Raw genomic sequence first — 72,089 nt, forward strand, 5'->3', positions numbered from 1 at the left:
ACAAATAAACAAAGCTCAGAGAAAATACAGCCCCTTCAGTGGAGCAACAATAACACGAAAATCGGCTTTTCAGCAGAAATGATGTGCTTAGAGCGGTGAGAGAAGGAAACCAAACCTGTAATTCTATGTCAGATGTAAATACCGTATGGCCTTCAAAAATAAAAGGATTTGAGCCTTTCAGTCTCTGTGACAAGTACCTAAGATAAATAATTTAAAGGCAGAAAGGTTTATTTTGTCTCTCTATCTTTGAGATTTCAGTCCACGGCCACTTGGTTCTCGGCATTTGCACCTGGAGGTGACTCGGTTTGTCATGGCAGAGGAAAGGGACCCCCTCACGAAAGCTAGGAAGCAGAGAGAGGAGGGGGCAGGAACCAAACACCCTTCAAAGGCCATCCCCTGCCACCCCCCAATCATGCTTTCACTGGATTAACCCACTGATGAAGTCAGAGCCCCTGCTGACCCACTTCTAAGTTTCTACAACCTCTAGCTGAGAGCCAAGTGTTCAAACAACTGAACCTGTGACCTCACTTACGTGGAGATGTACCAACACCTCCACGTACGCATGCACACAGGCAAACATGCACACACGCAAACATGCACACACGCACATACAATACTTACAAGAAACAAAGAGAGCTGATAGTGTAGCCCAGTGGTACAAAGCTTACTTAGTGTGAACGGGCAGGCAGTGGGGGGAGAGGTTTCATCCAAAACAACGTAAAAGCGATGGTACCAGCTACGGCAGAGTTTACAAGCCAATGCCACACAGGCCAGGAGAATGTCATGTGTACATACACATCCTGAACTCTAGGCTGCGCATTAACACCCATAAGGGAAGCTTTGACCTACACAAGGACAAGAAGACCTACACGCAGTGGGCCCAGCAACTCTACTCCTCCCAAGAAAAGCCAGGAAACACAAAAGATATGCCCAGAACTAGGCCCTGCCCATGAAAAGCACGAACAACCGTTCAGCTAAAAGTGGAACCCACACCCATCAGATCCCCCCAAAGTCAGCAAATCCCCCCACTCCCAAAGAAATCACTGTTTTTAAGGGCTGGGGACCATTCCAGCTCCAGGGGGACACAGGAATGGTCTTTCGAAAAATGTCAAGAGCACTCAAGAAAAACCAGCACTCCTTTATTATTTATTTACTTATTACTTATTGTTCAGTTTGCATAAAATGTAATAGGTTTCCTTCTGGCATTTTCTGCCTGCTCCTCTTCTATCTCCCAATCTCCCCAGGTCCTTCTACCTCCCAGTGTCTCCATTCCATTTTCATATCATCTCTTTAAAGTTACAGGCCTCACTTCCCAATCAAAATAGGGGAAGTAAGCAGATACAATCACCAAGGTAATTGGGTCCCCCGGCACTTGCTAGCAATGTTCCAGATCAAATTATAAACCCAATGTTTAAAAAGATTAAATGCATAAAATGGAATAAAAAGTATATTGAAAGAACAATATTCTATGAAAACAAAAATAGCAGCCAGACTGAAAATGAGAGCCGAATATAATTCATTCCAAAATCATTTAAAATGTAATACTTTTGTAGCACAATCGATGATATAGACCCGTAGTGGGCATTAGTGACCTGGGAGGCAAATGCATGGGATTTTATGGAGCCTGTGCAGCTAGAAGTGGGGAGACAGACTGCAAGAGACAGACAGACATGGAGCAGGGAGTGAGGAGGGATGCAGGAACACAGGAGGATTCTGACCACAATGAAGACCTGTGTGTGTGTTCCTCAATGCTGGGACAGCCACAGCCTGTCGTCTGGACGTTTGGCACGTGTCTAAGTCAGGCTGCTGAGGTAGGCACACTGTCGCAGATACTTCTCAGTGGAGGTTACACAGGTTCCCATCAGATGCTGAGCTGAGCAACCTCTTCTCCAGAGGGGCAGCTCTCAAGGTAAAGGTGATAGCTAGACAGACCCAAGGATTGAAGCCCACGGTCGCAAACTAGACCTTTCAAAAGACGGTCAGAGTTCAGTCAGTATTCTCCCAGTACCCTTGGCATCTGGGATCTGGCTGCGGTGGGTGTGGCTTGGTGTGGCTTCTGATGGAAACTGTAGGTGCCCCTGGAACTGTACGGTTGCAGCTTCTCTTGCTCTTCTGCCCTGGTGTACCCCAAACCCAAAGCCATCTGTAATGGTTAATCTTGATTGTCAACCTGAACGGAGATGAGTTGAAATAAGTAGAGAAGTAACCAGAGTAGTAAGGCATCCCTCTGGTGTGTTGTGTGTCTGTCAGGGAGAATATGGAGAAGACAGATGGGAGACCTGTCCTGAAGGTTGGCAGTGAGTGCCACCCAAGATCCCAACAGGAGGCCCAAACAGGATGAAACAGAGGACAGAGAGAGCCCACAGTGCTCACTCTTGCTCTCTTTCCTAGTCCCCATGGTGCAAATCCTCCCTGCCATGGTGGACTAAAACCTCTGAGTCTGTGGACCAACGTAAATGCCTCCTTAAGCTGTCTTTCAGGCATTCGTGCCAGGGTTGGAAAATCTAACCAACACTCCAGCCCTCTCTGGCCAAGTGAACATTGTCACTGCTGGAGGGACAGCAAGGGGTCATAGGAGGGAAGAACCCAAAAGCAGAGGTAGGACAGTCAGGGCAGGATAGGCTTGCCCCACTTGCAAAAGAGATTGCAAAACAGATTGAGAACCCAGTGTCAAGACAATAGTCTTGGACCTGTGAATGTAAACTAGGTTGGAAGGATGATGAATTAACCCTGGAAGAGCATGGAAAAGGGGCAGGGGGGAATGAGTCACGGTTCCCTGGGCCTGCTAAATCTCCCAATTTGGGAAGGGAGCTGCCTGAGGTCTGGGAGGGAAAGATGTCAAAGAGCAAGAGGCCCAGAGGTGTGGAAGCAGTTTCCTGGAACTAGGCAGCCATTCTGCATGGAGGAGGGCGGAGAATCCACAGCAGAGGAAAAGTTTGAAAGAAGCAGGAAAAGGAGGGTTAAGGCAGAGCCGAGGAGAAGGAGGGAGAGGAGGAGGAGGGAGAGAAGGAGGAGGAGAAGGAAGAGGAGGGGAAGGAAAAGGAGGAGGAAGAGGAGGAGGAGGAGGAGGAGGAGGAGGAGGAGGAGGAGGAGGAGGAGGAGGAGGAGAGCCCTGCTGACCTGCAGGTAGAACCTGAGCTGCCACAGGCCCTACCTCCTCCCACTGTCCCCTGGCAGAGGGACAATCCCTTTGGTGTCTTTGATGGAGGGTTGCAGAAGGCTGGCTCAGAATGGGATATCTGGTCAATGATAGGAAGGGGAGTCAGCCTAAGGGTAGAAGGACTTGGGTAGAGAGGAGATGGGGCAGGGAGGGTCTGGCCACTACTAGCTACAAAGACCTTTGCAGGGCCAGGGTCACAGCCTAGCTGTGCTCTGGGCCTGATATGGACAATGGTGGATAGAGGTCAGGCCAAGTTTTGTCCACCTTCTTCCAGCCTCACTTTCCTGAGGGTGTTGTTGGCATGCTCTACAGGACTTCCTGTCGCCTCTCCTGGGAGCCAGTAGTATGTGGGACTCACTAGGGGGAGGCCACAATTATTGCTGAGTCATTTCGGAACCACAGCCCACTGGCTGGTTTCAGACAGGTCTTTTAAATACCCCTTTTGTGAGGTTAGCCCTGGCCCATTCAAAGGTGATCCCTGCAGTTAGAAGTGGTCCTGTCTTGGTCTGGTTACTTGCTCAATGACTAGTGAAGGCCCTTTCTGGTGCAATACTGAAGTTGATCACAAGAGAGCAGTGCAGGAGTGCCTTTTGGGTCTTTCTGGTAGCTGGCAGCAGAGTCCCAAGGTGCTGGGGCAGGAACTGTACACACCACCGTCCACCTCCAGCCCCAGCTCCCAACCCCACCCCCACCCTCTCCTCCACACACTTTTGCAAGAACATTGTCGGAGTTAGTGGCTGGGGCAAGTGGGTTGTTTTTCAAAGTCAATAAAGAGGCAAATCTGAAGAGGCCCCTATGAAAGTCTAGATCCCACCCCAATCAGATGCTGGGAGACTGAGGATGTCCGACCCTTTCTCTGGACCTGAGTCTGGCACTCTGCCCAGGCACCCATTCTTAGAAACACACTGCACTGCTGTGTGTCTGGGCATGGGACAACCCCGCCAGCTCTTGTGGAAGCATTGACCCTTGACGTTGGTCTTGGGGTACAATGAGAAACCCACTCTGTGGACCAGCAGTGTGGACACAGACAGAGAGCATGGACCTTGTGTGAGGGAAGTAGGGATGGACATTTACCTAAGCTGAGTCCTTGCAGGCTGCCCAGGTCTCTGCCTTGTGAACAACTGCTGGCTCACTTAGGAAATTTCCAGAATTCCATTTTGCTGAAAGTGCTGTCCATGGCAGGAGTTCCCCGGATTATCTCATGTGGAGATGGGCATAAACAAGCAGTTGCTATGGTCACTGTGGAGAGGTTCAACGGCCCCTCTGTGGACTGGAGGGCAGCCCTGGAAGAAATCAACCTCAACCCCATTCCTCCATCATGATTCGAACCCACAGCAGCCCAAACTGCTGACCACAGCGGTCTTAAGCTAACTTAAGCACTGGCTGGCTGTGACAGCCGAGGGTCCCTAGTCTCTGCAATGGCCTCATCTGAGAGGTATAGGAGCTGTGTCATTCCTGCACAGGGCCCACAGCACAATACACAGAGCCTATAGTCCCAGTGCAAGAAGGATGCAGAAGGGATGTAAAGAAAGACCATGAGACCACTGTGGCATTTCCATGGGGACAGGACTGGGTTAGAGCCAAGAGGGGTCCCATGGGCTGTTTCTAGGGCTTTTGTGAGTGAGTGGCATTGAAGCTGCCACCAGGCCTGACCCCAGCCCTCGCTGCCTGCCTGGCACTCTACTTTTAGAACTACTTGGCCTCACAGCTCAGACTGGGTCCTCTGGCTTCACCTTAGAAGCCTTTCCACAGACTCTGATTTGAGAAGCTGTCTGTCTCTGAGCCCACCTCAGTGCAAGGCCCAGCTCTGCTTCTCATGATGGCCTCAGGACCTGGATGTGTTCTTTGGCCCCTCTGTGTGTCCATTCTCTGGCCTTTATACTTGAACCAGAGTACAGACAGGACCTGCCCCAAAGGTTGAGGGAGAATCCAGTGTGAGCCTCACAGATGCCCTTTCCAGGGACCTGGTGCCTTCCATGTGAACAGCGTGGTTTTTCTTTCCCCCTCTCACCTCGGATGAGTCACATCTGGTCTCTCCTACAGGGTTTTTATCATGTCAGGAAACATCCAGATGATGCTCAGGACATTCTTTGGCTCTCCTAGTTTTAGGCCATTCTGCAAAATGCTCCAGTCAATTTTATAGTCACCACAATTCAATTATGTTTATCCCCAAGCCTCTCTTTGCCAGTTGTTTTGGACATTATAAACATGCTGTTTAATTAAATATTAGATAAATCAGCAGTTTTCAAACTGGCTAGTCCCAGGAGCCTTTACAAGCTTAAGATTACTCAAACTCACAGGAAGCAGCATGTATTCTCTGTGTGTGTGTCTGGCTCTCTTTCTCTGTCTCCCCCGCCCCCACCACCACCACAACAACACGTAAAATAAAAGTGGGGAAATGATTAAGAAAGAAAGCAGAAAGTCGACCTCCGGGCCTTCCACAGGCATGTGCGTGTGTGCACACGAACCTGCCACACTTGGGCACACACACAAAAGATATGTGTGTGTGTGTGTGTGTGTGTGTGTGTGTGTGTGTGTGTGTGTAAACCGCCTGCTGAAAACCAGGCTGACAGCTTCATAAAGCCTCACACATGTATGAGGGGGAACACCACTACAAAAGAAAAAAAAAGCACCTGCTCCAGCTGGCTTCTCAAACAACCCCTAGTTCCCGTGACCCGTTAGAAAAACCAAAACCGGAAACTAGTACTGACTCCTGTAAGTTAGACAACACTGTGGATAGCCCTGTGCTAAGGAAAGCTCTGGCCCTGCACCAGGAGACAGAGAAGTGAGTGTACTCTAAACGTCTTCAGTAAAAATGGCATGTTTAGCAGCATGGTGTGGCCCTGGGTTCAATTCCCAGCACCGTAAAATATCTTAAATATTAACATCTTATGTTAGGTAGGATTTGCCAACTCTCCAGGTTGCTGAATGTTCCTCTTTCACTCCGTTGTTGTGCTAAAATGCTGACTAAATGCAGTTTGGTGGGGGTGGGGGGAGGCTACATTTCTAGGTCACAGTCCATCATTAAGGGAAGTCAGGACAGAAACTCAAGCAGGAACTGAAGCAGAAAGCATAGAGGAACACCACTCACTGGCTGGATCTTATATAGCTTATATAAGCTTATATGCTTATCTTGTATAGCTTGGGACCACCTGCCTAGGAAAGGTGCTGCCCACATGGGCTGGGCCTGCCCACATCAATGAATAATCAAGACAATCCCTCACAGGCATGCAAGCAGACCAGCATAATCTAGGCAAGATCTCAATTGAGGCTTCTCTCAGATGGCTCTAGGCTACATCAAGTTGACAATAAAGGCTAGCCAAGACTCCAAACTAACCCCATTTACATATGATGACCCAAATGGTCATACTGTACCCTGGGGATGGACACCAGCTCCAAGGCTCATTTATGCCATGGATCATCTTTTTTTTTTTTTTCACCTTGCCTTGGACTCCTCCCTCAATTATTTGCCATTTTGTTCATCAGATAACAGAAGCCAGCCTTTTGGATTTGAATGTTGGTTCCTATATGACTTTAAAGAAGCCACCAAACCTCTCTGAGCCCCAGCATCCATCTCAGTAAAATGGAAAATTACATATAAGCATGCGTGTATACTCACTCCCAACAACAGCCAGGTGTTCGTGTGGTATTCGGGTGCTGCCTCTTTTGATGTCACACCCCACTAGCACAGTGCCTCAGACGTGATCCTCACATGTCCACATGTCCACCCCACCCTATCCTCATCTTGGTGGCCTGTCACCAGGACGATCACAGGCTGGGACCTTAGCCTCTCTTTTAGCTATTCCATCTGTCCTCAGAGGTGGCCCAGAGCCCTGCTCTAACTGAGCAGCTCCCTGTTCAGAGAGCGTCACATGGAGGCTTGGCACACCACGCACTTACCTTTGGAGGCCCTACCTCTCTGATGGAGCCTCACCTCCTGAGCGTATACATCCTTGGTTGAGATGTAGGTGCTCAGACCTAAATCTCTTTCTGTGGCCAGAAAGTAAGCACACCTCATTCTGTTGGGGAAAAGGCAGAGGCACCAAGGCCCCTTTATGGAGCCGCACATAGGACCCAACTGAGGTCAGTCTGTGTGTCCTTGATTCCAGCCACCTCATTCTTGAAGGCCCTGAGACCTGTACCTTCCCACCTCCCTGCCAGGCCAGGTCCTTTTCCAAGGCTGATCACCCGGCCCTTCCCTGCCCTCTGCTTCTAGATCTTTCCAGCCTTCAGGACTCTACTTAACACCAATTATCTCTTTATCAGACTGACTGGCAGCCCTGGCCATCTGGAGAGCCCCTGACAATGGTCTGAATTCTCCAAAGACCTCCCTGCCAGTATCTGAGGACTCATCTCTCACCCCAGAAAAATTCCAAGGCCATGCCTCTCTGGTTTATAGCACTGTTTTGCCTTTCCTTGCTCTGAGGTTTGCTGAGTCTAGGCTCCAAGTCTAGGCTGAAGACAGAATGATCTTCCACCTCAAGTAGTTGATGGTTCTAGTGAGTGGAAGGACCACACGTAGTAATAGGAGACAGGTGACATATTTTAGGTGACAGTTATGTGATAAGTGCACTTAACAAAACCAAGTGACCAAGGTTGAGAGACACACACTAACACACTCATACACTCACACACAAACACATATGCGCACACACACACACACACACACAGTCACACATTTCAACCACCAGGTCTTACTGTGGGACCCCGAACGCCTTGAAAGGGATGTGAGGCCGAGTGCCTGGATCACTGATGGCAACAGAGAGGGCAGCAGCTGCAGATGAGATGAGGGTGGTTACGACTCGGTAGAGAGAGGGACAGACAGGCCTTCACATTCCATCCTGCATGAGCTGAGGATGCCAGGGCAGCACAGTTAGTGGAGTTAGGGGTGGACATAATAGGTCCAGGAGAGCCACACGGGGCTCTGGTGTCACAGTGGGAAAGGCTGTCAAACGTGTCTTAGTTCCTCAGGTTTCATTAGGCCAGTTCATGAGGGGTCCCTTTGAAAGAGAGCTTGTTGCTCACAGCTCCACCATGAGGCTGGACCACCCTATACCATCCCACACAGCGTGTGCCAGGAGGGAGAGAGAGAAAGGGAGTAAGGCCTTTGGCTCTCCTTTCCCTAGGGAAGAACTGGGGACAATCACGTGAGCAAGGGGGTGTGCCATCCAGTCATCCAGTCGAGTTTTATATGGAGCGTCTTTATATGGACTTGCCTTGGTTGCCTGGCACCAAGGGGATGAGGGAGGTAGAGACAAGCCCCTTAAAGATCTACAGATGAGGGATTTCCTGGGCTTTGCCTTGACATTCCTGTGTATGAGTGACTCTCAGGTGTTCTAGGAATAATCCAGCCTGGCAAGGCCCCAGGAGCAAACTGGGAAACCATTAGGAACGAATTTAACAGAGAGAAAAGAATTGCTCTCCAGTGACACAGCTGGGAATACGGGAACACGGCATGTTTTCTTGGTAAGGATTCCTTCTGGAATGAGTGACATTCAGCTTAACAAAGCTGGCGCAGCCTCTCAGGTGGATAGCAGGTGCCTTCTCTAGCCCAGCCTCCCAGCCCCACAGGCCTCTCTGACAACTTTCTTCTTCTGAAATGCTAACTCCTTGCTGGTCATCCACCTCCTGCCATGGTAACTGTGCCTCCTCCTCCTCCTCTTCCTCTTTTCAAGCCTGCACCAGTGGGCTCCCATAGACCAGGTTTGCAGCCCTCCTGCTCAAGTGGCCTTTCCACAGCTGGTCTTGGCCAGTCCCTGATGTCACAGCTTCTCTTGCTGAGTTCCCAGCTCCAGCCCAGAATTCCAAGCCGGTGTACCTTCTGGGGTCAAGGGTGGCCTCTCCAGCCTGAATGACACAGTGGTGAAGAGCATGGGCCCCGCCCCTCCCCCACAACACTCCCTCCTCACAAAGCCTACCTCAGCCTTCAGGCTGAGCTCCCCAGCCAGGGCCTGCTCCCTCCAGGGCTCACCCTACACTTCTCTTACCCACACTCTTGCTCCCACAAACCTTCATTGAGTGCTTCCTTCAGGTCAACCTCTGTACCCTTATCTGCCTCTTCGTGCCCCCAGCCTCTGAGACAACCCCTGTGCTAATTGAATGTTATTATATTTGGGTATCTCGGGCACTAACTGGCCTTTTAGAGCAAGTAGGTGCCTGATGCCTAAGGAGAATGAATGGAGCATGTGCAGTGGCTCTCAGGGAAGATAGAGTAGAGACTCATAGCGGGGCTCTGAGCTGATCTGGCCAGTATGGGCTCCAGCAGGGCCTGGGCATGGAGGAAGCCATCCTTACCCTTCCTGGTGAAACCCAGGCCATTGGTTCCAGCCATGCTGTCAGGCTTGGTCTAGAGAGTGAGCACCCAGGGAGGTGACAAAGAACAGAGACTAAGAAGGGTGTGGAAGCCTCCAGTTGAAGGGCTCACTGTCCCCATCACCTCTCTTCATGGCTGCCAGAGTTCTGTGATGTTTTGGGTAAATGATCAAGTCTTGTCCTCAGCACCAGGCTCCACATGGCTGGGGCTTATTCTGCTCACTCTCAAATACCAGGCACTCATGGATAATCCACAAATACTGACTGAAAACAGAAAGGATGGATGAATGAGCACAGGAACTACAGGCCAGCCACGCCCCACTGCCTGGCCCAGTGCCTTGTATGAAGTAGAGGTTCAGAAAATATTTACGAGAAAATGAGATGTTAGTTCTTTGAACAAGTTCTAGCTTGGGTGTGTACCTTAGTGCCGCCCAGGCAGGCCTGAGGCCAGGGGGTGTTGCCGTCCTTTTCAGGCTGTGACTCAGGACTTGGGGGATACCTCACCACAGGCCAGCCCCCCAGTAGTCTGTGTGGGAGGCTAAGCCAAGGGGCCGGCCAGCCTCTGTCAGCTGAGGCTCAGTGTAGCAAGCCTTTGAGTGGAACAGGTGTCTTTAATGTCCTTTTGTTCCCATGAAGAAGTTTGTCACCATCCAGACCCCAAGCCCAGGTGACCCCAGAAGCAGCTGAGGGCATTTGAAATGAAGCCTGAAGAGAGAGTGAGTTATGAGACTCAGAACACAGACAGCCCACTGAAGAGAGAGCACCGGCATGCCAAGGTCATACAGGATAGCACCGGAGCTTAAAGTGTTGACTTGGAAGTAAAAGATTACAAACTTCGAGTTGGCATTGTGCAACCCTTTTCTGGGGACCTGTAGTTTCTGACTTCAAGAAGGTGTGCAGTCTCTCTGTTACTCAGTTTGTACTTGTACTCTGATACCCACTCATGAGGACAACAGAACTGTAGTGTATCCATGGTTACAAAGTGGATCTGCTGGGACACTGGCCTTTAGAGGCAGGGCTCTCCATCTTCTCCCATGCCAGCCTTCTCAGAGAGAGAATTTGAGGGTGCCAACTGGAGCATCCTTTTTGGTAGAGAATAGCTAAAGTCAAAGGAGGTACCACCTCCCCACCTCCATTCCCAGCCTGTCTCTGTTAAGCCAGGAAGGGATTCTTCAGGGACCTGTTGAGTTCAGTCCCCGTGGTCACCTCATTACTTCACCTTGGGTAAGCCTCAAGTGTACTTGTGACCCATATCTCATCTTTAACTGAGACCCACATGGTTCTAGACATGATTAGGGCCTGCCTCTCTTGATGCCTTTCAAAGCACAAAGAGCTTCTTATGAACTCCCAGAAAGCTGGTAGAGCACCTGTGTCCTCCTCACTGAGAAGCCCAGAAGAAGCCTGACCCCTCCCCCCTTCTCAGACTGCTACCCTAGCAAGGGGTTCTTCATGGTGAAATAGAAGGTTCCTTTCATCTCCTTGGCTGTGCCCCATCACAGGGCTGCTGTCATGTGCTGCTCTTTCTTCCCAGTGCTCTGAAGACCCGGCACAGGACACACCCACATACAGGTGGCAACTGAGTAGGTACCTTGTTGCTCCTCTCCAGCCCACATCTCTGCTTGGCATGGTCACCCAAAGTCTCCCATCACTGATCCCATGCCATTCCTCCTGGGACAGCAACCTCCAAGGATCCCATAACTGCCCACAGACAGTTCTGCCTGGGCTATGATCAGCAGCAAAGAAAGAGATAGGAGAGGAAGGATGCTTTCAAGACTGGGAGGACCAGGACCAGGGCCTGTGCCAATGCAATGGGGCAGAGATCACGAAAGCAAGGCCAGCCCAGGCCATTATGTAGATGGATGCCAGTGGGGTTGGAGGTCAGCTTTGCAAAAGCTGGGACCAGGGAGGGTGTGAGCTTGAAGTTCTCTTGGGATCCTAATTTTTGAAACTTTTATAAGTGATTGTCTCTGCAAGCATGATGAACTCAACAGCAGGTGGACTCAAAGCTGCCCAGTGGCTGCTACTAGGGAACTGCCAAAGTAGACTGCCAAGCACTGAAAAGCAAAGGCAACCCCAAGCTCTTGAAAGCCGTGTCTCAGCCCCAAGTAGTCCTGTCTAGGGTGCACAGCAGGCAGCCAGGTGAGCTTCCTGGGGAAAGCCACAAGCCAAAGAGTTTGCAGCTGAGACTCCTGCCCCATCTGCTATCACAGAGCATTAGAGTGTTATCTCAGAGTCTCTACTGAGCTGCTGCCCCCTTAGTCATGTTAGGGTTCCCCACGGTAAACAGAGGGGTCCAGCCACTGGGCGCCCACTGCATCTCACTTGCTGGCCTACCTGGCTTCAAAGCCACTCTCCTGTGGTCAGATGCATGATGGCCTCCGAAGATGTCCACAGCACAGGCCCTGGAACCTACTGATGTGTTATTCCCTTAACATGGCAAGAGACACTTTGCAGATGAGATCTTGAGATGGGGCTGTAACCACAGATTATTCCATATAACTCCAAGGTTCCCCATGAGAGGCAGGGGGTGAACAGAGGCCATGTGACCAGGGAAGCAGAGGGAGACAGAGACAGAGCCTAAATATAGCACCCTGGAAAGGAGCCTACAAGCCAATGCACCTGGCAGCCTCTCAAAGCTGCCTGGGCACAGTTTGCCCTGCAGTCCCGGGAGACGCAGCCTAGCTCGCACCCTGCTTCAGCTATGGTACCTGAAATGAGACTGCTGTCCTCCAGGACTGTACAATGAGAAACTCATTTTTTTTTTTTTAAGTAACTAAGATAACCTTAGTGATCACTGGAAAGGGGCTGGGGTCATGGAAACTAGATCAGCCTGAAGCCACCACGGAAATAGGTACCCATGAGGCTGAAGCTCTTCCAAAGGCTTTTTTTAAGGAGGGATACTGCTCTAAGCTCTCTGGGATAGCTGCACAATGAAGTTCAAATGGTTTGTTGCAGCAGTGGCTAAAAAGCTCACTCAACTCTGTAATGCAGTCCCTGCCCCACCCCATTCCTTCTCTACTGCCCTTCAGGGAAGCCCATCCCAAAGTTCAGTGGAGTGGAGGAGTGAGGGGGGGAAACCAAACTCCTCAAACCTAACTTTTCCTGCAAGTCTCCACTGGATTGGCCTTGCCCACAGGGCCCAAGGCTGTCCTCAGGATGTCATCTCTACCACAAAAGATAAATACCATCCTCAACAGCACCACCCAGGCTGTGAAGTCTGTTTCCTAGCAGCAAGGGTTGGGAGAGCTCCAGAGAGAGGAAACAGTAGCTTTCAAGGGTATGCCCTGACCTGTCTGACTTCTCAAATCCCACCATCCTCTACCTTCTTCAGGCAGGAGCATTCGTGCTGAGTGAAGCCAGCCCCAGGCTGTGCTAGGTCTAGCCTCACACCCAACACACCACAGTAAGGAGCAGTGCTTACTGTGGAGAGAGGACTCAGAACTGTGGGACTGCCCAAAGGGCCATTCTGTGTGCAGCATGACACAAACTTCTTAGTGTGAAATAAGCTGGAATTGTTTCTCTCCCCAAATACATGTGTTGCTGTCCCAAACAGGTAGAGTGTGTAACTGCATTTGAAGAGAAGTCCTTTAAGGAGGTGCTGAAGTTAACTGAGACCCTTATGGTCTCACTGGCATCTGTATGAAAAGAGGAAAGGGTATCAGGAACACACACAGAGGGAGGCTATGTGATGAGGAGGTGAGAGAGCAGCCACTAGGAAGCCATGGAAAGAAGGCCCAAGCTCAGACTTGCACCTAAGCTCTGACAGAGTAAGCATGTGAAATGTCCCCATTGGCTCATGTGGTTGAACACTTGATCTTCAGCTGCTGATGTAGATGAGGAAAGTTGTGGAACCCCTAAGGAGTGGAGTTTCACTGAAAGAAGGCAGGTAAAGCACCTTATCTGTGTTACTTTGTTACAGAGGCCAACACTGACTGGTATACCCTCTCCTTCCCCAAGCTCTCCTCGAGTGCCAGGAGGACCCTGCCTACCTAGTGACGGGACACACTCACAGGCACCAAGGATCTCAAACTCACATCCATGAGGCCAGAGGTCACTCAGTCTTATATTCCTATGTCTGAAGAGCCCCTGAAGGCCACTATCGGAGGTGGATGGAACGTCCCACCCTCTCAACCACAGCAGACCTCCACAGGGATTCCCCAGGGAACAGATGTGGCCCTGTGTCTGCTCTGGAGTTTTCTTCTGCCATGAGCATCACAGCCCATCTCTCTGTGATGAGAATTCCCGAGCTCGGTGAGAATTCCAGTAAGGCAGGGGAGGTGCTGACCTTCCCTCCCTGGGACTTGCTCACACACACAGGACAACATGGAAAGAACCGGCCAGCAAGCTTGTGATGGAAGGCCAGCTGTCAGCAGGCACCATTTGTGTGGGACCATCTTTAATTACATTAAATATGAATAAAAACAGAATAAATGTGACTAGCATATCATACTTTACATAACAAAGAGAGGGAAGGTTTCATATAACCTGGCACACAGCTTTGGGAATACGAAGTGTTTTCAGTACCAAGTCTGTGTTTCGCTTTGGTTTGGGGTGACAGGCTCAAGAACCATCACCCAAAACACCACCTGTGCTCTCAACAAAAGGAGCCTTCAACAGAGCAAAAGCAGAGGCAATGATGGTGACCGCTGGGGAGAGACCAATAGAAAGAAAACTGGGTCTGGACAGCCTCTGATGGCAGAAAGGGAGGGGCTGCATGTAGAAAAAGATCAGCAATGAACCAAATAATATTGGAAATAATACCTTTGGCAATACTTCTGTAAGAAGCATAATTACGCTACATGTTATTCACATGCAAAGGAGTGAGCAAGAAAAATCTTATAATCGTGGTTGGTGTGGGGGGTGGTGAGATATGTCCCGGAAATGACAGGCTAACTGGTGAAGAAATTAATCCATAAAGGCATCGTGTCTCTAATGGAGGGAGAAGCCTCATCAGCAAGATAGCTGAGGGGAACCCACTCAGTATAAGCACCCCCACACAAGAACGCACACACGCACACACTCTATCTGAAATAAATACTCTCTCGCTTGCTCTCACACCTCTCTCTCTCTCTTGCTCGCCTGCTCTCACTCTTGCTCTCACTCTGAAGTCATCATTTCTTCCCAAAGCATCGTTGTACTCAGGCCAGATTTCCCCACGGGTTGCTGAGCCAAGTGGTGGCTGTGAGAGAAGGGGGAATTGTCCTGGAATGCAGGCTTCGAGACACACGGCCCGCTTCACAAGCAGAACTGGCCCGGTCCATGCTGATGTCCGGCGTTCTCTCTGAGCCTTCCGATGAGCTGAGAGTCCCATCTCCAACCAGGTGGACAGCAGAACGACTCACACATCCTCCTGCCACCAGAACCCAGCTTTTCTCACACATCCAAGTGACAAGTCGGGGATATAGTGTGTACACTTCCTGACGCTGGTGGACAGGATCCTGGCCTGAGAACACAGCCTCACAGGCAGCAGCCCTTGGCAACGCTCGGTGCAAAGCTTTGTGACATTCCCACCTGGTCCTGTGTGTCAAATGGGATTAAGCTGGTTTCTCAATCTCTCTCAATCTCTCTCTCAATCTCTCTCTCTCTCTCTCTCTCTCTCTCTCTCTCTCTCTCTCTCTCGGGAATTCCCTGGGGCCTTCTAAGAAATGACATGACCTTAGCGTATCCCATTGCAAACCAACCTGCTGAAGGGCCTGGAAGGGTCCATAGAGCAAAGCTATCTCCTAATCACCACGCCACATGCAGCCCAAGCTTAGTCTGTGAGACGTGTTTCTGAGGATATGGGTGTCTTGAGACCCTTAGTGAGTTACGGAACTTTGGCCGTACATGACAGAGAATTTGGATAAAAGATTCTTCCAACAGGAAGATGGGGGAGGGAGCCTATAACCAGCCAGAACCAGAAGCAGCCCCCGCACTCTCTGGTGACCCCCCCCACACACATGGTGAGGGCTTCACTTCCTTTTCCGCCAACTGTTCTTTGCCATGAGGTTGCTCTGTTCTGGCAACAACAGCAAAACTTCTCTTTCCAAATATAAACTGAATTCCTTGAGAAAACATCCAAAGGAGCAGAAAAGAGGGGCAGGGCCAGTCAAACGCAAGAAGCAGTTTGTTTTAAAGTGCTCCTTTTCTATGTTGGGCATAAGTAAAGTCTACTGGGGCAGAACAGGAGGTCAGAGAGATGAGCCTGTTGCCAAAGCTGACTTTGTGTTTTCTTCTGAGCACAGCAGAGGGAGCAGGGCTTATTTTTGATGTTGCTGAAGGACTGACTTGGGGATATGAACAGAACTGAAAGAGTCTCCATTCTCCAAGCGGCTCCTTTTCCTGTCCACATGGGGTTAGCGATTTATGCAGGGTGCATTGGGAAATAACACATGAAGGGTGGTTCTGGTGAGCCCCAGGCATGGCCTTCAGTGAGCATGGCCTTCAGTGGGCTTGATCGGATCCCAGAGCTGTCCAACCCTAACCCAGACAAACTCCCCTGGCGGAAGGAGGGCAGGCCTGGTCTATGGCCTACCATAGCATTCTCTTCCTACCAGGTGCCAGCCTGTCCTCCTGAGCTCCAAGACACTCTGGGAACAGACAGAAGCCTAGCCCCAGTATACTTTCCAAGGCTTCAGGTGGAAGAGTCCAGCAATCAAGAGCAGAGCTGCTGAACATGGCAAGAAAATGTTCAAGAATAGTTCCGACTAACAGGTGCCTTGGGAGAGTAAGACAGGGTGGGGCTCCAGCAGTTTTCTCCACACTGTGGGTGGACTTTCAAAGTTGCTGCAAGACAGAGTCGGTGGGCCCAGCTCCTGCAGAAGGGACTCAGCCCTCACGTTGTCTTCCAGGCAAATGCTTCATCATCCAAGACCTGTGCCAGCCGAGTGTTGAAAGGCCCATAGAAGTCCCGCAGAATCCTCTGGGTGACTGGCCACATGGGCCCCAAGCTGCGATCTTCAGGACGCCGGGTGTTGGATGCAGGGCTCTTGGTCATCAAAGCTTCTTGTTTCTCACTTAGAGGTCCTATAATGAGAAGGGAAATAGCCCTGTAAGACTGTAGGTGTGGTTGCAGGTGAATGGGACCTCATAAGAGTCTCAGGTATATGTCATACTCCTACAAGGCTTTCCTATAAGAAGATGAGTTGAACTGGAAAGATGGCTTAGTGGTTAATGACGCTTGTTTGCAGAGGACTTATAGGCACCCAGTGCCTACAGGTAGCTCACAGCCATCCATAACTCCTCAGGGGCTCTGACACCCTCTTCTGACCTCCAAGGGCACCAGGCACATATGTGGTAGATACATGTACATGTAGGCAGAACCAACATAAAGATAACATAAAACAAATAAATCTTTCTTAAAATAAAAAAGAAATATCTGGTTGGATCCACTTGGAGAGACCAAGGAAGGGAGAAACCACTACACACTGTAAAGCGATTCTAAAACCCAAGCTCATGCTTGTTCTCAGGGGAGCCCTGCTGGTGTTATGAGATGGTGTTCCTTCTCCTTCAGCCCACCTCAAAGTTCACCTCCAGCCATTCTGCATGGGCTACCTTCCAGGGCCATCATTTGTCCTAGGCAGCTATGTACAGGAACGTTGGTTTCGTGGAATTCTGCAACCAATATTTCCACTTTGGGTTCTTGAGTGACACAAGGGGACCTGAGCCTGAGTGAATTTTATTTCATATTTATTGTTGTAAAGTGGCCATTAAGGGCGGAGGAACGGTGGTCCCTGTACCTGTAGCAATCGCATCAGTGGGGAGAGGCCCCAGGGCAGACCAGGAGGGGCTGCAAAAGAAGCTATACTTCCTCATCCCAAATGTCTGGGTCACCAGCTGCTTCCTGACTCAACCCCCGGTCACTAGACCAGCTCCTCATACTTCTGGACCCCAAGCTTGTAGGACCCTACTAAAATCATCACCACAGTTCAGTGTCTCAGGATTATGTAAGACAGAGAACCGACCTTACAGTTATGTCCCTCTTAGGAACAGAAGGCAACCACATTAATGCCGGAGATTTATAGGTGGCCAAATCAAAGAAAAAATGGTTCTAAGTCTTTAATGGGAAATAGAGTGTCTATATTCCAACCCATTACCAGCTCTAAAAAAAAAAAAAAGAAAGAAAAAAAAGAAAGAAAAAGTTCACTGGCTTAAAAGTCCTGAATCCCAGTGGTGGCTAGATATGTTTGAAGAAATATTCAGTTAACAAAAATTCCCAGGTCAGGTTATTAAACTGAAAGACAGGAAATGTCCCGTGAAGGAAAGTGGTATGACCTGACATTAACAGCCTCGGCGGTTGTCCTTGGGTTGTTCATCCACACCCAGGCAGCACCCCTCACCTTCGTATGGGCCGCTGCCAACCCAGGGAATGGCCACTTAGGAGGGCGCCCCTCAGCAGATGTCTTCAGGCTGGAGGCCCTGAGCCTCTGACTCCAGAGATTCCCCAGCAACCCCTGAGATGATGCAATACTCCACCCATTTTCAACCTGTGGATCCTGACCCTTTTGACAAGCCTCTGTCTCCAAAACTATTTATAGTATGATTCACGACAATAGCCAAATTACAGTTATGAAGTAGCAACAAAAATAATTTTATGGTCGGGCATCACCACAACATAAGAAACTGTTAAAGGGTCGCAGGATTAGGAAGGTTGAGAATCACTGCAGTACCCAGACCTCCACATTCCAGGTCCCTATTGGGTTGTCCTAGCCACCTACTGTGACCTTGAGCTGCTTTAGAATTTAATCCATATTCTCTTCCCTTTCATTAATGCCTCTGTGGTCCCTCAGCAGCTGGGGTCTTCCAGTCATCACTAGGCCCACTGCGACAATACCTACCTTCCCCCTGGAATACAGTCATTCTGGGAGTTGGACCGGAAGTCCCTTCTCCTGCTAGGTTGAAAGCTCTCAGAGGAGTGCCTCCTCTCCAGAGCATGCACAATGCCACATGCAGCAGATACTAGGTAAATGGGAATTGAGCTGCCATCCCTTCAAGAGTCCCTGGGCCTCCCAGAGCCCATCTCTTCCCATTTTATGCTTGACCTAGTGTGCTCCTAAAGAGCCCACATGCCATGGGAAGGGGAGTCGCCTCAGAGGAAGAGGTATTTGTAAGTGCTCTCATTCTGTGAGCTTAAATCCCAAACATCCCCCCAAAAAGCTGGGTGTGGCAGTACATGCCCATAACCCCAACACTGAGAAGGACAAAACAGGCAGACCCTGAGACTCCCTGGTTAGCCAGGCTAACCAAAGCAGCAAGCTGCATTCAGTGAGATACCCAAGGAAAACACCAGATGTTGACATCTTACCTGTGTGTAATTTGTGCTCACGCGTGCACGCGAGCGTTCACACACACACACACATACACACACACAAAAACCCATATCCCTGTAGTTGGTGCCGAGACTCACAGTCTGAAGCATGACACATACCCAGGTTCAGAAACTGGAAGACTCTATGCATCGTATACTTGACATTGGATGCATGGTCTTCCAGACGCAGAATGAGGAACTGTTCCTTAGTAAAGACGGTGAGCCAGTCCAGAAGGTACACAGCATACAGCCCGACCTGGAGCCTCACCTGGGAAGGAGGAAGAGGGTGTTACTGCAGGGAAAACTTCCCCAGCCCAAAGCATGACGGAGATCTCTCAGTAAAGCACCACAGACCCATCTTAGCAAACGGTGAGCTTCCCGAGTCAAATCTTAACGAAAGGCACTCTGTGCCTCGTGTGCAAAGAATCCCCACCCTTGGGTTGCATTTACATCTTCACGGCAGATGACTCCAACCTCTACTCACAAGTGGGAGCAGAAGCAGAGGAAAGATGTCAAGGGCATATGAGTTCTCTGCATAACGTGGGTGGCTGTCTCCCTGCTGTCAATCACAACAGGCTGTGAAAAGTCAAGAACAGACACCTCAAAGACAACCCAGACACTGTGAGACGTAAGGACAACCATGGCCATGAAAGCCTGTGATGTCCTCCGAATGTAACCATGGGGTGGGGATAAAACCACTGCACAGGAAAGCCTTCCTCCTGCACATTTCCCAAGTCAATACGCTGTTCCTTCTCTCATGCCAAACTGCAAACTGGGAGTAAAGAACCAACCCACTCAAAAACAGGCCTGGTTTTCACCCTCTGTCCTGGGAGGTGGCTGCTAAGGTCCCTGGACTGCACTACCCAACAAGAGCAATTTCACATCCCCAGAATGTGAGCACCAGTTAAGCTAACACAGTCATTTCTGATGGAGCTCTGATCTCTGGAATAACTAGAGCATCAGTATGTGATGGAACCCCAACAAGAACTCTGGACATTACAAGTTGGGGTGTCAAGGTTCCTCATTGTGGTCATGTTATCATGCCTCTATCACGGCTGGAAGGAGCTGGCAACCATCTCCCAACTACCTTCCGAAGGGACAAGTGGACTGGGGGCTCTGCCCATTCACTTTCGCTCGCTGATGTGACTCTGAATTCTTTCCATGCCGTGAGTTGCGGTTATGGTCGCAGCAGCCTTTGGTGTGTCCTGTGAGCCCTGGTTGGTGACTTTGCCTCAGAACTCACAGGTGGCATCAGAAGTGAGACTGACTCACCACTCACCATCTCTCTTTGTCTACTCCCATCAGGACCTGCTAGACACCCACAGGGATTTTGGTTGGCTCTCCCGTCTCTCCTTTCTACACTCTGTCCTTCCACATGTTGTGGGCATTGCTTTGTAAAGCATTGAGCAGACCCTGGCTGGCCCTGGCTCAGGGCCCTGAGGCTTTCCAGTTGGAAAGTCCTGAGCTACCTCCAACTTCCAGTTCATTCTTCCTCCATGGCTCCTATCAGTCCTAGGTGCCTCCTTGGGAACTTCATTTCTTTTAAGACAAACACTCTTCATCATTCTCCCTGACCAACATGTCTTTTGAGCTTCTTGGGGGTGTGGCCATCAAGTCACCTCATGCAAAGCCTTATGTCAGCGTTCATGTCAGCTCTTGGTGGAGGTATTGAACACAGTATTAAACTCATTGTTCTTTTTTTCCCCATTTCATCATGTTTCTAATGGTGAAAGGAAAACTATTAGAGGCAATAGCTAAGTTGTCTCCAAAATTCATTACCTGTCTCTACCCCTTGCTTTGGTACTACCTTACACACCGGGACTGAAAAACATGAGCATGTGTCAGACTCAGTAACAATACACATGTATCCTCCAAGATGGCGTAGGGATGAGAACACTGTGCTAAGTCGGAGCCTCATGGAGAGAGCCTCTCTCCATCTCTTCCCAGCCAGTTTACAGCCAGCTTGGTCTCACAAGCTCATCTCTTCCAGAGAAACAACTTTTGTAACTCAAACAACTTTCCGGAAGGGAAGGAAGTGACTGTCAGTGATAGGACGCTGGTATTTTAGAGCAGCTGGATACTGTCCCTGTGTCTGCCCTGGTGGCAGAGCATCTTCCAAAACCATGTCTTGGTGAGAGTCTACCACTTTGCCTTCAGGACAAAGACCGACAGACTCCTGACTGCACAAGGCCTTCCTCAAAGGCAGATCTGGTCCCAGGAGGGAGGACACGGGATTCCTACATATGCTCTGGCTCAAGGAATGGGCTTGCTTCCCATCCACTGGTTCCAGAAATTCCTCCCTCAGCCAGGGCTCTGGGCCCTTCTGGGACACCATTTATGCATGCAACAACACCATGAAGACACCCCAGAGACACCCCAAAGTCTCATTTTTCTCATGTCTGTCCAACATAGGACAGGAAACAAAATAGAACGAGAAATCAAAATAGAAACAATATAGAGAAGATTTTTAGGGCAAGGGCCAAAAAAAATTTAAAATTAGAAAACGCCAAAGCCTTTGAGCTTACGGATACCTGTTGATTCACTAACAAAGAACCAGAGCTCAGGGGAGGGGGGAGGCAGAGGTGTCTGCCTGGACTCAGTAGCTAACTCCTAACAAAATCACATGATGTGGTCCAGTCCCTCATGGGTGTGATGCTTGTTCCACCACAGAGAAGTTCTAGTAAAGAGTGAGCACCCTGTAGGTTCCAAGAAGCACCTCAGGGGCCCAGGAAGCACCTTATGGAGAGCCCAAGCAGCATCTTAGGAAGGCACAAGAAGTACCTCAGACACTTTGGAGGGGTCCAGAAAGCACCTGAGGAGATCCAGTTTTGAGTTGAACCTGGTCACAGGCCCAACTCTGCCCCAGACAGGTAACGCTCCAATCTTCACTGTTTCCCCCAATTTCAGTTGACCCTGCCCACCCAGGCTCTCTTCCGTCCCCCAACTCCCCACTCAGACATTCATTTCTTCATTTGTTCAGCAAATACTGTGAGTTCACACAGTGTATCAGGCACCACACCAGGCAGTGGGGATATGATGCCATTGACCAGGCATGACCCTGACTGCTCAGAGACACCTCTAAACCGATAGAGGGACAGACACCTGTCATCACCAACTGTGACACATATTATGGTGTGAGGGTGGTGTGGGGGAAGTGGTTCAGATTTAAAAAGACCTAAACAGTAAGTTCTTGGACAGACAGGAGAACCATGTAAAGGGAGAAGAAGAACCGCAGAAGGGTCCAAACCCCGGGGGTTCCCATACCTGAGCACACACACATGCACAGCAGGGCCAGTTAGGCGGATGGCTCTCCCCACCTGCACCCTCCCCCACACCAGATGAGTGTTCACATCTGTGCCCCCCCGCCACATCTGATACAAGACATAGGAGGAAGCTCCCATCTGACGAGTTCTCAGGGACCTCACTCTGTGAACCATGATGGGGAAGGAGGGACTAAGGAAGGGGACAGGCCCTCGGCAGTGAGCTGACATATGAAGGCCTTAATATAAAGCAGCAGGGCTAGCTGTAGTGGGCACGCCTGCAGTGCCAGCACTCAGGACACTAGGCCTCATGCCCCATGCTGTAGATGGGCTGCATCAGCAGCTAGAAGGAAACTTTCTTCCCATCCCAGAGGAGAAAATAAAACATCTCCCAAAGAAATATCTTCCCCATTCCTAACTGCTTACTCCTCTTCCTGTACAGAGTCCATTTTGGACTTCAGCCACCCTGTCTACCGCCATGCCCCTGGAACTCCCTTAGACCAAGAGGTACTAGGCTATGGTGTCGTCATGCTTGGCACGTCATAAATGAAATTTAGAGTGCATGCCTCCTGTTGTCTCAGAACCACTCTGAAGAGCAAGGAAAGGAAGACAGGTTTCAAAGGCTATCAGCACTGCTGTTAGCTTCAGGTGGAGTACACCTTCAGTGAGCCTCAGTGTCCCCATCTGTAAAATGAGAGCGACTTCAGAGGTCAGTGAGGGTGTAAAGTTTAGGACAGTACCCAGTGAGCAATGAATTGAAATTGGATACTTCCTGTCTGTCACCAAGGGACCTGACAAACATTAGGTAAGGATGTTTCCAGCACACCCAGAGGCGAAGAGAATCATACGGCTACCCATGAACTTCCTACCCAGTCACAATGGTGTTCCTATGTTCAGTTGGCCTGTAGACAGCAAGAGAAGAGGAAACACACCAGGCACAGCCCTCTTCTCTGTGGGAGGAAGCGGCCGAGGATATCCTGTCTCTAGGAAGACTATTTAGAGGCAGCCAGAATGCACCCAGCTTGGCTGGTGCAGGCTGTGTTTCCTAGGGTATACCTCTGGGTGGAATGAAAATGTCACCACATCCGGACCTGTTTATATCAGATACTGACCCTTTCACAGGGTGGGAGAAGCCCAGTTCAGTTATTAAACCCAACTATGCCTGTGTCAGGAATCCCAAAGCCCTGCTTCCCTCCACCCATGACACCCAGCCAACTTAGGCTGGTATGAGCCTATGTCTGTCCCTTCCTCTCTGAATTCTCAGGAGACCTTCCAGAAAGAGAACTGGGTAGTGACTGCTTGGGTGAGAGTGTTCCCGCCTCTTCTGGGAGCCACACCAGTCAAACATCTCACCCCTCACTGTTCATCTGGCCTATTCCAGCCTCCCTCTGGCCCTGTCTTCCCACCCGCCTTGCAGGCTTATGCGGAGAGTTTCACACCATCATCACAAACAAGAAATTCCAGAAGGACCATGATAGAAGGCTGAGGCAGGCTGCATCTAGGCACATCTGAATTCTCTGCCCAGGCTGGTGGGCAGACAGCATGGAGAGTCCATCACTTTCCAATCAGCTTGGACCACTTTCACTCTCCAGTGGGCTCCACCTGGTTGTACCAGGGTACAGCCCCATCTGTTTGTGAGTGCAGGCACACATAAATAATTCTCAATCTCAAATCCCTCTAACAGCCTTTGAATTTCAGAAGCTGAATTTACAGCAATTGAATTTCAGAAAGGTAAAGAACAGCTGTGCAGAGCCACACAGACAGAAAACGCCAGAGTGAACCCACACCACAGTCTGCCTCCGAAGCTTGTCTATCTGAAAATGTGGCTATCTGTGTTGACTCTTCCTTGCCTAACTACAATCCCTGCAGGAAGACAGCCCAGAGTCCTGCTTGCTGGCCCTGACAAGAAAAGATGGTCTGAGAAGCCAGGCAGAGGGACTGAAGTCTTTCTCCTGAGTCTCACTGCCCTGGGGGGTGAGTGGGAGGTCTCAAATCATCTTTAGTAATCTTGCATGCCTGATTTGTGTGACATGGCCATACATGATACAAGAGCCCCACTGGGGAAGCGCTTAGACCTGGGAGCCGTGAGTGGAGAAATGACCTCGGCCATTTTACTGGATTCACCACCAGCAAGTGTTTTTGTATAAGGCTGAACGTTAGGTGTATTCCTTCAGAGGAGAACAACAGAGGAGTTGAGAGAGAGCATTGCTCAGTGAAGACCTGGTGCATTCAGAGTCACTGGTGGGTAATTCTGAAAACCAAAGAGAAGATCCCGATGCTACAGAGATGCTCTGAGACAATCTGAAGACTGGGTGGGTATTCTCCAGTCTGCCCGCTCCAACTGCAGAACGTGCATTCAGTCTTACCAAATGGCAGTCCACCTCAGTGCACCCTGGTTCTCTAGCAGAGGGAAGAGAAGAATGATGCAAAGTGTCTGGGTGACAGGCAAGGAAGGACACAGACAGCAAGCTGGCTGGCCCCAGCTGCCTTCATGCTCTCAGCCAGGAGTATCTGCTTGCATATTAGCCGCTGCTCAGAGGCAGCTGGCTCAGTGTCATCTGCACATTCCAATGCTCTGTTCCCATCTCTGTGCTAAGACCCTGTTCACAATGCCCCCTGCACATAACAGCAGCCAAGTGGCCCCGGTCTGTATGGGCTGCCTCCGTGAATACGCACCGGCATGGCGTTGTTCAGGGTGTTGTTGTAGACGCAGGCGCGCAGTGAATAATCCAGCATGCAATTTTCAAACAGCTGCAGGGCCTCCGTCACTTTTTCGTGGAAGTCATCTGCAGACTTATTTGAACTCGCAAAGTAGAGATAGTCTGAGTACAGCCTACGAATAAAATAAATGGATAATCTTACCATCTGAGAATGTGAAATTGCAAAACGCACCATGTGGGTGACAATGAAAATCATCTTGCCATTACATTAGCTAGTTTGATTTATTAAAACACAACAATTTCTCTTCCCTTTCTTTCTGTTGAGCCCTCACCCCCTTCCCTTCTTGCTCCCACCCATAACATATCACCTACTCTTTCTACTCAGACATGTCGACACTGGCCCCAAACAGCAACCAATATTGGATTTCGTTATCAGTTTGTGATTGTTTTTCCCCTTTATTTCTTTCATTAAATTTATTTTATTTATTATTGGGGTGTGGAGAGGTCATACAGATGCTACAGCACACGTGAGGAGATCATAGGACACCTCTTTGCAGTCGGTTCTCTCATTTCACCTTTCCGTGGGTTCCAGAGATGAAGTTCTGGTCCAGGCTGGTTGCTAGGTCACCTCGCCTATATTTGCTTTTTAGATAATCGCAGTTATTTACTGTGAGAGGTGGTCTCGTGCATGCCACAGCACACATGTGGAGGGCAGAGGACGATACGCAGTAGTGGGTCTCTCTGTCCACCGTGCGTGTCCAGGGATCAGACTCAGGCTGTCAGCGTTGGCAGAAAGTACTCACTACCGCACCTTGCTGAGTGAAATTCCCTCTAGGAACTTCAAATAGAGGCTGTTTCCACAACCAGGCTTCAAAAATCATTCAAGAGCAAGGAGAAGCAATGAAATTGTTCTGCACCGTCCCGTTCCCTTATCATAAAGGGAACCCATGGCACCTGCCATTCATGTAGGATTATAATCCCCTGTGAAATTCCAGACTTTTCCCATTGATAGTCGAGAGTCTAAAGATACATTAAAAATTGTGCATGGTGGCTCATGCCTGTAATCCCAACATTTAGAAGGCTGGGGTAAGTAGATCACTGAGGTTCAAGGCCCTTGGGGGATAGCAACTTACCAGGCCAATTTTGGCTACAACGTAAAAGCCCTATCTCAAAACCTAATAAAAGCACCTACACATATGCATGGAAACACCTGCATGTTCGTGCAAACAGCACACACATGCATTTGCATGTAACCACATTTTCCACAGGAGTTGCCAGTCTCTCTCGACTATTTGTGGTCCATTTTTACGTTAGCAACATCCCATTTTAGCAAGAATCTTGCTTTTAAAAGAAAACTTAAGAAGCTGGGTGCTGTGGTGCAGGCCTGTAATCCCAGCACTCAGAGAAGTGCTGAGGAAAAAGAGCCTGAGTTCAAGGACAACCTGAACTACACAGTGAGTTCAAGGCCAGCTCTGACTACATATCTAGACCCTTGGGAGAGGGAGGAAAATAGAGAGGAGGGAAAGGGAGGGGAAGGGAAAATTCATAGGAGGCTATCAGATCCTTCAACTAAATAAATCTGTTGAAGTTTGGGTTGTAGACATTGCTAAAGCTGGTTTGGCTATAACCGACCCCTGCTGCCAAACCTTGACCTCCTCTCACCTGACAGGGTTCCTCCTAGACCGGCAGATGTCTACTTACTTGGTCTGCGGAGGGAAGGATCCTGGTGCAGCTGTTTAGCCAGACTCCCCCTCACCCACGATGCTCCCCTTCAGTGATTTTCCACTCTTTGCCCTGCTTCTTGCATATAAAATCACTCTTCTCGCTGTACTCCGAGCTCAGCCCAGTCGCTCTGCTCTGCAGCAGAACCCCATCGCCACAGTCCTACACCTCCGGCAACAGCCGGAAATGAAGTCTGTCTGAATGTTTCAGCAGATGTTGGGATAATTTCTTCCCTTTAAGAACTCCTGGGACGTGTTTCCTACCCTATTTCTCCTCCATTTCTGCTTGCAGAGAAAGTCAGAATTAACCCCCTTCAGCTTTGTTTTTCCAGATGTTTCTCTCCCCACTCTGCTTGCGAACACCTGGCCATGTTCCCACAGTTCTATGGGACTCCCTTCACGAAACCCCTAACTGCACTTTCCTCGAAGGGTGACGCTGGGCTGCAGTCAAGTGACTGCGGCTCTTTGGCCGGCTGCCCTCCCCTCGCAGTTCTGTGTTCTCTAGCCGCTTGCATCTCCAGTTCCAGCGAGTCTCCCTCATCCTCTTGTATCTAGGGGTGGGATGTCTGCCCCGAGCATCATCCCTATGCTTCCACTGAACGACATGCACCCGACAGAGGTCACAACCCCTGCCAGGCCTGCTGCAGGGCATTGTCACCACTCTTACACCCCATGTGTCATTTCATAGAGATCGTATTTACCTCAGCCCCTACCTGGAGCACTGCCTTTGAGACCTCCCTGAGCATTCTTTCTCAGCCAGGGTCCACAGAGGATGTCTTGGGATATTTGGGATTGCTCAGAGGTTGCCCAAAATCAGCACACAGGTTGAAATAGAGCGCTTTGTTATTTCAGCTTAGCTAGCAAGATGGCCCAGTAGGTAAAGGTGACTGCCACCTGGCCTGTCGATCTGAGGTCAGTCAATCATGAGACCAATGTAGTGGCTAAGAGTCTCTTGTGCACATAGACAAGCACTGGAAAAGCTAAGGAAGTTAAACACACAGACTTGTCTTTTCAAAGGAAAGAGATGTTTGCCTGTCTTCCACCTAGAATGCTTAGAGAGAATGTAGTTTACAACATGATGATCCTTTGCTATCTGTAGGACCAGGCTTTACCAGAATCCCACAGCACATTATATTTGTTTATCCCAGAACTCTTCCCACCAAATCTTGAGCATTACTTCTTAGGTTGTCTTTTAGAAACCCATCCTTATGAGAGATGTCACTTGTATTCTACAACAGCCTAAGTAACCTCTGTGTTATCTTAGGCCAGGCCAGTCCTGACTCCCACAGGCAATATGTTTGCCTCAGTCATTTTCCCTAGACCCTTGTCTTGAGCATTACTTCTAAGTCGGCAGAACCCATCTTTAAGGACGACGCCACGTGTACTCTGTAGAGTTTCAATATGAGAACATCTTAAGCTTTGTTGTACACAAGGGACTCAGTTAACTGTCATCAGGAAACGTTTTTCCAAAATTGTGCTGTGCTTAAATATGGCTAAACTATACTGTCAGACATATATGGCATCAGATTCCTGAAGTTTCAATCAATGAGAGCCAACTAAGGTCATACTGAGCTGAATTTCATTCTTGCCTCTCCTCAGATTGTTCCTCCGCTGGATGTAGAGCTTTTAGGGACACCTCACCCTCACACACACACACACACACAGGACTCGCACGGTAGAAGGAGAGAACCAACTCTTGAAAGATCCTATGACCTTCACATGCACACTGGGGCACACACATACAAACGCAATGCCATTAAAAAAAAAGCTTTACTTTGAAAACAACTTGCCTCAAGACACTCCATGCTCTCATGAGACACGAGCAGAATGATCCCCGGAGTTCATATAGCCACCCAGGTTAGCCCATCTGGTGCCCCAGGGTTGGTTTACTACTGTACCTTCCTTCTTCAGAATCAGACCCTGCTCCACTAGGCTCTGGATTACAGCTAGTCATCAGGTTTTGCATGGACCTCAGCACACAGTTCGGCCACGTGTGCTGAGACTGAGGAACCTACTTGGAAATCTGTATGATGGAGTGCCCTTCCCGAGTCACATGTATCCTAACATCTCTGTCAATCAACAGTATGGCTCAACCCAAGAAACGGTGCCAGAGAAGATCACAGCTGCTCTGACTTACCCATACACATGTAATACTCCCAAGCCTGACCCTTACCCCAGATGCCCACAGAAGTACCCACATACACTCCCCCAGAAAAACCCAGTCACTGGCCAAGTTGCCCTTCTGACATTTTCCCCCTGTGATGATAACAGGTCTTAGAGGCATTTGATTCATAAGTGAAATAAGTTATTAAAGCTTGTCTCATTTCTTAATAAAAGTAAAAATGCCTGCTGACTTCATGAAGTCAGGGATGGAGACACAACCCCTCAGAGAACACTGGGCTGTGTTCAATGTTCCATCCAGAAACCTGCACCCCACCCAGGTAAGGCTATGGATTTGAGGTACCCAGAGGCAAACTCATATATACTAACCACCTTTTAACCTTGTAAAGTAGTGGGGGCCGCTTTTACGGCAAGGTGAGGGGAGACTTCTGGGGCAGAGGTTGGACTCCAGCAGCCAATTACAGAACAAAGAAGATCAGTGAAAGCCACCAGAAACTGCAAGCCAGGGTCAGGCAGAGGACAGATCCAGACCCAGCAGAGAGTACCAACCTGTGACATCCTTATTTCTGACTTCCAGCCTCCGCATCTGAACAACAACAACAAAGACGTCTGTTGCTTTAAGCCACTGAGTGTGGAATGATTTATTGGAACAGCCCTAGAAAAATGGTGCAAATCCTAACCCAAGGAAAATGAAGGGGTTATTTTTTTTAATGCTACTTTTCACCAGAGACCCTGAACATTGGCCCTAAATGCACATAAAGAACTGGCTATGAGGCCATATTTCCTTAAGGAAACAAGAAGATGAGTCACAGCAAGGCAGGAGCTAAGTCGTCTGAGGAATGAGGACAAAGCATCAACAAGGCTAATGACCTTGGATGGCTGACAAGCCACTTGGATGATGAAAGCCCCTCAGAAAATGATAACAAACATCTCAAGGCTATGTATCTACAAGACCTAAAAGAGCCAGGACAGGCAGGTGAGTAGGAACATAAAATGAAAGACACAGACCTAAACACTCACAGTTCCGGCTTTAACACAGTAGCCCTGCGGTGGCGTAGGAGAAAGAGTAACATGGTGTGAGCTGTATGAATCATCACAGGACAGTAGGGACTTGGATGCCACCTGAGGGTACACTAACAAAGACAGCAACAAAAGTCTGGAGAGCGTACAGAAAAGTAACAGTCAAGCCTAGGCCTAAAGGGACGCCCACCTTTGATGCTGGGTGCCAGATGGTGAGGGGAAAAGAGTAGCATCCTCAGGGAAATAATGACTCCAGAGGAATGATTGCTCTTCTGAACCTCTAGACAACAGACCAGTGGCTGCAAAGCTCAGCTTCATAAAAGGGGAATTTTCTCCAGTGAGCACTGTGGCTCCAGCAGCCCAGACTGGAAGGGATGGAGGTTTTAGAGTAGCAAGAGGGACAGGGGGTCCTAAATCCCCAACCCCCTGCATCAGGGTTGCCCAGCCCCCTCCTGTGATCCACCTCATCTTCTCAAGCTCAAACCACTCTGAACAGATGGGTGTTACATTTGGCCAAGACTGTTTCCAACGGCAATTCCAAATATAAGCCCAAGAACATTCCAGGCCTTCTGTGCTGCGGTTATTTTAGATGCCTGCTGGTGCAGATCTGTAACCGTGGGCCTGTGTGAAGGCCAGCCATGCCTTGTCAGTTCTTTGGAGTACAGAGGAACCCCGGGAGCTCTGGAACCCCATGAGAAGTGGTAGAAGGGTGTGTTTGTGGGCAAAAGAGAGCTCCTCTTAAAATTACCACATATTCCGCCAGAGATAGACAATGCCTTATCTACCGCAAAATACCTGGGTGGGTACCTCAGTGCCACAGCTGCTCAATTAAGGGGCTCTGCTCTGAGTTAGCACAATTGAAGGTTAGCATAGTGACAGCACCTAAGTAGGATCTGGGGCTGAGGTATGGCTCAGTGTCTGAGAACTTGTTGGCTTCCATGTATATTTTTTGTTTTATCCATTCCATAGTTGGGCACAGGGGGAGGGGGCAGGGGAGTAAAGCAACTGTTGGTCCATGGTCTTTGTAAAGGCCAAGTCAGGTTATCCCCTGAAATTCCTTCCATTTCCAGCCTGTAACTGTTTCTTAGGGACTTGCAGAGGCCCCATGCTAGGCATAGCATTCATATCTCATTCTATCCCCACAACCACCCTCATGAGCTCCACACCCCTATTACACAGAAACCTGGAGTTAAAAGAAGTTCAGGGACTCACTCCAGGTCACACATTCCAGAAACAAAGCAAGGTCTGCCCAACCCCAAAGCCCACAGGCCCATGTCCCCTCCCAACTTGGGGTACTGGCTGACCAGAGGCTGCCCAAGGTGGTTGCCAGCCATTTGAGTCAATGGTTTGAGGATATTGTTTGATGTCTCTATCACTTCAGGTGCATAGTGATTTGGAAGAGTCAATTTTGTCCTAGAACTGCTTAATAAGTCACGGAGATTGGTATAAAATTACAACGTGTGACCGAGCAGCAAACAAACATGGAGATGACAGGAGGAACGGCACTGCCCATTGTCGCAAAAGGTCAATGTGTTATGGCAAGCCACAACGCTCATCTACAAAAATGACAACAGCAATAAATGGGCATTCTGGAGGCCATCGCACACCGGCACACGCTGTGGCCACTTATCACTTGGACAAGCTAATGGTGCTTGCATCGTTCAGTAGCTGTCAGCAGTGTTGGCTCCTAATGACAACAGGTCTCTTCATCAGCCTTCCCTCCACGTGGGTACTCTGCAAATTGAGGCTCCAGGTCACTAGTTTGGTGAAACCGCTCTCTGCAGCAGGTTTCTGTTTTCATAGTATTTTTGCTCGTAGCCCCTTTACAGCCAGACACAATCGCGCACTCTAGAATTCAGTGGATGAGTGAGTATGGGCTAAATGCAGAGTTGCACGGCCATCAAGATGATCTGGTTCCAGAAAATGCTCATTACCCAGGAAGCAGCAAATGAATCTTAACAGCAGGGCCACGTCAGAAGTCACTCACAGGCACACACCAAATCACAGCCTTCCATGTCAGGCTCAAATGCAAAAGTGCAACCATTGGTGGCTTCACCTGGGAATGTTCGTTCTAGTGACTGCTCCAAGTTCCAGACTTCTGAGAGATGCCTTTTGGGGAAGGGTCCAAGGACAGCACTAGTATAGTGACCACTGGGTGTATTGATTCCTCTTAAGCTGGCTCTCCCCCAAAACACTGTCTCCTCTCTCAGCTCCACGACTATCCACCCCAGCCACCAACTCGATAGCCTCTCATGTCAACGGCTGCATCTCCTCACCAAGAGCCCCTGAAAGGAGGGCACACTTGTATCTTCCAAATAACTCTCCACCCCCGTCTCCCAGTGTTGCAGCCACGTGAGGGTCATAACAAATGGGACACAGAGATAGATGCCAGAGCAGCTGGCCTCATTATTCTCCATTTGCCAGCATCCACATTCTGATCACGGATCAATAGCTTCCCAGACTCTGATATGGTGCATCAATAATCATTATAGATATATTTCCTACTAGGAAAAAAAATACCCTGGCCATTTCATGTAGCTTAGAAGAAGCTCCTTTGTCTTTCAGAATATTTCTCTTTGAATATTTCACCATGAGCTACATTGAGGCAGCACTGGCCAGGCCAGATTAGGTGACAAAATGTCTAGAGTCACTTTAGGCCAGACAGGTGACACAGAGGAGGAACATCTTACCCACTTAAGAACATCTGGGTAAGAGATGTACCACATCTAAGTGATACAAGGCTCCTTATTGGCTGGGACACTGAACAAGAGTTTTCTCCCTCCCCATGGTGCCCGGGGTTCCTTGAATACAAGAGGGTTCTGTGTCTACCTCTGCCTCTTCCAATGTGTCCATCCCACCAGAGTTCACGGAATGAGAACAAATCCTCTGGTGACATTACAAGCACTCCTGGAATCGCTGAGACAAAGATGCTTACATAACACCTCTCACTACTCACTTGCGATCCTGATGGCAGACAGAGATCCTACCCAGGTAGGAAAACCAGGAGGCTCTAAGCCAGCCTAGGTCTGGGGCACAGGACCCTCATTTCGAAGGGGTGACTACCACACCAGATGTGGCCAATAGGTGACATGCACTGACCTTTCCTGCAACATAGCCTCAGAAGCCTTACAAGTGACCAATCTGGGCAGTCCTGAGGCTACCCAAAGTACACGCCCAGATCCCAACCCATTAGTATACCCCTCCTCTCCTCATGTCAGCAGTTGGGAAGCACTCTTCTTGCCACAGGGTACAGTAGCTCATCCACCGACCCACCTGAACCGCCCTCTGCAAACAGTCTCTGTGGAAAGAAGCGGGACAGCCCGTGGCCTGGCGAATGCACCCTAAAGATAAACAGTTTGGGAGTTGAAGGATTCAAGTCTGAAAGCCTGTCTTCCGATCACAAGTTGTAGTCCCTCACATGTTGGTCACCCCAGATAGTCTTCATACAGTACCCCGACAAAGACACCCACTCTTCTGTGATGTGGCTGCTGCAATGGCTCCTCCCTGCTCAGCGGTCTGAAGCCAATGGTCCCAGGCTAAGAGAGGCCCAACTGAAAGGAGGGTTTTAGATGCAAGTGATCCCTACCTCAGGTCAAAGATATACAGCCACAGCCACAGCCACAGCCACAGCCACAGCCACAGCCACACTGAGACTTCCCTGGGTCAGCTCCCTTCCACTGGTGCCAACCCCTTCCCTAGTTCAGACTTTGCTCTCTTGGAAGCTGAGGTATGTGAACAAGACCAGTCTGGGCTCAGTTCTCCATCTCCTCACCTTTACTGTTCACACAACTTTGCAAAACCACAAGTCTCTCCTCCTTTCTCACCAGAAACACCCCCTACTTCAACTGAAAGACTCAAATCACCCAGGGGAAACCCCAAAGAATTCACATCCAGTGGCTAATGGATAAGAAATACCCAACTATGCTGAAGGACTATCACAGCCCCGATGAACCATGGAGTCAGTTGATGCTTCAGAGACCCAATCCTTCCTCTGCTGGTCTTGTCTTCACACTCCCCACAGGATAATTTGCAGAATTCCTGCTTCATACAATAGCAGCCTTTGGTGCCCACGCTAGGAATGAGCCACCACAGAGGAGAAATACTTAGTTCTGTGAGACTCAGGTGTGATGGGACCCCAGCCTGACTACTTACCCATCATGAAGAGATGAGGAATAAAAGGTGGGAAACCCATTCACCTTATCTGTGCATGCGTCACACTCACTCTCACTTGCTGACCAAGCTCCAGCAAGGCAAGATCTGAGCAGGGCACACGGCATAGCACTCGAGAGAGAGCTGGTGCACTGATTTTACTGAAACCTGTGCTCAGACCTCCACTAGCCATGGGCTTCAGGAAGCAGATGGATAGTTTAGCATCGTATGTACATAGCGCCTTCAGCGCATCAAGGGTGCTTAATAATATTTGATGAGCGAATTTACGAGTGCACATTTAATTGAATAACAGCTCACTCACCCCATTTTGCTGATGAGGAAATAAGACACAGATAGCTTAAATAGCTTGCCCCAGGTGGCAAACCTTTTACTGGCAGAGCTAGAATTCTGAGGCAAGCTGTTTGGGTACCCAGGAGTGGTCCCTCTGGCACACCATCCACTTGCGAATCTGCATACACACTCAGCGGTAGAAGCTGCTCCCCACCTGCACGCCCCCACACATTCTGCACACTATGTGGCCTCAGTCAAGCCTACATCCCTGTCTGAACGCTTAGCCTCACTGTTATCGTGTGCTCTCCACGAGCATGAGCAACTACAAAGGAATGGGCACACTTCATCTAAAACCCCCTTCCCTTCCTGGTTTATTTGTAGATTAATCACTTAACCAGTCCAGAGGGTTGCTTAAAAAGTCAGTTTATATAACCAGGTGAAGGACACAGCTCTACAGGCTTCAAGGCCCAAGAGATCAGGCTCAAGATGGAAGTCTACCTAACCAAATGGAGCCCTTCTTCCTTGTAGACCCATCATCATGAAATGTGGAAGGCAATCACTCCTGAATATCCACTTCTGGGCATCATGCTATGACTACACAGAATTCAAAACAAAACTGTAGATGTATAAAAGCCTTAATATATGGTGCAGAGCCCCTCTCCCCATGTCCCTTGAACAGAAGAGAAATGTGACAAGGCCAAGGGAGCCAGCATCTTCCTCATGAGCCATTCCTCAAAGAGAATGGCCTTGCATTAGGAAGCAAACTCCACTGGTCATCTCACAAACAAGAGATGTAGTTAAAAAAAAAAAAAAACTGGACCATTTCAGAGAAGGATTAAGTGAAGAAAAGTTCTGCTTGTCTGTTGGTGGCTTCTTTTTAATTAAGTAGACAATTTAGCCCAGGGATCCATTAGTTCTAAACTGTTGCAGCCTCTTACAGAGAGAGACTTAGAACATGAATTCATGGCTGGCCCCTGCCATTCAAACCACCCCACAGACATTATTTCTATATCTTACCCCGGGGTGGAGATTAGATTTATTGCTCTGTCTCTCTCCCTGGGAACTTAAACATTATTAGGATTAGCCTCCTCCAATCCTAGCACGTTCAACCCCTCGGCCTTCAATCAATTAACAGAAATAAAAACTAACTGTGAATCAGAATCTCCAAAGACCCCTCTTCCACCCTGGCTAACTTGTAGAATTAAATGAACAATTTGGGCCAATTCAACTAGCATGGAGAGGCCCAAGGAATCTCCAACTTGCAGAAGTCAAGGCCAGAGAACAGCTGAAGTGGGCAAAAGGCCCAGGAGCCAGTTGGACTAATTCGGACTTGGGCTGTAGTGTTTGTTTCTTCAAGAGTAGCCTAAACACACAATATTTATCATTCTTTCCAGCTGAGTTGGGGAAGGAGCTGAGCTGGCCACTCCAGATAGGCCGTGAGCTATGGGTTTCAAAAGACAAAATTCCCACTGTTGCATATGTTGGGTATTGTGTAAGAGGTGGCAAACAGCTGCTGCTCTCTCTAACTCATGGCACAAGCACACACGTGACAACCCCCTGCAGATACTGGAGCTGGCGTCACGTTGAAGTTACTCTTCTCCGGGCTACAGGACAGGCCGCCAGGTTTCCAAGCACCAGGTGGGCAACAAACACCCAGGAGAGTGGCTGGACCAGGGGATGCATCTGTGACCCACAAACTATGGCAACAGTATTGAGATGGCAGAGCAGCAATTGATCACAAGTGGTGTGCTAGCAAACCCCTCCTTTGTTGCTTGGGTGACACCATTGGCCATGTTGGAAAAGCCCAGTGGCCAGGGATTGAAAGCCACCTCCAGCTAAATCACAATAGAACAGAACAGAGGGAGGCCTGTGTGCCAACAGCCCCGCAGAAACCCAGTTTGGCCACAACCATGTGAGTGTGAGAGCTGATCAGCCTTCCTCCCAAGCTTTTGGATAAGACCCCAACACTAACAGACACCTTGACCGGGAAGCAGAAAACCCAGCGATGAAGCGTTGAGGCCACTGACCACCAGAAAAGGAAGTAAGTGGCCAGTAGAAGTTATGACATCTTGCAGCAGCTTATCACACGGCTAGCTACCTAATGCTGTAGGCCTTCTGCCTAATGCTGCTAGACATCCTTCCCTCCCCCTCCCCACACCAATACTATCACACTGGTCACAACACAGGCAATGCCTGCAGCCCTGGACCATTATCAGGGCTTGCCTTTCAGCAACTAAGCACTCAGCAGAACACCTAGCATACAGTAAGGGCTCAGTAAGTGCTTCCATGGATGTGTTAAGCTGAGGACAAGAAAGGGTGAAAGCTCTCGCCTTCAGTTTCTAGCAGGGGTCATTTGTTCCCTAAGAAACAAAGCAAGAAGGAAACACAGAGTAGGACACTTGAAACAAGGTGCTTTCCATGGCCAGGCCAGGAAAGCACGTAGAACAGGTCCTTCTTCTGGCCCCATGTCTGAGCCAGGCTAGCAGGGCTGGCCTGATGTTCCAGGGCTCAGTTTCCTAGTACTCCTATCCTCAGAGGTAGAGGCACAATTCCAGGAAAAGACACTCTGGGGGAAATGGATCCACTCTCCAACAAGAAGACATACGGTCTCTATATGTAATGTCTTCTCGACTCAGGGTGGTTTTTTTTCCTGGATTACCTTCCATCCTTGCCTGTGTGGTAAACTTTTACTTGTCCTTTAAAAACCCAGCCTGGGAGAAGCTCCTCCAACTGAGGGTCCTCCGTGCTTGGAAGCTTGCTCCCTTTCTCTCCCTTCCAGCTGTAGTTGATAGGACTATGATGACATACAGTGGCAGCATGCCTGTCTCCCCAGCAAGCCTGGGAGTTCCGGTCTTCCTGGGGCTGGTACACACAGAAGCAAGTCAGACCGTTCAGTCCCCATCGACCCTGAGTGCTTGCCAAAGCCTCAGTTCTCAGGCTCTGAAACTGGGCACTATCTGACTGACCTTGCTCAGAATTAAGCAGCAGGAAGAACAGTAGGGAGGTGTGTGGTGATCAGAAAGAATGTTCTACCAGGGAACTTGGGCTGAGGTGGCATGGGAGATGAAGGAGACACAGCTGTCAAAATACCTCAGTGGGTAGTGAGGGTCAGTTTCCTCAAGCCTGTCTTTTGCAGAGTTATGCAATCCTGTCCACAGGAATGTACCCCCCACTCCGCTGTTCTGGGCCAGGAAAACCCAGCCCACTCCATGAAAACAAAACAACAACAAACAAACAAAAAAAAACGGTCAACTTCCTGCCTAGAAGAGAAGTAGACGGTTGCCTTGGGAACCCCATGCAGTGGCTGTCCCATAGTGTAGATCTAGGAGGCTCCTGTGTCCCAGGCTGCCCCCGAGAGATGGTCCCTGTCCAATAGTCTTCTAAAGAAGAGCTGGAGCCCCTCTGGAGCCTCATGAAAATTTGGAAACCCTGCTCAGCAAGTGAGAAGGGCAACCATGTGCTCTCAGGCAGCAACCCTGGAGGCTAGACTACATAGTCACAAAACTGTGCTCACAGATGCACACACATGGCACACATGTGCACCTGACAGGAGAGAAGTCTGGAAGAACACACAAAAAACATAACTAATAGCTATCTGCGTGGGAGAGCATACACAGCCTGTTTCCTTCACAGTTTCGGGTGTATTCCCTAATACCTCCACAACAAACGCAGCTATCATTACAGTCAGGCCAGGAAGCCATGCCATCTGAGGAGGAAATCAAATAGGCATTTCCTAGGGCTGTGGTAACAAAGTGCCACACACCACTGGCACAGGACAGGAATATCTTCATCCGTCATTCAGGAAGCCGGGTTTGTGAAATGTAGGTGTTGGCTTCTTCTAACATTCCACACCTCTCTCCCAGCTTCTAATGGGTGCAGCGGTCCTGGCATCCCCTGGCTTGTGGCCACATCCTTCAATCTCTTCACACGGTAAATCCCCTAATTCATCTGCAAAGGCCCAATTTCCAGATAAAGCTACCAGGACTTAGGATCTCAGCATATGTTATCTAGGGCAGGGGTCATAATTCAACTTAAAGAAACACATGGAAAATAAGGCACAAAGGGCTGCAGGCCTTGTCTTTAAACATCAGGTAGCTATCTTAGTGGGAAATGATTAGACTGGATTGTATGGCTTACAGGAGAATAAGTGGGAACAAGGTGCGGAAAAAAGACAGTTCATCTGCAGACAGCTGTTCTGACCTAGACTGGACATCTTGAGACCAGACCCCCTGTTCCTGACGTGATGGTACCTGGAGGGCACAGCAGTCTAAGTGACATAAAGATCCTGGCAGTCTACAGTACACACAGCATCACCACTCTAGTGCTATCTGTTCAGCTCCATCAGCAATGCCTCATGCAAGCTCCAGTCTTTGGTTTCCAGGGAGGTGGGGGTGGGCCGGTAAGGGTTATAGGGACATACACATTAAAAGCTGAGGACTGAAGGGGACTCACCAACTAAAGAAATAAGGAATTCTGGGAACCAGAGCACACCGAGAATCCCAACACCCCCGACGCTAAGGGTAACCCCAGGCCGTAACAGCACTTGTATCCTGTGGCCCTTGGTCAGACCCACCCACCAGAGGCTAACACCCACAGACCACAGTCAAAACTGCTAAGAGAATAGGCCACAGTTTGTTTAAATGCATGGAGGATTGGCCTAAAAATAACATTTATGTAAGAAACAGCAGAAACATGGCAAGTTGAGCTTGTTTATTATTTTTCTTAAACGGGCAGCTTTTGTCTGTGATGAGATGGAAACACTGTGCTCCAAAAAGCCCTTTCTTTTCACCAAAAACAATGCAAAGCATGGCACCCTCCCACACTCACCTCTCCACGGGGTCCCTGAGCATGACAATGAGCTTGGCTTCAGGCTGAAAGGCATGGATGAAGTCTTGGGTCAGGAACGGTGGCTCGCCATCTGTGCTGTTGTCATAGAAGAAGGTCCAGGCATTGTTGTCCCACATGGTAGAGGCGCTGGCCTCTCCTGCAAACAGACACAGAGCAGATGCTAGGCCATAGGGTATGGGCTCCCACTGTGAGCCAGAGGCCAAGCCTGGCTCCTGCACCTTCCTCTTAAATAGCCATGACAGACAAGCTTATCGGGCATTGTTGGCAGCCATCTGGTGAGAGGTACCCACCCCTGCCACAGCCACCCCCACCCCCAGCTTCTTCCTCCAGGATGAACAAAAATATAACCTTTACTAACACCTAGGACTTTAATTTCACAATATTTAGCTTTGCTGGCAGCTCATAGCTCTGTGGCAATTTTAAGGGCCCACTGAGACTCTACGAAACAGCTTCCCTCAAAGCCATCAGGAAGGAAAGCAGACACTCGATGGAAACTTGAACGCAGTTCACATCTATCTTTCCTTGGAAGCATAACATTTAGGGGCAATCTAGGACCAAATGAGAGGAAGACTTTGCCAGAGGCCCAGGGAGTCTCAGCTTCAAGCCTCCCCCTCCCCACATGGCCGGCTGTCTACTGCCCACACCTCTCCCCTGCTCTTTATACAGGCAGCACTTTATGCTGGATGGATGAACAGAGCCCAACCCAGTTAATCAGAGTCCGCCCAACAGAAGGATAAAAATGTGAAGTGGAGCTTTGGGGAGAGAGGTGAATCCAAGACACAGGCACTTCAACAACACAGACTCTTGGATAACTCAACTAATTACTATTGTTGTTGTTGTGTATGTGGCGGGGTGTGCGACGTCTGTCCCTATGTGCACACGTATGCGCACCTGCTTATAAAGACTGGAAGTCAACAAGGAATGTCTCCTATTGCTCTATCTTTTTTCATCTGGGTCTTTCACTGAAACCCAGAGTTTGCCAATTGCCTAGACAGGCTGTCCAGCAAGCCCACTGGGGTTACAAGAGCATATAGCCATGCCCAGCTTTCTCATGGGTGCTAGAAATCCAAACTCCAGGTCCTGACACTTGTGCATCAAGCACCCTGCAAATGAACCATCTTCAGCCCTATTCATCTTGTTTTGTTTTGTGACTATCTGCAGAAATGAAGAAGGAACGGGACTCCAGGGATCTAGGGAGAGGATAACTGGTTCCCACCCCTTCCATAGCCACTACTACCCCCAGCCTATTCCTTCAGGATGGGGTGGACAAGCCAGTCAGCTCTACACTTGATTTCTGGACATGGACCATGCGCCACATCTCAATGTCACTCACTCGGAGACAGGCCAAGCAAGAAGAGATTCCCTGATCAGTGATAAGCATGTTATAGTCATGCGTCAAGATAGCAGGCCCATTTCTTCAGCTTGGTCTGTGATTATGTCAGGTGAACATTTCCGTCCAAGCCTTCTTTCCTTTTTTAGTTGTTTGTTAAACATAACAAGGAGAGAAAAGACAAGTTTATCAGACATCCTTTGGCAAATCGGCTCACAGTGAAGGAGGGGATATGAAATGCAAGTGGAGTTTCTACACCACAACTGGCACAAATTCTGCCAGATGTCAAAACGGAGCTGGCTCTAGAACCATGCAGGCATTGGACCATCTTCCCATCTGTCTGTTCACCCAGCCCTCATCCACCCAGAAAGCGTTCATTTGACATCTAATTCATGCCCCGCATTGTCTTGGCACCAGGCACCAAGGAGGGAAACAAGGCAGGCATAGGCTGTCTCCTCTAAGAGGAAATCAGAAATTCAAGAATCCATCAGCTACCAAGCAGAGACAAGGTACCTTGCAGGCAGAGCAGGGCCTGTCGGCATCCTCAGCTCCACAGAACCTGGCTGCCTCAGTCCTGAGCACCTGAGTGTCTCTCTGCCCAGCAGCTGCTGAGAGAAAAGGCCTCCTCTGACCCATGGCCTAGCACCCAAGGTGATGTGACCCTTTGACCTCTGACAAAGCCTTCATTGGGAGGAAGAGTGAAAGGGGCTGAACTACATTCCAGGGCTGGGAGAAGCGGGTCCTGATCTGATCCAGCCATCCCACCTTGCAGATTATGGATCTGTAGACTGGGATGAAAACAAAGACCTGCCTTATCACATGGCATAGAGCTGGCTGGTGACAAGCAGAGCCAGATGCCACTTTGTCAGCTGCTTCTCCACACTGCCTGTCACACCAAGAGGCCATCACAAGACACAGCACCAAACCTGGCTTGGTGTAAATATCAGCATGACATTTTTTATTTCTTGTTCTTTTTAAAATATAGCAGTAACTATAATTAGGGAACCCAAATTAAAGCTTTCCTTTCTCATTCATTTTCTAAGTCTGTTTCTCGGCTTTGGGTAGAATATTTTTAGCTCTTTCATAGATCCTGAGATTTCCCCAGAGGCATATGGTATGGAAGTCTCAGCAAAATATTAATTAGACTATTAAATGGGGTGTTTGCACCCCTGAGTTTGAATTTAAAAAAAAAAAAAGTCTAACACGCAATTCATACTGTAAGTGTGGGGTGGATAGAGTACATTCCCAGCGGCTCTCAGAGATTTTACTTAAGAATTAAAAAAAAAGAAAAGAAAAGAAAAAAAATCAATCCAGCTATCAGTCCAGGCTTTGGTACTTTGGCAGATGCCAGAATCTCCTCAGTCAGGGAAAGGGTCCTCATCCAAGCGGCTGGTCACAATCTCCCCTGCTCACCAAGAGATTCATTTGATTTAGAAAATCAAAATGTAATGGATCCAGGAACACAAAACAGATCATTGCCTCAGGGAACCAATTTAAGTGAAATGTATGATTCAATTTCTCCTTTTCAGAAGGCGTCGGAGATAAACGCCTCATCTCAAGCTGAGTCTGATGAAAAAGGAGTTCTGTCAGATGAGATGAGTCTCGCATCCAAAGCACAGTCAGACCTGGAGACGGCAATGCCCCACTGTGTGCTGTGGTTTGCTGGGGGTGGGCGATGGGGCTCGGGGACTCTTACCACCATTTGAAAGATTAAAGGATGAAGGGCGCCGTGAGGAAACAAATATGCTAATTTAATTAGCTGCAGCAATCATTTCATTACGTCTGCGTATCAAAATGTGCACATCTAAATATAAACAACTAAATTAAAATGTTTTTCTTTTCTTGTGTTGTTTGTTTCTCTGTTTGTTTTTCTGAGACAGGGTTTCCCTATGTAGCCCTGGAACTCACTCTGTCGATCAGGTTGACCTCAAACTCAGAGATTTACCTGCCTCTGCCTCCTAAGTGCTGGGATTAAAGGTATGTATGGCTGCCACCACTGTCCAGCTTAAATTTTCAATAAAACTTTCTTACATTTTTTTTTAATCAAAAGATCTCAGTTTGTCTCATCTTCCTTTGCTTCATTTGTATGGCTTTGCTTAGTTTTGCTTTGTTCAGACAGAGTCTTGCTAAAGAGCCAAGCACGCCTCAAACTCAGGATTCTCCAGCCTCCACGTCCTGAGCACAAGCTGCTCAAACAACTTCATTTTGAATGCTTAAAGGCGCTTGGGTTACACGGAGACTCGTGCCAGGGAGCAGGCAGAGCTCTGCTGAGACCAAGAGGAAATGCTGCCTCCTTCCTGCAGTCCTCACATTCCATCAGTGACTCATCAGAAAGCTAACTCCAATCAGGCCAGTGTGAAAAGAAGGAAAACACACCTGCTTAATTTAAGGAACAACAAAGAAAGGGCAACTTTCTTAAAAAGCCATTTCAGTTATCCTTGAGTCTGCACAGAATCAGCAAGCTCACTGAATGTTTCTGCTTTGGAGTAACGGTACAAATGATGTGGCTGTTTCACCTGGGACGAAGAGTGATTAAGAGTGATTGCCACATGGGGAAGGGACTCACCTGCAAACACTCTGCAGGTGAGACAGCGCTAGGCCCAGAATATGGGCCAGGACCCCAAAGAGGAAGCTTCTGCCAGGTCCCCTGAAGTTACCTACCAATAATGATTTTATTCATCTTGCTCGGCTGCTCTGCAGAGGCAGCCTGCAGTCCTTGATGGATCTGGTGTGCAGCCAAGTCAAAGAGGTCCAGGTAATCTTCCACAGGGTAGCGGTCTCGTAGTCCATCCCTCAGGCGGACGATTCCTACAGGAACCAAGAAGTGAGTTACTGAAGGCAGCATTGCCACTGATGGATGGGGTGGTGGCCTCCTGGAGCATGACCAGAGAAGGAGGGAAAAGTCCAGGGGACCTAACTTTAGCAGCAAAAAGCTTGATGCAGCTAAGCTTCTGGAGGAGGTGCGTGGGTGTGGGATGGCGAGCTCTGTCAATACCTGCCTCCTTCAGGGCGTACACGCCTCACAGAGTGAAAGACATCACCACTGCCGCCGGGTAGTGGCCACTTACAAGACACCACGCCTATTCAAGAGGCAGAAAAGGGGATACGTGGTGGGCTAGAGTTGAGAGTTGATCGCCATTTTCACCAATCAAGATGAAAGCAGACACACGGTGGTGGCACCTATGATTTGGCACCTAGACGTGCCAAATATAAAGAAGGACAAAAGGTAGGCAGCAAGGAAGCAGCATCCTGTCACCTTCAGGCGCTCGCCAATAGGTGCTTCATAAGGACGTATTCCAAAAAGCACACTGCCACTTGTCCAAACAGTGAGGTGAACTGAGGGTCCCCTTAATGGACACACACATCTGAAATTTGTTCCCTGCCTTAAAATAGCTTGTAAACATTTAAAGACATATACTGCTCAGCACCTCAGCTACCAAAGGTACTGCAAAGCAGAAAGAGAACAGTTCTGGCCAACATAACAGGAGACTCAAGGTGACATTGAATATTAGCAGCTGAGGCATGCCCTGCCCTGTTCTTCCCTCCTTCCTGCCAGGAGGAAGCTGGTTTCTCTTCAGGAGAAACTCAGGCTGGAGTGGGAGAGTATGTGTTCAGACGCGCACATCAAATGCATTAGACCTTGGCTACTCCGCGGCTACTGCTAAACCACTCCAGAATGAACATCAAAAGGATGAAATCAAACATCTGTCAGGAAAGGTTAGTCTAAGGAAAACGTCTTAAGATTCTCTTCTAGTGACCTGGTTCCTTTATATGGAAACTGCCTTCATGGTCCGCCCAGACTTTGGCAGACAACAGGCCATGTATCACCCATTAGCTTCAGTGACCAAATGTCTCCTGGCAGGACGAAAAGGTTATGGACAGGAAACAGTGACCAAGGGCCACAGGGTGCCTGGGGCTGGGTGAAACAGAAACCAGCCTGCAAGGCGGGGCAAGGCAGGCAGTGCCCACAATCAACCCTGTTGACCAGGGATGATATGTATCTCCAGTGCATTTCAGACACATGCGGTAGACAGGGAAGGTCACACAGCTGAGGCCCACGGTTGTGTCTCCTCTAGGTGTGACAGCTTCAGTAAAGGGCTGGGCGCCAGCCACCCCAGTTCCTGGCACACATTGATCCCTCTTAAGGTTGGGTGTTAAAGTTCTTTGGGACAACTTTCTCACACACGCACACACCCCAACATTAACAAGAAGTTTCCATTATGCACCTGCCCACTTGCCCTGCACACAGCTAACACTCAGCCAGTACCTCACTTAGGTGTGTCTTTGCCTGTGAATCGTTGCTATGGTTTGAGTGCATCCCCCAGAGGCTCGTGTGAGGCTGGTACTCAGGGCAGGGTACTGAGGGTCATGGAACCCTTGGAAAGCACAGTGGAAAGTGACTAGGTAATGAGGGCTTAATGCTATTCTCTTGGGAGTGATTCTGCTCCTGTGAGAGTGGGTTACTATAAAGCCAGGCCCCGCCACGAATTTGGCCTCTGCTGCATGTGGCCAGTCACCATTTTCTTTCTCTGCCATCTTGTGATGTAACCAGCAGCCTCTCACCAGGACTTCGACAAAAGACTTTTTGGAACCTTTAGCCCCGAGAATCATGAACCAAATAAACACTGGCGTTTTGTTGCTATGCCACAAGACAGACTAATGTGACTATCTAATGACAAGTGCCATGTCTCTGGATCTCAATATATCTTCTCTCCAACCTCACCTTGCCTTCCTCCACCGGATCTCATACCCACCCCTCACCTGCCACAACAACATGCATCCACACAACGACAAAGGAAATCACGAGACCCAACACTCACCGAAGCGCTTCCGGGTCCACCAGTGGGGCTCCTTGATGGCTGAGAATTTCACTTCTGGATGCAGGCGAAGGCGGTCATAGAGGTCAGTAGTCCCGCACTTGGGCTGCCCGATGATGTAGAAGTACGGCAGGCAGCGCAGGCGGAAGTGCTTGCCACGCACGTGAGACAGGTGGCCCCAGAAGGCCTTTCGCAGAGCGTCGAAGGTGGAGCGGAACCGCTTGGAGTACAGCACATAGGAATTGGTCAGGTAGGGGTCAGTGTTGTTCCTGCCGGAGAACTCCTCATACCAACAGGGGCTCTTGCTGTTCGGAAGGAATTTACTGGGGATTACGGAAAACATCTGCAATCGAAGACAAAAGAGGACGGACACAGTGAAGGAAAACAATTAGCAAAAAAAACCACCATATTCTCAAATACGAGTGGTGACCCACAACTGTAATCCCTACACTTGGGAAGCAGAGGCAGGTGGGTCTCTGTGAGTTCCAGGCCAGCCTTGTCTACACAGTGAGTTCCAGGACAGCCAAGGCTACATACAGAGAGACTCTGTCCCAACAACAACAAAGTCTAAATGACAGGTCTGGAGAAGTGGCTCAGTAGTTAAGAGTGTGGCTGCTCTTCCACAAGATCAGAGTTTGGCTCCCAGCACCCACATCAGGCAGCTCACAACCACCTGTGCCTCCAGTTCAGGGGATTCAGCTTCACTCGCTTTCATGGGCACATGCCCTCACATGCACATACCTCTATATAGGCATACACATACACACATGGCTGAAAATAAATCTTTTTAAAAAATACTAAATGATGGTGATCTATAAAAGCAACTTAAACCACCATGACCCCATTGCAGGCAAGAAGTCCCCAAATGGCAATGATGAGAAGAGATGATCTTTAAACATCTCTAGGGCCATTTGGGACAGCAAACTCCCCCCTTGGCGTTTCCATAGCATAAGTACACAGTGCTTTCTCATCCCAGAGGCTGTCAAATTATCCTTGCTGTAAGACATCCAGGAAGTGGCTGTCATGTTCCAAAAGACGCCGGTAGGGGAGGAAGAATCCATTCTTTAAAAGCCAATCATGAAGACTGACCGGCAGCTACTCACGTGCAACTCTTGTCTCTTGAGATCTTGTAAGTCTGGGAGCTGCCTGTTCGTAAACTCAATCCTGGCAGCGATGCTGTCGATAATTAGCTTAATGCTTGGATAGTCCTTCACATAGGAGATATTATTTACAGAAGGCTGGTAGTGATGCTCTTTCACATCACCTGGGTTCTCGCTGTCCATCAAGCTGGGGTTGCTGGGAAAGCCCCCATAATGGAAAGGGGATGAAATCAAAAGCTCTTGATGAGCCCCAGAAAGGATGTAAGAAGCCATCACCAAGGTCATTATTATCAATCCAAAGATCAGGCTACATTGCTTCCCCTTCCTGAAGCGCAAAAACCAACCCCAGTTCTCATTGCTCTCGGTCCTCACTTTGAGAACAGCAAGCAAGTTCATCTGCTTACTGTCCACACGAAACAGAATTTTGTTTTCTCCCTTGCAAGTGGGGCACGCCTGGTGACTATGATGGGGGCCTCCTTGGCAGGCAACTTGCTGTTTGTGTGTGTCTTCGGGGAACAGCTGTATGCAGCAATTGATGCAGTGCCTCATGGTAGAGACCTTGGAGAGCTGGCTTAGAGTGCCATGGGCCAGCCCTCGAGGAGTCCACTGAGAAACTTCAAGGGTTTCCTGTGATGACAGAAGACGGTGGGAAGGCACAAGCAGCAGAAACAAATGCAGAAGACAGCAGACACCGATGCACTAGAGAAGGAGACGCATTCTTTGGTTCAGATATGGAGGACAGCACAAAAAAGCAAATGCCAACTGTCTGTTGTGCACCAGCCATGCAATACTGAAGCGGCCACAGGTTTGGAAGCAATTTTGCTCGTGCTTCAGGTTTTTCCCATGGCACCAAAGAAAGTTGAAGTGGCATCCGTCGAGAGCATGGAGCCGCACTGGAGATTAGCAGACATCATGGGCTCCTCGCTGACAGGAAGACTGGCATTCCCCCAGAATGTTTTTTACTCATGGGGAGCAGATTCTTATTAATGCCAGGCAATCTAAACATAAACAAAGATAAGTTTTGTGGTAACTTAGACACTCTTATCCCAGAGAAGAGCAAACATACATCTCCCTCTTCCATCATTCCGTTTCAGTCACAATTATTTGCTCATAAGCAAGTCACAGATCTTACAAGATAAATGAAGATGTTTGGGGCCTTTGTGCATGGGTTCAGGGCTCATGCTCTGTCACCAAATGTGACCCCAAATACCACATTTTGCATAACCCGTATATTCACATATCTGAGCTATGATATCTCAGTGTCTCAAGATTGTGTAATGACGTCAGATCCACACACAGTATCTTCCTTGGGTTTCTGCTGCTATGATAAAACACCATGACCAAAAGCAGCTTGGGAGGAAAAGGATTACTTCATCTTACAGTTCCTCACCACAGTCCATCATTGAAAGAAGTCAGGGCAGGAACGTGGAGACAGAGGCCATGGAGAAGCACTACTTACTGGCTGGCTCCTCATAGCTTGCTCAGCCTGTTTTCTTACACAACCCAGGACCATTAGCCCAGTAGTGGAAACACCCACAGAGAGCTGGGCCATGTCAGTCATTAGCAAGAAACTGCTCTAAAGATGTGCCTTACCACAGGGTCTTTTCTGAGACTGACATGCAACCAAGGACCATGTATGAATGTAACCTAGAACCTCTGCTCAGATGTAGCCTGTGGTAGCTCAGTAACCAATTGGTTTCCCATAGTGAGGGGAACAAGGACTATTTCTAACAGGAACTCAATGACTGGCTCTTTGGCCTCCCCACCCCCCAAGGGAGGAGCAGTCCTGTTAGGCCACAGAGGAGAGCTTTGCAGCCAGTCCTGAAGATACCTGATAAAACAGGATCAGATGAATGGGGAGGAGGTCCCCCCTATTAGTGGACTTGGCAAGGGGCACGGTGGAGATGAGGGAGGGAGGGACTGGGAGGGAATGAGGGATCGGGACACGGCTGGGATACAGAGTTAATAAAATGTAACTGATAAGAAAAAATAAAATTCAAAAAAAAAAAAAACAAACAAACAAAAGATGTGCCTTACAGGCCAATCTGATGGGGGACTTTTCTCAGTTGAGATTTCTCTTCCCATATAACTTTAGCTTTTGTCAAGTTGGAGGGAGGGAGAGAGGGAGGGAGGGCAGGAGGGAGGGAGGACAGACCAAGATCATCAATGACTTCCAGTTTGAGGGAAGAATCAAAACACCATTTTTTAACTCAATGATAAATCTGAAGAGTGGTAAGGAGGGGGATGGGAAGGGTAAGGAAACGCACAAGGAACCAAGCTGTCTCCTCACAGCCTCCATAGTCTCTCAGCCACAGCTTAGGAAGCAAAAGTTAATGAAAATTTAGCAACAATGAAATGATCCTCTCTTTCAGTCAAGTGTATCATATGAAAAAAAAACATCTGACTTTAAGTTATTAAGCAATTAAATCCAATGTACAGTATTCCCCTGAGGCACGTAACACTTCAGACCCCGAAGTCATTTTTCACTTTCATCATCCCAGGAAAGACCCGATTCTTAAAAATCCATTAACATAATGCCACGGTTCTAAAGTGTATTTTTCCCCCAAATGACACTTCTTTGGAGATGCCATTAAAGGAGCAATAGATGACTAATGAAAAAGCCTGACTTGGTTTCTAGCTGCCATAAACGCCCACCCACTGGCTGTGTGACCTTAAGCTATTCAACCTCTCCGAGTTCTCATTTCCTCAAGGACCAGTAAAATTAGAATAATAATAGTATTCCCTTGTAACTTTTTTTAAGGCACGAAATTAATTAATGTGTGTAAAGAGTTTCTATAGGCCTGACATGTGTTTGGTGACCCAGGAAATGTACACAACATAGGGAACAGTCATCACTAGCCACATTACAATCTTTAACCGGCAGTGAGTTCTAAAAGCATGTAATACACAATCCCAGATGGGAGACCCTAAGCCACATTCTTTTTCCTTGGGTTGGCAATTGCCCAAGGGCGGTGGACTCAAGTCCCATTGTACACCTCAAACAAGCCTCTGTCCCCAGAGAAGTGGCATTAACTAAGCCTTCATTACAGGCTGTACATATAAACAGTCACAAACCTACAGTAGAAACCTTCATGTCACTGGGATCTAAAGCCCATGTTTTCTTGAAATACGTTGGCAAGGAATTAGCCAAGTGATGTTTCTTCCACCCACAGAGTGTTCTGTGTGCTGCCAGCATTTGTGCTTAAATATTTAGAGGAGAGGTGAACTGGACAGATTCTATACAGTTCATTTCAGCAGCACTTTGTAGATCTTTCCTATGAAAATGAGCCTTGTAAATCCACAGCCAGAAATATAATAAACAAACGTCGCATTGTACAGGACTGGGGAGATGACTCGGTGGGTAAAGCACTTTCTATGTGAGCACAGCGACCGGAGTTCAGATCCCCAGAACCCACATAAAAGGCTTCAGATCCCCTTGGCCCACACTTTATTTTATGGAAAATGGGAGGCAGAGGCAGGACAATTGCCAGAAGTTTGAGGACTCAACAACCTGAGAGATGCAGCAGTGAACAAGAGACTCAGCCTCATAGAAGGGTGGAAGACAAGCACTGATGTGACCTCCACACACATACCATGGCATGTGCCCCGAGACCACACATGCACACACGCCATACAGAGTAGGTCAGGGAATTATCACTATAACCAGGAGGCCAGATTGAGAAGTACTGGGGCTGAGGGGCTGAGAGTCAGACAGAGCCTGGGACAGCTGGACGTGCATGCGGACTTTAGGAGGAGCATGGGAGGAGACGCCCTGGGACCAAGCTGGGTCCCTCTCCTCCACTGGGGCAGCTGGCAGGGCATGTCAGGAGCCTCTGCTTACAGCGTGTTCCATCACCCATGACCCGTTGCTTGGTACAAACAATTCCTCCAAACGAAAGAAACAAAAGGGCAAGATCCCTCCTTGGAAACTCCATCTCTGAAGCCAAGAAAACATTTTTTTTTTCACTTGTCAAAGACAAGGCCAAAGCAGGATTTAAAATGAGGCTCCAAGCAGGCACTCGGTGGGAGGGTGTTCACACCCTTCTGCCTTACTGTTAAAATTTTTGTTTGTTTGCTTTCATTAAAGAAAGAAAAATAAAACAAAGACCTTGAAGCCACAGAACAAGAATGCACATCATCTGAACCCAACAGAACGGACAGAACATTCCTAACCAGGAGCTAAACTATCTTATTTCAAGCAAAACAAATAAATCTCAGGACTCAGGGAAGCTGACAATCTTAGTGGGTGTGGATGGGACGGAAGACAGGCTCCAACGTGCCCAGTGTTCCTCTACCTAGTAGCTGTGCTTCCAAGTAGGCAAACCACTCCAAGACGGATTTGTTACTCATTGAAAAACCAAAAACAAAACACCACCAACAACAAAAACATTCTAATACAGTGTGTTCTCATTTCATTCATTCATTCATTCATTCATTCATTCATTCACTCGTTCAGCACACACTTTCTGACAGCTGACTGTGTGCTGGGTATATTCTAGGGTAAAGAGCAGAAGTCAATATAAAATGTAGTATGTAGATACATGTAGACAGACATATGTAATTAGTATTTAGCCTCAGCGCCCCAGCACACAACTTGGAATCTTTCTTGGGTGCTCAGAGCTGCTCCTTTCAACCACACCTGAGGTTATGTTAATGAAGTGACCCTTAGTGGAGCTAGGAGCCATTAGGAGTTTCAGGATGGGGACTGGGCTTCAAAAAGACCAAGCCTTGGTTAAAGCTTAAACTCTCAGGTAGGATGAATAAGAGCTGGAGCCCAAATCCCTGGTGACAGATGACAGAAGCCATCTCCCCTGTTTCGTGAGACCTCTGCCCAAATGCAAAACCACAAGGATCTGAGGACTTCAGGGCTGATGAGCACACAGAGCTTGGTAAAGACAGGGGAATCCTGGGTATTCGTCCTCATGCCTGGCCATCCCTGTGCCTGACTGGCTGTGTTACTGCTAGACAGTCCTGAACAACATTCTCCTGATGAACACTTCCTGGAGAGTGATGCATTCTTCCAGGGATTTCCTGGAAATCCTGGGAACCTTTGCCTCTGTGGTCAGTTCAGAGGCAAGTGTGGATGTTGGAAACCCAGCATTCCTGTCAGAGACCTAAAGTGGAGCAAGCTCTTTGAAATAAGCCCTCAGACTACAGGTATTTGGTGTCGACTCTTTGGTGCCACAATGCATGGCCTGGCTGGATAATTCCTCGCAGCACAAGCTGTCCCTGCACTATAGGATGGGCAGGGTGTTCAGCAGCACCCTGGGCCTCCACCATTAGAGCAGCACCCAGCCCCTGAGCCCCTGAGCCAGGACAAGCAAAACCAGGTCTAGACATGGGCAAAGTTCCCTTGGGGGTATAATGTCCCGAAGGTGGAGCCTGTCTTAGAGGACAGAATTCAATACACAGTGAGCAGAGAGTTGCCAAAGCTTGAGGAATAGGAAGGAAGCACAGTTCCATGAAGATGAGGGAAGTGAGGGAGGGGGAAGCTCTGGGGGAAAGCAAAGCTGCTGAGAACTACCTGTGGGCAGATCCTTGGGGACTTGTGCTGGTTTGGAAAAGGTATCAGCCACACGGGAGGAAATGCAGAGATTAGAGTCTATATGGCCTTGAAGGCTAGAGTTAGCAGTGATACTAGCCCAAGTACATAAAGAGAGGCAAGCTACATATTCTTTCCCAAGGCTCTCCATGAGCTGTGTAACTATTAAATAACACAGCTGGGAGTGGGGGAGAGGAATCCAATCCGCTGACTGTACTAGAAGAAAAATGGATTGCCGTCATGCCCCTTGACTCCCTTTTCCCATACACCATGGGTGATCCCACGGACAGCCACTCAGAAACTTAACACTCAGGTGTTCTCCCTGCAGAAACAGGTAACGCATTCCCCCTGCACTTCACCTGGCCGGAATGCCGGTGCTTGGTGCCAGCCGGCTCAAGCTAGACAGGACCTTTGCTGCTCTCATTCATGCAGTGAACCGAGGCACTCAGAGATCCATTACCGTTCTGCGGCCTCCTGGCCAGGGCTTCACACTGCACCCTGTGGGTGTAGACCCAAACTGTGGGAACCCAGTGCCACTGTGAGAGATCAGATAACTGGTCCCCAAACAGAAAGCATTCAATTACCCAGCCTTTGCTTGGATGCCCCCTATTAACCTATGTACCCCAGGCATCATTAGCAAACCATTTATAACAAAATTGTAATTGAGAGACCCAGAAATACCACTTTAGATTAAGTAATTGAATGCCCCTCAGTGAAAGATCGATAAAGGGCATCCAATTTCACCCTAGGAAAAACTTATTAAATTATTGTAGCTAGAAGCTGATAGAGCAGAAGAAAAGATGTATGAAACTTCAAAGGAAATCTAGATGGACTTCAATAAATAGCTTCATTTAGCTGAAACATTCATGTATGCCCTCTGGGGGGAGAAAGGGGAAAATAGCTAATTACATGATTTTACTTTTATGTTTTAAGGGGAAATTTTTGATGGGTCTTAATTAACCTTTACTAAAACACAAAGCCTTCTTCCGGTTAGTATATCTAAATGCTGACATCTTTCTTTGGGCTATGTATATGAAAATACTCTTTTTTTTTTTGTCAAGGAATATTAATCAGTAAGTAGAGGAAGGAATTTTTTTTAACTCGCTCAAAGATATCATAAAGAGGCTGCTGAAACCAAACAGAAAGCTAACAGACAACAGAGTTATGTGCAAGCAATAAACAATGCTTGTCTTTGTGGGGGGTGGAAGGGTACACAAACACACACACACACACACACACTCTCTCTCTCTCTCTCTTTCTCATATAGGCAAGAGGTTCGCATCAAATGTCATCATCAGTAGTTCTGATAGTTATTTTTTTTGAGACAGCATCTCTCGCTGACCCAGAGATCACCAATGTAACTAGTCTTGCTGGTCTACAAGCCCCATGGATGCTGGGATATAGGCACAGGGCCTCCTGTTTATGCTGTAAGAGCTTCACCATCACTGGCCATCTCTCAGGTGCCAGTGTCAATCTCCCTGGAGTTTTACAGTCAATTGGCAGAACAGAGCTGCTCCCCACCTTGCCATTCAGTGTCCTCTAGCACTGTAGAAAGCACGTGGTCATCAGGTGGGTCAGGAATCCAAGCTCTTGTCTACCAAGGGACGTCAGAACAAGTCACTTATCTGGGCCTCTGCACTGTCAAATGGCCTATGGGCTGGCATAGATCATCCACGGCTTGGGAGTTAAGAGCTTGAATGTTGTGGCCAAATTGCTTGGGTTTGACCTTGACGAGACATTAAAACTTTCTCCTCTCTGTTTCCTTGAATAATAACTGAGAATAATCAAAGGACCCATAGCTTACCAGTGCAATGAGTATCAAGTGAGCTAACACATATAACATACTTATGATGGTGACCCATCATAAACACTTAATAAATGTTAGTTAATATTGCCTATACATAGTACTGACCCACAGTAGTATGAATGCTAATTATTACTCATAAAATACTACTTAGGGTAGACTGTATTACTGAGCCCTATTCATTACTCCTCCGTAGAGTCACCCTCTTGTCACATGATTTACTTTGCACTTTATAATAAAGGAGTAGACTATTTCTTCACCTTTCATCTTGAGCCAGGTGAGCTGCTTTGGCCAATAGAATGAGGAAGAAGAGACCACATGCCATCCTCCAGCCCAGGCAAAAAGGCACAGGGTGTGTCTAATCATCCCACGGGCACCTTTGCTGTCACCAAAAGAAGATCATGACTGTGTCAACAGGAGAATGACAGACCCATGAAAACAGAGCCAAAGCCAACATGGAGGGGTGACCCAGACCCCCTCCAAAGATGCCATTCTAGTCATTCACTGTGCAATCAAAGCTAACCGGTATCCTCTGCTACAGGAATAAACCAGTGGAGCTGCAACAATGGTTATGAGCTTTGCAGGGTGCATGAAAAGCTTATGAGGGGGCAACACAGGCCAAAACAACTCACCAGAGACACAGCTAATCATGGGGCTGACCCCTTGTTCTGAAAGCCTCTCTCCCCTCACACCAAAAGCAGATAACACCATACTATAATGCTGGAAACCAGTGTTCTTCCCAGGGTAGGCCACAACTGCCCCCACCACACTATCTTCAAGCAAATTTGTGTTTACGACAGCCATGGCTGTTTTGTTCCAGTTATCTGGACAACAGGGCCCAGTCCCTCCCCAAGATGGACAGACCTTCCTTCTAGCCTCTTTGGGGTTATCGGCATTTCTCCCTTGTGTCCTCTTCCGCTAGCAAGCTCTTGCTGTAATCTGACCCCGATAGGTTCCTTGCCAAATTTCATCTTTCCCAGTGCCTGGAGCCACTTATCAGTGCTTCCGCTGCAAGTATTCTCTGGCCATGATCAGTAGACTTCCTGCCTGGCACCAAGCGTGCATCACTTGAACCACAGTTTTCTTTTTTGAGATAGGGTCTGCTGTGTGACAAGACTTTTCCTGGGGACACACACACCTACTCACCAAAGATAGGTAGCCCACGACCTACGTACAGACACCACCAAAGTCTAGCCTGGTGAACCAATGAGTTTTACTGAGGTTACTTACAGGAGCTGACTCAAAGACAGTTGCATCATCTACGCCCATGCCAGCATGGGTGACAGCTCACAAAAGTTGGGAAACCTGAAGCACACTGCACAGCCTGCAAGCAGTTCAACAAGTTCAAGAGTGTCATTTCCAGGTGCCTCAGTTGGTCTACACCTCTTCCAGGCAGACAGGATATTTTCTGCTCCTTTCAGGCAGCTGGTCCTGTCTCAGTCTTCTTTATAGCTTGTCTTGTCTGAGAGTATTCTATGGAGCTCAGCTCCCTCCCATCTGAGGTGAACTCCCAGCTTTTGTTGCTTACTCTCGCAGGGAGGAGCGTAGTGAACCTTGTCCATTTAGTTGTTTGCCTTCCTTCTTAAGGAACTTGTGTGGGACTGACACAACAAGGTTTCACAATGTACCCCTGGCTGCCCTAGAACTCCCTATGTAGGCCAGGCTGGCCTTGAACTTACAGAGATTCCCTCATGGTGTCCTGGAACTACAAGGCATGCACCACCATGCTTTGCATACTACAGGAGATTTTATAAACTGTATCCCTGACTGTATTAAAATTCCACCATCAACATTGTTTTTGTTAGTACCAATGGCCTTACATGTGTTACAGAGTAGAAACAGTCCATAGAAAAAGCTATCATTTCATGACCCATATTTGTGGGAAACAAGCATATTCACAAAGATCCAATCTCCATAGTAAACAGCCCTCCTCTCTCTTGTACCCCAGCATGATACCCACTGAGCCTCAATTTAGTAGAAAGGTGGGACATAGCAAAAAAAGATTTCCATGAAGTCAAAGCATTAAGCTTAACCTTAAAGTGGGTAGACCTGCCTTTTATTCAGCTCAACTGTTACCAGCTTTATGAACTCATACAATAAACTGAGCCATCCTGAGACTTAGGTTTTCATGTGTAATATGGGAGTAAAACCATCGTTGCCCTCCAGCATGAATTTGAAGAGGTAACATACAGAAAATGTGTAACCTCCACCTGGCACACGGCAAGTTTCCATAAGTGTAGCACGGTCTTTGCATCATTGGACTGGGCCTCAGGGCCTCACCCCAGTGCCACCTGCTTTCTACACGCTTACAATTCTATGCCCAGATATTTCACTTCCCTACCTGCATCCAATGTGAGGTCACAAATTCCAGGAAGAAGCAGGTGGCAGCCAAATTTCCAGAATCATGATTGTCTCTAATTGTCTGTAGGAAACTAGGACCCCTATGAACTTCCAACGAGCCATTTGCAGTGGGAAGCCTCTAGCATATCTTGAAGATGATAGCAGGCATAGGCAGAGGCCAGGCGAACCCATGCTTTTCTAGAGTTAATCAACCAGGCAGTTGATAACTGCCTATAGGCACCTGCTCATCCAGTGCTGCCTTCTATAAAGAAAACAGGTGCAGCACGTTTATTTGCTTCCCAAGAACATGTAGCTCATAAGAGACAGATAGGGGAAGAGACTCAAGGGCCTGGGATGCCACCTTCACCTCTGTACCTCCAAGGGGACATCTTGAATAACCCATCATCTGGCTTAGGCTCTAGTGGTCCAGCAGTTCATCCAGGATCAGGGTTCCTTCCTTGCCTGGCCCCTTAAAGATTCTTTCTACATATCAGCATCTCTGTCTCACAGAGAAGGGGAAGGGAGGAAGGAACAAACAAAGAGCAGGAGATGAAGTGGGTCACTTCCAAGACTTCTTCTCTGAAGGCCTTGTTGGCTGGGGCACTGAATCTTACACCATCTCAGTTCCCACTTGCATTTGAAGCAGATGTGTACAAGTTCACACCCAGAAAGAGAAGGGATAGGGGACACAGGCTGCTCTGGTGCCATGTGTCCGGCACAGAGAAGGAGTCACAGACAGAAGGAAAAGGCAGGGCTAGGTGCACTGGCACACCTGAAACCACAGAAACAGAAATGACCTTACAGAGCAGGCAGGTCTAGGAACCACCTCTACAAGCCCATTCTTACTCCTGTAGGCACAGGTAGACAGGCTGGGTTCTGTTGAGACTGGCCATGTTGTAGCAATGCGCTTGAGGCTGAGCACCAAGTGGGAGCTTCCTTGAAGGGCTGCTTTGAAAGCTGAAAGACTAAAATAAACACTCTTCCAGCATGGCAGAGAGCTGTGTGCAGGTGAGTCCTGAGCAGAACTCCTCACATCTTCCAAACCAGCCCCAAACATTGACTGATCACCCTGATATGAGCCATGGCCTCTCTCTCTCTCTCTCTCTAGGCCTTAACTTTGCCATATGGAAACCATGACCTGGGGACTACCCTTTCAGTTTTAATACTTTCAGACATAGGATCTGAAACTAATTTCTCTTTAGCGAAAACCTGCCATCATTACTTCCTTCTGCCTTTTGTGGCTGCTCAGCCTCTGGTTTTCAACGAATGTCAAAAGTCGGCACAGGCCTTGTTTCCTCAGCCTCCAGAGGAGCCAATCAGTCTTAAAGGTTCATCATGGGTTTTCTCCCAATAGCAGCGCAACTGACCCCTGCCATCTGTCCATCACAAGGTACCAGCCACTTGCACCATGCTCAAGCCTGCATTTGCTGGGATGATGAATATAAGGACCACACAGCCCAGAGCTCAGAAGCATCCAGCGAACTCCAGAGCAAAGACTCCAGGGACTCTGGAAACACAATCACCTTGTGAGCCTAGAACTGTTCAGCCCCATTACAGGAACAGCCCCCAAACCCACCTGGTGCCAGGCAACTTGTGGAAGGCACACCCTGGCTTAGGGACTAGAGTCACCCTAACAACAGTGTCAATTCCTAGACCCACAGTCTCTGACAGCAGGGGCAGGTGGGTGGGTCGGGTCTGTCCATCTGCTCCAGCTCTGTCTGACCCAGCCAAACCTACCCAGATGCCAGTCTCACCATTAGTCTCGACATAACTCAGGTTTGCTCCACAAAGGCACAGTGGGTAGGAGGCTTCAAACATGTTCACAATGCAGTCGTCACCCAATGATTTCCACATGCATAAAAGACTCCAAAGGTCTGTGTGACACAAGAGACACTTTTCTCTTTCTGAGCCCAGGGTGTCTGTAGGGGAACTATTTTAGAGCACTCGTTTTATTATTTCCAGTGGTGATTCAAATCACCGGGGCACTGGCTCTTCCACTCAAGCCTGTCCGGTAACTGTCCGCATCACTCCACTCAGGTGCAAACCTACAGAACCCAAAGCTTCACACTCTGCTTCGGAGCCTGCCCACCAAAACAGCTCTGAGGAACATAGTGACTGTGGCCTTTGCACAGAACTCCCAGGGGAGCATGAAGACTCGGGGTTTCCAGTGACCCCAGAAAGAGCAAAAGAAAGAAATGAGTACTAGTACAGTGTCAGCCATGTGTGGAAGGCCACGTACGTACAACCGTTCTTAACAGTAACTCTCCGAGGTCAGTATGCAGATCCTCAAAGTGTATGTGGAAAACTGAGGCACAAAAGGGTTAAAAACATACCCAGATTCACACCGCTAGCCAGTGGCTATGTTCCCTAGAGATATTTCGGTGGGCAGGCCCCAAAGCAAATCATGAAGCTTGGTTTCTATAGGTTGCACCTGAGTGGAATGACACAGACAGTGACTAGGCAACAATAGATCTGTTTGGCTGCAAAGCCTGGGACCTTTGACCTGTACACTCAATGAAGCTGCCACCCCAACAGAGGCTGGCAGAGTGGTGTGTCAGCTCTCACCTGATTGGCCAGCCTGGGTTTGAGTCTCCTCAGGTTAGACCATGAGCTTCACACAGCACAGGGTCAACCATGCTCAGCCCTGAAGAAAATGGGCCTCAGAGTGGGTTGGTGCTCTGTAAATACCCCCACCTTAGTGACAGACGAAAACCCCAGTATGGCCATTGGGTTCCTAGGAATGCTCCAGAACAGGGCGTTTGCTGCTTGGGAACAAGGATGACACCAGCGAACACTGACTTGTGTCCATACATCAGCCTAGTGTTAATGCGGATGACTGGCTTTAAGCGTCCCGATAATATTAAAGACAGTACAACCACTGTCCCACTGTACATGTAGCTCAGCTGTGAATTTAATGCCATATACTTTCTGCCTGGTGTGACTTACAGAGTTGGGAGAGAACACAGACCAGGGGAGGGGGATTGGATATCTAAAAACCCCAGAACCTGCACCGGGCACCAGCCGCAACAGTTAAATCGCCATGTGACTGCAGACAAACTCCCTTCCCCACTGAGACCCTCATCCACTTCTTCTCCAAGACAATGTGAAAGGTTTTGTGCTGTTGAATGGGCCCAGTATTAGGAACTCAGGTGTCTGAGAACCAGTTACTGCTCTTGCTGTCTGTTTGTGACATTTCCTGACCAGGCAGCACTCTTTCAGGGGAAAGAGACACACTTTCTTTCTGACACTTTGGCTCTCATGTGGCTGCCGTACAAAGTAGTTAAGCATTGGCATTGTAGTCACCCTCCAAGAATTTTCCCCTAACACAGCCCAGAGGTGTGAATGAAAGAAGATGTGCCCAGAGAGGGAAAGAACGTGTTTGTGAAGGAAAGTGTATGTGTCTGTGTATGAGAGTAAAGGAGAAAGAATGTGTATGTATATATGTATGTGTGAAAGAGAGAGTGTGTGTGTGTCTGTGTGTGTATGTGAGAGAGAGTGAAGGAGAGAGAGAAAATATGTGGGAGTGAGAGAGAGTCCCAAAGGGACAGGGTGACTCTGTCCACCTTTGTGTCCCTAGACCCTTCCTGCCCACTGTGACAGACTCCGGGGAGAGGAGGGCAGGTCCTGAGTAGCAGGAGATGGCCAGCAGAGATGCCCTTCAGGTCTCTCATAGGACAGAACTCACACGCTGAAAACAGAGTGTGAATAATGATCTCCAAAGTACACAGCAGAGCCCTAGAATGAATAAATTAGAGGAGGCACAATTGGAAGGGAAGCAGCTGTGCGCTCCCCACCAGATGGCCTCCCTGATCTGAATACTTTTAAATATTGTTTTATTTTCAATGATAAGCAAAATAAGAGTCTGGTTAACCCTTGAATGGGCAGAAGCTCCCAAAGTACTTCGGTGGAATTTCTTCCCCTCTGATGGAAGGAGCGTGGAGCTCACCTGACAATGTCTTCTGGGCAGTTTCACAAGGTGAAGCTGGATGGAGCATGCACTACCCGTTCCCAAGCAGACCAGCCCTTACCAGGTATGGCAAGAGGCAAGCAAGTGACCTGAGCATCTGTCCCAGGGTGGCCATGGAGACCTAGAATGTGAGGGGGTGCCCCTGAGGAAAACAGGGACAAATGTAAGATTCCATGTTTAGAAAATTTAAATTTTAACATCATTTTAAAATTAAGTTGTAGCAAAGTACGTAGTAAAATGAGAGTTCATGCTACCTTTCACCTTTCAAGTAACATGGAGGGAAGCCGGATAGGCACTGGCAGGCCCTATGGACCCACCAGTATCCTCATGTGCTCCTGACCATTCACAATACTACAGGTATTGAAGTGTAGCTGCTCTGTAGTAAGGGGGATGGGGGTGGGGAGGGGGACACAGGCCCTGGGCAGGGTCTGCTCTAAAACACAACACAGCAGGAGGCAGAGCTAGACAGAGCAGAAGCCCCAGCTGGCCCTCTTTCCATTGAGCATGATGACAAGTACATACCACATCAATCAGTTTCCAAGAGTGACTGTGGGTGGAGCTTGGGGCACTTTGCCTCACACTTGCACAGCTCCGTCTGTATTCCTCTTGCAAGTACAATAGCAGTAAAGTAAGAATAAACGCCAAGTAACAAAGAAGGAGCAAAGAGAAACAGGCTGGAACAAAGTCTGGTTAGCCACACCCTTGGCCTCAATTTCCCTTCTTGCCCTCATATATGTGCACTCCTTGCTGTCCTCGTCATGGAGATGAGGTAGAGGGACCGCCTGAGGCTAGAGATGACCAAACTAAAGGGCTGGGTGCAAAGAACAAGGGAAGAGTTACCTCAAGGCTTCACTTTAACCCCTCATTTCTCAAGTATCTTTGAATCAATAACATTCCCCTACTAGCCATAGCATGATGCTCAACTGTTGTCTTTCTTATTGTTACTGTCATTGTTATAATCATCATTACCATCTACATCATCATCCTCAATCAAATTCCCACTTGACTGAGAATGATGCCTTTGGGAGCCATCCCAGGAAGGACACTATCTCTTGCCTTCTCTGCCACAGTGAGAGAAAACCCAAGGGCAGACCACAGAATTCCACAGAGTGGGTGTAGATCTTTATAAACATGGGTAAGTCAAAAGCAGAGCTCCAAGAGCAAATGAGACAACATGGCTCTGGAAGTCACTGTCACCTATATCTAAAGAGCCCTTGGATGAGGCTCCACGTGACGGCTCTGACCATGAGATGGACAGGTACACTCTGATAGAAACAGAAATGCGGAAAAGAGCAAAAAATGGGAATCCAAAGCCAAGGAGTGTTAAACACAGCCCCACATCTGGACTGAATCCACCTCTTCCTGGCTGTGTGTCCTCAGGCCAAGTGCTTTACAGTTCTGGGCTCGTTTGCTTCCCTTCAGCACAGAGAAAATTGCAGCAGGAAATGCGGGAGGATTAATGGGATCATCCTTGCAAAATGCTTCCTTGATGCCACCAACTCCCAGAGCCTGAAAAATTCTGCCGTAACTACCTCCCCCATCCTGTCATTGCTTTCTCCTTTCCCCAGATCTGCAAAGAAGATCTCAGCCAGCAACAGGAACTTTGGTCTGGTATCTGAAGACCCTGCCAACCCTGAATGATGTCAGAATCCTCAAGACAGCAGACTAACAGGGTGCAAACAAGCTCATACAAAGGGTCCCCTCACCCAGCAATATATCAAAACCCACTTAGAAACCTCAGAGCACTGGCAGCAAGGGCTGCCTATGCCCAGAAAGAGCCTCCAGGAGAAACCCACCTTTTAGACTCCAATAGACCCAGTTTCTGGAACCTTAGCTCAAACCTGAAATCTAGATTCCCAACTTCTGTAAAGTAGGTCAAGCATTTCTTTATAGACATATTACCCAAGACAATAAACACAGAAGGGGAACCCCACGCCATGGCTCTCTATTACTCACAATTTAAAAGTCCCCGGTAGACTGTGTTTGCTCCCATTAATTCCTCCCCACGTATCCATAGTTGAGGCTAGGGAGGTGAGCTTCAGTGAACATTTTAACAAGGATATGTTCTCCAAGAATCCCGGTGTCTGCAGGTGCTGCTATGACACACTGGCTGGCTGGGGCCCGTGTGTCAAGGACACCACCAGCCCTGAAGGGAAGCTGCCACTCATAGCTATGTGAGGTCTGGTGAGGACATGGGGAGGCTATTACAAAGCAGGTGAAGCCAGCTGCCTGGCCCCAAGAGCTGCTGTGCCGTCAGCTCTATGTAAACAAGTTAAAAAAAAAAAAAAAAAGTACTTGTTCAAAAAATAATCAGTGCATTTTGGCTCAGGCACAGACTCCCACAAAGCAAATGATGTGTGATATGAGAAATCTGTAACCTCAGAATTAACTGCGGAAGAGTGCAAAGTCACACAGAGACCTGGGAGTAAGTCACACGGAGACCTGGGAGGACCCCTCCAGCCCCCGGGAGTTACCACCCATTCTCAGAGAAGTCAGACTTCCTCCTGGGCTTAAAAGCAAAAGTGGGAAAACAAAGACAAAAACAAAAACCTTGTAACTAGGTTCTCATCAAGTGCTGCTCTGGCCTCCCTCAGGAAATAAACATTTAACCCAAAAGTCCTCAGTCCTTAGGTCAATTCACAGGCAGCAGTAACAACACCCGTCTAGTGCCTCCACGAGTGGCACAATCCCAGGCTTGCAAAAGCACAGAGAGGCTGGGTGGCTGACATGAGCTTGCTTCGGGATGAGCAAGGCAGGCGGTCTGCACTTTGTGACACTGACACATCAGTGCACACCCCACGTCAGGCAGCAATAGCACCAACTGTGTGGCCCTGAGGAAACAGCTGCCTCCAGCCCTTTCTCCATCTCCAGGCTGGTGCCCAAAGCCACTCACTGCTCCGACGCAGTACTGCGGGAAGAATTGAAGGAGAAGCAAAAGTCCACCTGTCCACCTTCGCCATTTTGTTTGTCCTATCTGCCTCTGTGCATCATTCTCTAGCCGGTACCATTTTTCCCAATGCCAGTGGTCCCACTGACCCATCACTGCTACCTGTGCTCTAGACCTGAACCGAAGCCCTGAATCCCTCCCCTTCAGACCCTGCTCTTGCCCCTCAAGCCCCTTCCACTGGCCATCTCTGTGGGTGTCTGACAGCACCCGCCTCAACCAATCGATGACGAGCTCAGGGGTGGTGGGAGAGGCTCTGTTCACTTTTACAAAAGTGTCCCAAAGGAAGGAAACCAGGAAAGGACATGGGAAGTAAGCAGCACATATCAAAACCCCATAGAGCCACAAGGAAAAACACAAAAAACAAACAAACAAACAAACAAACAAAAACCTCCTCATAGAGGTCTCATATATATATATATATGGAAATTTAAAATTCTGCCTCTCTGGGACTAGTGTCAGTCATTAGAAACCAGTTTCTTCTTATCTTGCCGGTGGGTGTGGTCGCTAATGTGGGGGTGCTTGGGAGGCAGGCTCTAGATCCACTAGACTGAGGGTTTCCAGTGTCTACATTCGCTGTATGGAAGCAGAGACAAGGGGACTGTTATGGCCCTGGGACTCGTCACTCCTGCCGGTCCCAGTGTGCCTCTCTACCCTCTCTAAATTAGCTTTCACACTACAAAAGGCAACAAAATGATATGTCTTGGTAAATTATACAATTCTGATCTGTGTGCACAAGTTGTTTTCTCCATTTTCTTTCGTTTTGCCCCATTTTCATTTCTCACACCACTGTCAGGCAGATTTCCAAACGTACTCAGACACCACCATTTTTCACCACACGCCATAAAAACACAGGTACTGAGCTTAGGACAAAAGAGGTGTATGTTGGGGGGGTGGATCCCTTCTCCCTGCAGACATTTCATTCCTTTCCCATAAAGGAAATGTGGAAGGGTTTCAAAAACATCCAGTATGCGAGAGAACTAAAATGACCTTGCTTCTTCCCCCACCCCTCGCTCTCTTTCTGGGGCTCCCTCAGCTGTTCTCTGCCTTCTACACTTCAGAAAAGGCTCATAGCACGATGGGTAACTGACTTGGAGACAGCTGCTGGGTTTCATCGGGCGTGAGACCTGGAGTTCAACAGATTCCCTCCCAGAGAGTGCTGCAACCAGGACTCTCCTGCGGCATGGGAAGGGTTGGAGGTACAGATGAGGATGGGAACTGGTGTCTCGGCCTTTGGAGTAGCCTAGAAGGGTGGGGACTCGAACCCACAGCTGCTTCTACCTCACCACCAGGATATGCTCTCTCCTACCACTTTCTTACCCTAACCCTCCCCCCTTTATAGAACCCCCACAAAGTCATCCTAGTGACCTTCCCAATGTTCTTTTTTTTCCAAGTTAGCATGTTTATTATTTGTGCCTTTTTTAACTTTATTTTTTTATTAATTATTTTTATTTATAACAGTTTATTCACTTTGTATCCCCCCTGTACCTCCCTCCCTCCTCCTCTCCCAATCCCACCCTCCCTCTTCCCCACCCATGTCCCTCTCCCAGTCCACTGGAAAAGGAGGTCCTCCTCCCCTTCCCTCTGACCTTAGTCTATCAGGTCTCATCAGGAATGGCTGCATTTTCTTCTTCTGTGGCCTGGTAAGGCTGTTCCCCCCTCAGGGGGAGGTAATCAAAGAGCAGGCCAATCAGTTCATATTAGAGACAGTCCCTGTCCCAATTACTATGGAGGCCACTTGGATACTGAACTGCCATAGGCTACCTCTGTGCAGGGGTTCCAGGCCATCTCCATGAGTGGTCCTGGGCTGGAGTATCAGTTTCAGAAAAGATCCCTGTGCCCAGACTTTTAGGATATGTCACTGTCCTTGTGAAGCTCCTGATTCCCAATGTTCTTAACCTAGGGTTATATTCACTGTCCCACTGAAATACAATCAACTGATGACCATATCAGACAGGTTGGTTGCTTGTATTTCTGAGATTTTCACATACAAACGCTTGAGAAGAGAGAAAGAAAAAAAAAAAAAAAAGAATGACCATGAGTGGAACTCAAACACTGTTCCCCCCACCCCCCCATCACCCATCACTGGCCCCAAAGCATTCATTTCACAATTTACAAAAGAGCTGGTAACATTTCATTCGTGAAGGGGAACCCCAACCCGGGCTAAACATCTCCAAGCTGAAGGGCCAGGTCCTAGCCAAGAGCCTGTTGTCTCCCTGTGGCCGGCCCTGCTCCCTCACCAACCCAACCCTCCCACAGCTTTCAGAGACAACAGGACTGTGCAGTGTCTGCCACAGGCTCATCCCCCTCTTTTGTCCCCTTCGCTACCATCCCTCTAGCACCATCCCTCTAGCCTATGACCCATCCCGAAAGGGCTCTGCACCTGAAGCAGGAGAGGGTTACCTGCAGATCCCAAAGTAACTGGCTGAACTTCTCAGAGCCTAAGCGGGTACAGCCCCGAGTCCCAGGAAATAAAACATCCCCAGCCGCTGCACCCCACCCCAGCACACATGTCAAAAAACACCACTGAGGTGGCAGGACTGTCACAGGCAGCCTATTTCAAACCTCCTTAGAGTCATCACTGGAGATCACAAAAGACGAGGAGTCATTTTCAGGGGCAGCATGCGGTTCTTGCATATTCCTCTCCATGGATGCTGGTTCCTGACCTGTCATATTTCACTTACATCATTTATTGAAATCGCTGGCCGATTTCAGATGTATTCAGCCCAATTTGCTCAGTCATCAGTGCTAAGGGAGGAAGCAAAGAAGGGCAGGCCTCTGTCCTTCGTCCTAAGACGTCCAATCCAAGCAGGCACCATGTTCACTGGACATAAGCTTAGAGGCAATCAGTGGCCTTGGAGGATAGTCTTGTTTAACGCTTGAATGCCCAGCTGAGGAGCAGGGTGAAAACTGGCTTAAGGCCAAGGTTGTACTGTGTATGTGTGCATGTGTGTGCATGTGTGTGCATGTGAGGCAGGATCTCAGGTTGGTTTCAAACTCCTTACATAGCTGATGCTGACCTTGAACACCCAATCCTCCTGCCTCTATCTTCTATGTTCTGGAATTACACCACCTGGTATTACTATAATTTTTTTGTCCCTACCCCCATCCATTCCACCTACCCCCACAAATGTGTGTGTGTCTCTCTCTCTTTGTGTGTGTGTGTGTGTGTGTGTGTGTGTGTGTGTGTGTGTAGTGTAGTGTAGTGTATGCAAATCTGTGGGAGTATGTGCATACAGAGGCCCAGGAAGTACGTTCAGTGTCTTCCTCTACTGAACACCACTCTATTGTTTGAGACGGTATTTCTCAATGAATCCAAAGCTCATCATTGTTCATGAGGCTGGCTAGCCAGTTAGCTCCCGAGCCCACCCTTTGATCATGGGAATAGAGGGCAGGCCTGCTTGGCTTCTATGTGGGTGTTGTAGATTTGAACTCAGATCTTGCTTTTACAGTAAGTGACCTTATTCAGTAAGCCATCTCCCCAGCCCATCTCCATTTTAAGATGAGGAACTGAAACAGGCTTAGTGATGAGGTCCTATGTCCTTGTAGCCATCCCTCTGCTACCAAGGCTCAACAGATAAGCCACTCCACATGGAGTCAGGGCTGTGCCAGCCCTTATATTTTTCTTTGGGCCCTCAACCCCTCAGAAGGTGAGAAGTTGAGCCAGGTATTCTGGAATTGCCTGTGGAGCCACCCATATGCTCATTTTTTGCTTCAGTTACTTCACTAATTGAGGCAAAGGTGCTGAGAGTTTTGATATTAAGTATCTGAGTAATTGCCTTATTGCCTCTTTTTACTTCCTGTGCTTAGATACAACCTTTCACAGACTTTGAAACCCCAACTCTATTTGAGGGGAAAAGACACTAACTTCAGTATCTAACTTGCTTTCCCAAAGTGCTCGATGGCTTTGATGGCTTAAGCTTTGAGTTATAAGTTAATTGCCTGACAAAATTCTCCAACTGGTCTGCTTATCAGGCTTCAAAAACAGACTTGGCCCAGTTTTCAAGCCTGATAAAAATCTACAACAATCCATGGAAAGCACCCAGTGACCTACAACTGCCAGACTACTATGACCACCATTTCCATCACTGTCCCTAGCACCATTTCTGTAGATTGTGCTTAGTGACAGTGGGTTATGGATGCAGTCTGGTCTGCTCTATACCATGCAGGTTGTGTTTCTTTCTTGTTTCTTCCAGAAACCAGCTCCTTGAAATGCATCAAAATGAGCTCTATCAGCGCCAACAGCTGATCCTTCACACTGAACCAGGAAAAGATGAAACCATGTGCATTTTAATGTCAGCTGTCCCTCCTCTCAAATAGGAAAAAAAAAATCAGAGGAAAATGTTACTTTTAAAATGAGACATTTTCTTGTGAAGGCTCTATGATGTTTGATTTTTTAATAAAACACAAATTCAAAAAATAAAAAACACGCTTTGGGTTTTTGTTTTTCTTTGTTGCTTTGTTTTGTTTCAAAAGTGTTCTGTCTTTAGGGCCCTGAGCGAGCACACAAAGAAAGAATAGCAAGATGATCCAAGCCAGAAAGTGTCAGAGCATGCCTGCCTAGGCATTTGACCCTGAACTCGCTGCCACAGGCACAGTGGGACAGGACTTAGCAAGTCCAACACCAGCCTTTTCACCATGCAGAAGCCAAGACACTCCTGGGCTCTATATCAACCCCAGTCCCACCTTCGGATCATCTCAAGGCGACCATTAGTCTGTGCTTTGCACTCACTAAACAAGTTATAAATGCCATGATCCAACATCCCATTGAATCCCCAACTGACAGTTCAGGCTCAACTGTATCCTGCAGGTTTGGCCTCGTATAAATCACTATCTCTTAACCAGGAAAGTTGCAAAGTTCAGGTTTATCCCAGAAACTTTAAGGACTCCTTCCCCACCGGGAGCATGGTAGAGTGGACTACAAGCAGAGACACCAGGACTAGATAACATAGAAGAATCCATCAGGACTGGCTGTGGGGACTTCAGGAGTAAGCCAGGGTCTCAGGGTGACCCCGGCCTGCACTGTGAATTCACATCACAGTCACTGAGCTTGAAAGGGTGACACTGTAGGAGAAATATGACAAGAAACTAGAGAACCCAAGCTGAAGTTCCAGGCTGTACAGATATCCATCACTGGCTTTAAACAGAGAGGCAGGCACAGCTGCCCAAGCTGGACCAGCATCCCTTCACAAACTCCCTCTGAGGAGCTTGTGAAGCACATTGAGACCAGCCCGAGACCAGTACACCCGCAGATGGCCAGCTTGTCCTTGCCAGAGCAGACCCCAGTCTTCTTGAGGAGGAGCACAGATTTTCTATCCTACAACCTGATACCTGATCTCAGCCTGAGGAACTCAGAAACCAGGATTTACAAGTTAGTGTGCGTCACTGTGGAATATGCCGCCGTGAAGAAGTCACCCAAGACGAGTGTGCGCCTGAACGTGAAGGCCAGCTATTGCTCCCTTTCACTGGGGGACTCTGGGTAAGTGCTCATGCCTGCTTCCTCACGGCACACGAAAATGGTGACACGCTCCAGGAGAAAGTAGCTAGGATGGTCGGGGGAAACATTATAAAGAAATAAAGAAAAAAAGAAGCTATTGGGGAGAATAAAGCTAATCTCAGAATGACAGCTATTGTATGGTTTCTCCCATGTACCTGGATTTTTATATAGATACTAAAATATTATATGGCATAAACATAGAATCAAAACTGTCTAGGGCAACAAAAGGCAGTAATGGGGTGCTGGCGGGGGGGGGGGCGTTGAGCCAGTAGTGGGGATAGGAGAATATGCTCAACATACAATAAGTACTTGTATAACGAGGTCCTGAGTGACATAGTACCACATACAATGACATTTTTGCATCAAAAATTAAAAAGTAAACACCTAGCCTTAGGGTGGGGGAGGGGGAGGTGTTCCTCAACTCAGGTGGAAAGATGCTTGGGGAAAAGCGACAGGAAGGACGAGATTCCAACTTTGCCAGTTTCCCCCTTTTTGGACAAGAAACACAGCAGGGCTGCATAGCCAACCAGAGCCCAAGAAACCCACACAAGCAACCATGGGTCCTCAGGAGTAGTCATCCCCAAACACGGCTTCCAGGTGACAGAGACAATGGGAAACAGAGGGCTCCCTCATCTGTTCTAACTCCCTGCTGGAATTCCAGTAAGACAGGACCTGAGTGTGAGGCCCAGCAAAAGTTCATTTTCCTGAGCTATTCAACCCAACATTTCAAGATGTCACCATTTCCATACATCTTCATATAGAGGTTGTTAATGAAAATTTCTCATTTTGAGCATGTCCCATTTCGGGTGCTAAATACCCATCTGACCTGAGAATAACTGATCTGTACTTATCTTATAATATAATTTTATAGGAGTTATGTGCCCAACCTGCTCCAAATACTCTTTAAAAGAAAAAGAAAAAAAAAACTTCCAGCACTGGAGTTAAGAATCTGCTTTTAAATTTAAATTAAGTGAAATTAGGAGAAGTTACAAAGAAACGTAAAAAACCTCCTTTCCTTGGATTTACCGATCACATTACAAGTGCCTGCTGGCCACATGGTGTCTCCAGCGTGGGTCATACAGGCACATGATCTGCATGTAGACAGACAGCACGTCCAGTATCATGGAGAGGTTGGCACTGCTGGCCTGTCAGCCCTGGAAGGCAAGGTCAGAGTCTCACGTCTCACTCCCAGCTTGCAGGCCTGCCAACCAGAAGGTACTGGGAAGTCATTTCCCAGAGCCGCTATAAAACCTTGTACAACGCTTGTCCCAGTGGATAAACCCGCAAGGCCGGGGTCACACAGGTAGGCATCAGCCTAAGTGTGACAGCGCCAGGTCCTCTCCTCTTCCATTTCCTGAAGTCTCTGTATGGCTGAGCCACCGGTCTATATGGCAGCCCCAGGAGGCCCTCCTCCCAGGAGGGAGAACTCCAGGCTAGCTTCTAAACCAGCTGTTTCCATCTCAAAGCTTAGCCCTGAGACTTTACCCCAATCTACACACATACCCCAGAACATCAGGACCAAAAATGCTGGTCATGGGCCTTCCTCAGAGACTGACCAATCCCCACAGCCCAAATTTAAACACAGACTACTTTTCCATGAAGTGTCAGTGTTGAGTAGAGAGCCCCACAGGGACAGGGCAACCTTTCAGATCACCCACTGCTCTGTTCCCCAATCCCGTGGCCATCTCTTAGAATCTTATCTTTTGGCAAACTCAGGCAGAATACACCAGGAGTCCTCTCTTGAGCGTTCCCTTCTTCCAGCCCCTTATTTCATTTTGCAGGAGAAGTCCCACACTGCAATGGCCCTATCTTGGTCACTTGAAGGGCTACAAGAATCCCCCAAGGCAAAGCTCATCCCCAGCCCAGCCACCTACCCCTGCACGCATGCCCATCAGAGATCCCTCTCAGGCTTACCAACATACACAAGCTGGGACAGCCCAACCTCTGCTTTAATGCTCCAAACTGTAAATCTCAGTGGCAACCCACAGTGGAGTAGATGAACAAAACCCACTTACAAAAATGGACAAGCGGAATTAGGGAAGAATTTCATAAATGCCATGTGGAACAAAAGAGACCAAATATAAAGGGAAATAGGCCACATGATTCCACTGAGATGAAGTCCAAGATCCAGGCAAAAAAGATGGAGGCTGTGGCAGTGAGGATGGACAGCAGTTTCCCGTGAGCAGGGCTGGGAAGTGGTTATTAATCCATAGGGCAGGGCCAGGGGTGTCTAGGTTGCTGCTCATACTCCTGCCAGTTGTCCCTGGGGGAGCCGTTTGTGAACGTCCTTCAGGCTCTGTTTATCACAGATATTTTTTATGTATGTTGTACTCCAGTTTAAAAACAGCCCATGAACTCATGCCTATAATCCTAAAATTCAGGAGGGAAAATCAGGAGTTCAAGGCCAGCCTGGGCTACATGACGCCTTATCAAAAAAGTAAAAATAGTTCTACCAGTGAGGGGGCAAAGATCCCAAAGATCCCATGGGCCACTTTCTAACAGCCTAGCCCTCGCATCTCCACCAGGAAGGTAAGTGTTCCTTCCATCGGACCAATGCCATTTCCTTTCTGAGGTGCCAAACCAAACTTCCGCTGTCCATACATTTTTAAATGGTTAGCAGCCTTCATAAGCACTTAGAGCTTATTTTATGATCCAGCATGCAGTCAGACGGCTAATGACCTCCAGGTGCCAAGGTCTTAAATGGCTTCTCTCGAGTGGAGTCAGCCAGGAGGCTATAAGTCTTGCTCTACCCAGTGGTCACTGGCAGACTGGGGCACACAAGTCAGGGAAGAAATGTTAGGTAGGCATTGAAAGGAATGCCAACTACATACTCCTTCCAGCGCCTTCCCTTACAAGGAAGGCTTTCTAGGGCAGAAGCACGTGTGATTGATAGCAATCCCAGACTGGTCCTGCTACACGCCCAGAGTAGGTCTTGCTATTTACCCCCAGAATCCTCAGATCACTGCACAGAGCCAGTGTCCTCATGCAAGGAACTCTTCTAGTCCCGGGGGGGGGGGGGGGGGGGGGGAGGGGAAGGACTATAAAGTTTCTACTTCATACGATGCTTCAAAGAAATGTCTCAAACCTCCCTCAAAGACCGTAAAAGCCGATTTCTGGGACCCTAAGTGCTGGCCAGGGGAGCCCAACACCAAAGACACGGAACATGTGAGCCACTGAACTGAAGGAGGCAGAACTCTGGGGTGGTCAGAGAAGAATGTAAGATAAGGAAAACAGGGGGCTATATCTGGAGAGATGGCTCAGCGGTTAAGAGTGTCGGCTGCTCTTCCAGAAGAACGGGGTTCAATTCCCAACACGCACGTGGTAGCTGACAACCATCTGTATCTTCAGTTCCAGGAGATTCGACACCCTCACACAGACATACATACAAGCAAAACACCCATGCACATTAGATAGACAGACAGACAAAAAGATATTGTTAAAAAATGATAAGACTGCATTGGGAAATCAATGCAGTCCTCAGAAACAGGCTTCTAACATATCCTAAAGCTTAGAAGAAGAACCACAGATCCCTCAGCCATGCTGATGCCTCTTCCTTCATGATTCCCGATACCAACACCATGCTCACAGAGTGCCTGCAGACCTGCCATCAAGGGGCCTTCCAGGTCCTTCCCTCCCCTTGCTTCTGGACTCAGACCTTCCGTGCAGCAGCCTGCCTTCCAGGCTTTCGCTACCACAGCCTGGAGCTCTGGGACACTAACCAACACCCTCTCACTTAACACTACACTCAGCTAGCTCACCCTTGATAGCTCTTTTCCAAGCTAGGTCGCTTGGTTCACCTTAAAGTTCGAAGTAATTCCATGAAGGACCCAGGTGTGCATCTCTATAGTCAGGCATCACGCCTCCTGCCCTCGCAGACTGGAGAAACTGACTTATAAGCTATGGAAAACATCAGCCACAAT

The 72,089-nt window shown here is 48.5% G+C and overlaps 1 protein-coding gene across 1 annotated transcript; it reads right to left on the minus strand.

Annotated features, from left to right (window-relative positions):
• Positions 1–13,851: 13,851 nt before the first annotated feature.
• Chst15 (carbohydrate sulfotransferase 15) lies at positions 13,852–46,769 on the minus strand. Its single transcript, XM_055608939.1, has 7 exons — positions 46,079–46,769; positions 44,979–45,318; positions 42,820–42,966; positions 38,808–38,964; positions 24,695–24,851; positions 18,879–19,026; positions 13,852–16,477 (listed from the first exon to the last, which is right to left on the minus strand). Exons 1-7 carry the CDS (start codon positions 46,622–46,624, stop codon positions 16,287–16,289), a joined length of 1,686 nt encoding a protein of 561 aa, XP_055464914.1. The 5' UTR covers positions 46,625–46,769; the 3' UTR covers positions 13,852–16,286.
• Positions 46,770–72,089: the final 25,320 nt, after the last annotated feature.

Source organism: Psammomys obesus, unplaced genomic scaffold (assembly GCF_907164565.1).
Source record: "Psammomys obesus unplaced genomic scaffold, mPsaObe1.curated_primary_1811, whole genome shotgun sequence".
NCBI classification, from domain to species: domain Eukaryota; kingdom Metazoa; phylum Chordata; class Mammalia; order Rodentia; family Muridae; genus Psammomys; species Psammomys obesus.

What these genes read in the sequence shown, in the direction of transcription:
- Chst15 (XM_055608939.1), bottom strand. Translation starts at nt 46,624, where the DNA reads ATGAGGCACTGCATCAATTGCTGCATACAGCTGTTCCCCGAAGACACA. An exon ending in GATGAATAAAATCATTATTG is followed by an intron (nt 38,965 to 42,819) that starts GTAGGTAACTTC and finishes GTCTGTTTGCAG; the next exon opens with GAGAGGCCAGCGCCTCTACC. An exon ending in CCCTGAACAACGCCATGCCG is followed by an intron (nt 19,027 to 24,694) that starts GTGCGTATTCAC and finishes CCTCCTTCCCAG; the next exon opens with GTGAGGCTCCAGGTCGGGCT.